This window comes from Xenopus tropicalis, chromosome 9, assembly GCF_000004195.4.
Source record: "Xenopus tropicalis strain Nigerian chromosome 9, UCB_Xtro_10.0, whole genome shotgun sequence".
In the NCBI taxonomy this organism is placed as follows: Eukaryota; Metazoa; Chordata; class Amphibia; order Anura; family Pipidae; genus Xenopus; species Xenopus tropicalis.
In genome coordinates, this window is record NC_030685.2 from 1,090,320 (window position 1) to 1,151,267 (window position 60,948).

The 60,948-nt window shown below is 45.5% G+C and overlaps 1 gene segment (V, D, J or C); it reads right to left on the reverse strand.

Annotated features, from left to right (window-relative positions):
* Nucleotides 1–23,671: 23,671 nt before the first annotated feature.
* Nucleotides 23,672–59,853, reverse strand: LOC100488918. The segment is given in 5 exon segments: nt 23,672–23,792; nt 24,785–25,069; nt 37,040–37,339; nt 37,471–37,800; nt 59,611–59,853. Coding segments are annotated over 5 exon segments (1,107 nt in total).
* Nucleotides 59,854–60,948: the final 1,095 nt, after the last annotated feature.

The window sequence follows — 60,948 nt, forward strand, 5'->3', positions numbered from 1 at the left end:
TCTATAGGACCTACTATATCCATTGCTACCCTGCCAAATGCTTTGCCCCCAGCCGGGATTGGGATCAGGGGAGCTTTGTCACTTTGCTTAACAGGTGCAGTTTTCTGATATACAGGACAAGAACTGCAGTATTCAGTGACTTGCTGATAAATACCTGGCCAAAAAAATCTGTATAAAATTCTATTCAGGGTTTTCTCTCTGCCCATATGGCCAGACCATGGTGTTTCATCTGCTAAATGAATTATTTCCTCTCTAAACATTTTTGGAACCATCACTTGCTCTTGTGTTACTCCCAAGGAAATCTTAACTGACCAGGGAACAATGTTTACTTCAAGTCTTTTGAAAGAGCTGTATGTACTACTTGGAGCAAAAGCACTAAGAACTGCACCATAATGTCACTGGGCGGATGCAGGTTCAGTAGCCAGACAGATCTTCAGTGGAAATATTGTGCTTTATTTCTATCAAATGCAGAAAAAACAGTATTTGCAAAGGTGCAATACACACTTTTACCAGCAGGGGGTAACAGTAACCCTACACTCACTCCTGGGGCTCTAGAACTGCCTCTTACAAAGGCTTAACACAGACTCCCAATAGAAACCAGTCTGCAGCTTTTATAGCCCCAAACTGCTCTATGCTGCCCCCGGTGGTCAGTATCTACTCTATAAATATTCATTCAGAGCGGCTGCCCCGCCCCTTTAGGGAGTGGCTTCTCTGAGAGCTCCAGGTAAGGGCTTTATGGAACTTTATACAAACAATTGCAGTGTTCTGTATATAAATATATATGTTAATATAATTTTTTACACTGTTTAAAGGGCAAGTTAATGCCATTTTTTTACATTATTTAAAGGGCAAGTTAATACCATTTTTACACTGTTTAAAGGGCAAGTCAATTCCATTTTTTACACTGTTTAAAGGGCAAGTTAATGCAATTTTTTACACTGTTTAAAGGGCAAGTTAATGCAATTTTTTACACTGTTTAAAGGGCAAGTTAATGCCATTTTTTTACATTATTTAAAGGGCAAGTTAATGCCATTTTTACACTGTTTAAAGGGCAAGTTAATACCATTTTTTTACATTATTTAAAGGGCAAGTTAATACCATTTTTACACTGTTTAAAGGGCAAGTCAATTCCATTTTTTACACTGTTTAAAGGCCAAGTTAATACCATTTGCTGTACACTGTTTAAAGGGCAAGTTAATGCCATTTTTGTACACTGTTTAAAGGGCAAGTTAAAGCCATTTTTGTACACTGTTTAAAGGGCAAGTTAATGCCATTTTTACACTGTTTAAAGGGCAAGTTAATGCAATTTTTTACACTGTTTAAAGGGCAAGTTAATGCCATTTTCTACACTGTTTAAAGGGCAAGTTAATGCCATTTTTACACTGTTTAAAGGGCAAGTTAATGCCATTTTCTACACTGTTTAAAGGGCAAGTTAATGCCATTTTCTACACTGTTTAAAGGGCAAGTTAATGCCATTTTTAAACTGTTTAAAGGGCAAGTCAATTCCATTTTTACACTGTTTAAAGGGCAAGTCAATTCCATTTTTTACACTGTTTAAAGGGCAAGTTAATGCAATTTTTTACACTGTTTAAAGGGCAAGTTGATGCAATTTTTTACACTGTTTAAAGGGCAAGTTAATGCCATTTTCTACACTGTTTAAAGGGCAAGTTAATACCATTTTTTACACTGTTTAAAGGGCAAGTTGATGCAATTTTTTACACTGTTTAAAGGGCAAGTTAATGCCATTTTTTACACTGTTTAAAGGGCAAGTTAATACCATTTTTTACACTGTTTAAAGGGCAAGTTGATGCAATTTTTTACACTGTTTAAAGGGCAAGTTAATGCCATTTTTTACACTGTTTAAAGGGCAAGTTAATGCCATTTTTGTACACTGTTCAAAGGGCAAGTTAATGCCATTTTTGTACACTGTTCAAAGGGCAAGTTAATGCCATTTTTGTACACTGTTTAAAGGGCAAGTTAATACCATTTTCTACACTGTTTAAAGGGCAAGTTAATGCCATTTTCTACACTGTTTAAAGGGCAAGTTAATACCATTTTTTACACTGTTTAAAGGGCAAGTTGATGCAATTTTTTACACTGTTTAAAGGGCAAGTTAATGCCATTTTTTACACTGTTTAAAGGGCAAGTTAATACCATTTTTGTACACTGTTTAAAGGGCAAGTTAATACCATTTTTTACACTGTTTAAAGGGCAAGTTAATGCCATTTTTGTACACTGTTTAAAGGGCAAGTTAATGCAATTATTTACACTGTATAAAGGGCAAGTTAATACCATTTTCTACACTGTTTAAAGGGCAAGTTAATGCCATTTTTGTACACTGTTCAAAGGGCAAGTTAATGCCATTTTCTACACTGTTTAAAGGGCAAGTTAATGCCATTTTTGTACACTGTTCAAAGGGCAAGTTAATGCCATTTTTGTACACTGTTTAAAGGGCAAGTTAATACCATTTTCTACACTGTTTAAAGGGCAAGTTAATACCATTTTCTACACTGTTTAAAGGGCAAGTAAATACCATTTTTTACACTGTTTAAAGGGCAAGTTAATGCCATTTTTACACTGTTTAAAGGGCAAGTTAATACCATTTTTGTACACTGTTCAAAGGGCAAGTTAATGCCATTTTTGTACACTGTTCAAAGGGCAAGTTAATGCCATTTTTTACACTGTTTAAAGGGCAAGTTAATGCCATTTTTACACTGTTTAAAGGGCAAGTTAATACCATTTTTGTACACTGTTCAAAGGGCAAGTTAATGCCATTTTTGTACACTGTTTAAAGGGCAAGTTAATACCATTTTCTACACTGTTTAAAGGGCAAGTTAATGCCATTTTTGTACACTGTTTAAAGGGCAAGTTAATGCCATTTTTGTACACTGTTTAAAGGGCAAGTTAATGCAATTATTTACACTGTATAAAGGGCAAGTTAATACCATTTTCTACACTGTTTAAAGGGCAAGTTAATGCCATTTTTGTACACTGTTCAAAGGGCAAGTTAATGCCATTTTCTACACTGTTTAAAGGGCAAGTTAATGCCATTTTTGTACACTGTTCAAAGGGCAAGTTAATGCCATTTTTGTACACTGTTTAAAGGGCAAGTTAATACCATTTTCTACACTGTTTAAAGGGCAAGTTAATGCCATTTTTGTACACTGTTCAAAGGGCAAGTTAATGCCATTTTTGTACACTGTTCAAAGGGCAAGTTAATGCCATTTTTGTACACTGTTTAAAGGGCAAGTTAATACCATTTTCTACACTGTTTAAAGGGCAAGTTAATGCCATTTTTGTACACTGTTTAAAGGGCAAGTTAATACCATTTTTGTACACTGTTTAAAGGGCAAGTTAATACCATTTTTTACACTGTTTAAAGGGCAAGTTAATGCCATTTTTTACACTGTTTAAAGGGCAAGTTAATGCCATTTTTACACTGTTTAAAGGGCAAGTTAATACCATTTTTTACACTGTTTAAAGGGCAAGTTAATGCCATTTTTACACTGTTTAAAGGGCAAGTTAATACCATTTTTGTACACTGTTTAAAGGGCAAGTTAATACCATTTTCTACACTGTTTAAAGGGCAAGTTAATGCCATTTTTGTACACTGTTCAAAGGGCAAGTTAATGCCATTTTTGTACACTGTTTAAAGGGCAAGTTAATACCATTTTCTACACTGTTTAAAGGGCAAGTTAATGCCATTTTTGTACACTGTTCAAAGGGCAAGTTAATGCCATTTTTGTACACTGTTCAAAGGGCAAGTTAATGCCATTTTTGTACACTGTTTAAAGGGCAAGTTAATACCATTTTCTACACTGTTTAAAGGGCAAGTTAATGCCATTTTTGTACACTGTTTAAAGGGCAAGTTAATACCATTTTTTACACTGTTTAAAGGGCAAGTTAATACCATTTTTTACACTGTTTAAAGGGCAAGTTAATGCCATTTTTGTACACTGTTTAAAGGGCAAGTTAATACCATTTTTGTACACTGTTTAAAGGGCAAGTTAATGCAATTTTTGTACACTGTTTAAAGGGCAAGTTAATGCCATTTTCTACACTGTTTAAAGGGCAAGTTAATGCCATTTTTGTACACTGTTCAAAGGGCAAGTTAATGCCATTTTTATACACTGTTTAAAGGGCAAGTTAATGCCATTTTTGTACACTGTTTAAAGGGCAAGTTAATACCATTTTTGTACACTGTTTAAAGGGCAAGTTAATACCATTTTTTACACTGTTTAAAGGGCAAGTTAATGCCATTTTAAGGTACATTTGCAATAAGATAAGAATCAAAGACACAAGTGGATGGATGTCCCTGCCTTGTAGAGGTTTCAAAATACATTTTTTACAGTATTTTCTTGATAATGTCTCGTGAGGAATCACAGATTCCGACTGCTTCAACTTCTCATGCTGAAAAGGTATTTTATTTGTTTAAACACCAGTACATACATTCTTCCAGCCTGTAAGCTCAGGCATTATGTTAACATTAAAACTTGCGTATTTTGTGCACCTCTAATCTCCCACATTTTACTTAGCTGTAATATCTTATTTTACTTACATTTGTTTTAATTCTCTATTATTCAATTTTATAGTATGAAGACTTTGCTACAGAGAATGTGTATGTGCCCAGAGTTAAGAAAGACGCGATTGCTTTACTACTGATCCTACACATTCACGTAAAGTCCCTGAGTGAGAATCAAGAGGAATTGGAGGAGGACATTGAACAAGAAAGTGTAGACATCAGAGAGGAGGAAGATAGAAATGAGGACAGACTCGGCAACAACAAATGGTGTCTGTGTTCTAATTGTTCTCCGATGCCGACATTTATGGAATGTGTATGTTGCCATGAGGAGCCGCCATTAAAGCCCTGATCCCGGAACGTGCATCATGCATCGAGTGGGATTGATTCAAGACTGATATCCTTGACTTCAAAATAACTAATTGCAAAAAGACAAAGAAACCCAATCAGGCTGCATATATGAGGTCATTATTTATTAAGTTTTTTTTTAAATAAATGGAAACTCATTATCCAGAAAGTTCTGAATTACAGAAAGCCCGTCTCCCATAGACTCCATTTTGAACAAATAATTCAGAATTTTAAAACTGATTCCCTTTTCTCTGTAATAATAAAACAGTACCTGTACTTGATCCCAACTAAGATATAATTACCCCTTATTGGGGCAGAACAGCCCTATTGGGTTTATTTAATGGTTAAATGATTCCCTTTTCTCTGTAATAATAAAACAGTACCTGTACTTGATCCCAACTAAGATATAATTACCCCTTATTGGGGGCAGAACAGCCCTATTGGGTTTATTTCATGGTTAAATGATTCCCTTTTCTCTGTAATAATAAAACAGTACCTGTACTTGATCCCAACTAAGATATAATTACCCCTTATTGGGGGCAGAACAGCCCTATTGGGTTTATTTCATGGTTAAATGATTCCCTTTTCTCTGTAATAATAAAACAGTACCTGTACTTGATCCCAACTAAGATATAATTACCCCTTATTGGGGCAGAACAGCCCTATTGGGTTTATTTAATGGTTAAATGATTCCCTTTTCTCTGTAATAATAAAACAGTACCTGTACTTGATCCCAACTAAGATATAATTACCCCTTATTGGGGCAGAACAGCCCTATTGGGTTTATTTAATGGTTAAATGATTCCCTTTTCTCTGTAATAATAAAACAGTACCTGTACTTGATCCCAACTAAGATATAATTACCCCTTATTGGGGCAAAAGAATCCTGTTGGGTTTAATTAATGTCTTGTTGATTTTTTAGTAGATTTAAGGTATGGAGATCCAAGTTATGGAAAGACCCTTTATCTGGAATACCCTTGGTCTCAAGCATTCTGGATAACGGGTCCTATACCTGTACCGGCTTGTGCGGTCACGGCAATCAGAGCAGCTTTCCCAGACCCAAAAGGGAAATATGTGGGATTTCTACAAGCCTGGGATTTTCCAGCGGAGGACATGATCCTTTACTACATAGTAACATAGTAAGTTGGGTTGAAAAAAGACATACGTCCATCAAGTTCAACCATAATGCCTATATATAACCTGCCTAACTACTAGTTGATCCAGAGGAAGGCAAAAAACCCCATCTGAAGCCTCTCTAATTTGCTGCAGAGGGGAAAAAATTCCTTCCTGACTCCAAGATGGCAATCGGACCAGTCCCTGGATCAACTTGTACTAAGAGCTATCCCCCCCTACCCCTGTATTCCCTCACTTGTACTGAGAGCTATCTCCCCTACCCCTGTATTCCCTCACTTGTACTGAGAGCTATCCCCCCTACCCCTGTATTCCCTCACTTGTACTGAGAGCTATCTCCCCTACCCCTGTATTCCCTCACTTGTACTGAGAGCTATCTCCCATACCCCTGTATTCCCTCACTTGTACTGAGAGCTATCTCCCCTACCCCTGTATTCCCTCACTTGTACTGAGAGCTATCCCCCTACCCCTGTATTCCCTCACTTGTACTGAGAGCTATCCCCCCTACCCCTGTATTCCCTCACTTGTACTGAGAGCTATCCCCCCTACCCCTGTATTCCCTCACTTGTACTGAGAGCTATCTCCCCTACCCCTGTATTCCCTCACTTGTACTGAGAGCTATCCCCCCTACCCCTGTATTCCCTCACTTGTACTGAGAGCTATCCCCCCTACCCCTGTATTCCCTCACTTGTACTGAGAGCTATCTCCCCTACCCCTGTATTCCCTCACTTGTACTGAGAGCTATCTCCCCTACCCCTGTATTCCCTCACTTGTACTGAGAGCTATCTCCCCTACCCCTGTATTCCCTCACTTGTACTGAGAGCTATCCCCCCTACCCCTGTATTCCCTCACTTGTACTGAGAGCTATCCCCCCTACCCCTGTATTCCCTCACTTGTACTGAGAGCTATCCCCCCTACCCCTGTATTCCCTCACTTGTACTGAGAGCTATCTCCCCTACCCCTGTATTCCCTCACTTGTACTGAGAGCTATCCCCCCTACCCCTGTATTCCCTCACTTGTACTGAGAGCTATCTCCCCTACCCCTGTATTCCCTCACTTGTACTGAGAGCTATCCCCCCTACCCCTGTATTCCCTCACTTGTACTGAGAGCTATCCCCCCTACCCCTGTATTCCCTCACTTGTACTGAGAGCTATCCCCCCTACCCCTGTATTCCCTCACTTGTACTGAGAGCTATCTCCCCTACCCCTGTATTCCCTCACTTGTACTGAGAGCTATCTCCCCTACCCCTGTATTCCCTCACTTGTACTGAGAGCTATCCCCCATACCCCTGTATTCCCTCACTTGTACTGAGAGCTATCCCCCCTACCCCTGTATTCCCTCACTTGTACTGAGAGCTATCCCCCTACCCCTGTATTCCCTCACTTGTACTGAGAGCTATCTCCCCTACCCCTGTATTCCCTCACTTGTACTGAGAGCTATCCCCCCTACCCCTGTATTCCCTCACTTGTACTGAGAGCTATCTCCCCTACCCCTGTATTCCCTCACTTGTACTGAGAGCTATCCCCCCTACCCCTGTATTCCCTCACTTGTACTGAGAGCTATCTCCCCTACCCCTGTATTCCCTCACTTGTACTGAGAGCTATCCCCCTACCCCTGTATTCCCTCACTTGTACTGAGAGCTATCCCCCCTACCCCTGTATTCCCTCACTTGTACTGAGAGCTATCCCCCCTACCCCTGTATTCCCTCACTTGTACTGAGAACTATCTCCCCTACCCCTGTATTCCCTCACTTGTACTGAGAGCTATCTCCCCTACCCCTGTATTCCCTCACTTGTACTGAGAGCTATCTCCCCTACCCCTGTATTCCCTCACTTGTACTGAGAGCTATCCCCCCTACCCCTGTATTCCCTCACTTGTACTGAGAGCTATCTCCCCTACCCCTGTATTCCCTCACTTGTACTGAGAGCTATCCCCCCTACCCCTGTATTCCCTCACTTGTACTGAGAGCTATCCCCCTACCCCTGTATTCCCTCACTTGTACTGAGAGCTATCCCCCTACCCCTGTATTCCCTCACTTGTACTGAGAGCTATCCCCCCTACCCCTGTATTCCCTCACTTGTACTGAGAGCTATCCCCCCTACCCCTGTATTCCCTCACTTGTACTGAGAACTATCTCCCCTACCCCTGTATTCCCTCACTTGTACTGAGAGCTATCTCCCCTACCCCTGTATTCCCTCACTTGTACTGAGAGCTATCTCCCCTACCCCTGTATTCCCTCACTTGTACTGAGAGCTATCCCCCCTACCCCTGTATTCCCTCACTTGTACTGAGAGCTATCTCCCCTACCCCTGTATTCCCTCACTTGTACTGAGAGCTATCCCCCTACCCCTGTATTCCCTCACTTGTACTGAGAGCTATCCCCCCTACCCCTGTATTCCCTCACTTGTACTGAGAGCTATCTCCCCTACCCCTGTATTCCCTCACTTGTACTGAGAGCTATCTCCCCTACCCCTGTATTCCCTCACTTGTACTGAGAGCTATCTCCCCTACCCCTGTATTCCCTCACTTGTACTGAGAGCGATCCCCCCTACCCCTGTATTCCCTCACTTGTACTGAGAGCTATCCCCCCTACCCCTGTATTCTGTCACTTGTACTGAGAGCTATCCCCCCTACCCCTGTATTCCCTCACTTGTACTGAGAGCTATCCCCCTACCCCTGTATTCCCTCACTTGTACTGAGAGCTATCTCCCCTACCCCTGTATTCCCTCACTTGTACTGAGAGCTATCCCCCTACCCCTGTATTCCCTCACTTGTACTGAGAGCTATCCCCCCTACCCCTGTATTCCCTCACTTGTACTGAGAGCTATCCCCCTACCCCTGTATTCCCTCACTTGTACTGAGAGCTATCCCCCCTACCCCTGTATTCCCTCACTTGTACTGAGAGCTATCTCCCATAACCCTGTATTCCCTCACTTGCTAAGAATCCATCCAGCCCCTATATAAAGTTATATAATGTATCAGCCAGCACGACTGATTCGGGGAGGGAATTCCAGAACCTCACAGCTCTCACTGTAAAAAATCCTTTCCGAATGTTTAAATGGAACCTCCCTTCTTCTAATCGGAGTGGGTGCCCTCGTGTCCGTTGGAAGGACCTACTGGTAAATAAAACATTAGAGAGGTTATTATATGATCCCTTTATATATTTATACATAGTTATCATGTCACCTCTTAAGCGCCTCTTCTCCAGTGTAAACAGACCCAACTGGGCCAGTCTTTCCCCATAACTGAGACTTCCCATACCCTTTACCAGCTTAGTTGCCCTTCTCTGGACCCTCTCTAACTCAGTAATATCCCGTTTGAGCACTGGAGACCAAAACTGAACAGCATATTCTAGATGGGGCCTTACCCGCGCTCTGTAAAGGGGAAGAATAACCCCCTCCTCCCGTGAATCTATACCCCTTTTAATACAGCTCAATACCCTGTTTGCCCTTGCAGCTGCTGCCTGGCATTGCTTGCTACAGCCAAGTTTATTATCTACAAGGACTCCAAGCTCCTTCTCCATTATGGATTTGCCTAGTGCAGTCCCATTAAGGGTATACGGGGCTTGCATATTTTTACATCCCAGGTGCATGACCTTACATTTATCCACATTAAATCTCATCTGCCACTTAGCTGCCCAGATTGCCAGTTGGCCAAGATCCTGCTGCAGGGATGTCACATCCTGGATAGAATTGACTGGTCTGCAGAGTTTTGTGTCATCTGCAAACACTGATACATTACCCATAATACCCTCCCCTAAGTCATTTATGAACAAATTAAACAAAAGTGGACCCAGTACAGAACCCTGAGGGACCCCACTGAGGACCTTACTCCAAGTAGAGAATGTGCCATTAACAACCACCCTCTGTACCCGATCCTGTAGCCAGTTTTCTATCCATGTGCAAACGGCTTCACTAAGACCAATAGACCTTAGCTTAGAAAGCAGTCGTTTGTGGGGAACGGTATCAAATGCTTTGGCAAAATCCAAATAGATTATATCTACTGCCCCCCCCACTGTCCCACTACTGCCCCCCCACTGTCCCACTACTGCCCCCCCACTGTCCCACTACTGCCCCCCCACTGTCCAGCTTCTTACTTATCACATCATAAAAAGCAATTAAATTGGTCTGACATGACCTGTCCTTCATAAAGCCATGCTGATTCCTACCCATAATGCCATTCTCCACTACATAATTTTGTATGTGATCCCTTAACAAGCCTTCAAATAACTTGCCCACCACGGATGTCAGACTTACAGGCCTATAATTGCCAGGCTGAGATCTTACTCCCTGTATAAATATGGGAATGACATTCACCTTCTTCCAATCCCTAGGTACCATACCTGATGAGAGCGAGTCTGAGAATATCAGAAACAAGGGCCACTGCAATTCTGCCCCTAGCTCTCTCAGTACCCGAGGGTGTATTCCATCTGGCCCCGGGGCCTTGTTTATCGTGTGTAACCCTTTAAGCACCATATCCTGTGCCAACCACTGTGTAGTTGGAGCTGAGGCAACAGTGCAGCTATTGGGTGGGACTTGGCCCACTGGCTCCCCCTACTGTATACACAGAAGAAAAGAACTGGTTAAGCACATCTGCCTTTTCTGTACCCGCTGTAACCATATTGTTATTATAACTCAATGGGGCCACACCCTCAACCTGCATCTTTTTACTATTGATATACTTAAAAAACTTTTTGGGGTTAGTCTTGGCCTCGGCCGCGATGCGCTCCTCATTTTCTATCTTTGCCTTCCGGATTGCTGTTTTACACACTTGTTATAGTGTTTATATTCATTAAACGCAGCTACTGTCCCCTCTGACTTATATTTCTTAAAAGCTTTCCTTTTTCTCCCTATTAACTTCTTTACCTCAGAGTTAAGCCACATGGGGGGATTCTTACACTTCTAATTTTTCTTATTAATGGAATGAATTGAGAACAGTAATGATTTAATATCATTTTAAATAACAACCATTTCTGCTCTGTGTTTTTATCAGAAAACATAATGCCCCAATGTATGCCCTGAAGCGCTGCCCTTAAGGAGCTAAAATTTGCCTTCCTAAAATTCATTGTCTTTGTTGCCCCCGTGTAAATTTGTTTCCTGCACCAAACATCAAATGAAATAACATTATGGTCACTATTACCCAGGGGTTCAACCACTTGCACATTTGCTATACGTTCTGGGCCATTAGAGATCACTAGATCTAGTATAGCATGGTTCCTGGTTGGCTCCTCAACAACCTGTGACATAAAGTTGTCGTGCAGCAAGTTTATAAACTTGTTCCCATTTACTGTCCTGGCAGTACTATTGCCCCAGTCAATATCAGGGTAATTAAAATCCCCCATTATTATCACTTGCCCTAAATTAGCAGCCTTTTCTATTTGCAACAGGAGCTGGGCCTCCTCCTCTTCGCTTACATTAGGGGGTCTATAGCATACCCCTACAATTAGCTTGGTAGATTCCTTACTATCTGTGAGAAGCCCAACCCATAAGGATTCAGCTCCCTCTGTTAACCCCATCACTTCCTCCTTAATATTTGCTTTTAATTCCTGCTTAATGAACAGACACACTCCTCCTCCTTTTCTATTGCCCCTGTCCCTCCGAAACAATGTATACCCCCCAATATTAACTGCCCAGTCATGAGACTCATTCAACCAAGTTTCAGCAACTCCAATCCCATCATATTTCTGCTCCAACGCCAGTACCTCCAGCTCTCCCATTTTACCAGTCAGACTCCTTGCATTGGTAAACATACATTTAATACTGGTTCCGGCGTGAGAATGACGTGTAAACAACTTATGGGCCTCCCTGCCATTATCAGTATCCCGAAGCAAGTCTCCTCCCCCATTTTCCCTTACTATGCCCACTACCCCATCTATCCTGTCTCCCACAGAATTTCCCTCTGCCCCCTCCCCCCCCCCACTCCTAGTTTAAAATCTCCTCCAACCCTCTAGCCATCTTTTCCCCCAAAGCAGCTGCCCCATCATCATTGAGGTGCAGCCCATCCCTGGCAAAGTAAGTACTAGTAAAATAATTTTTCTGTAAATGTTTAAAGTTATTTATTATTTTACAATTTTTTTTACTGGTTTACATTTAATATGTTATATTTATTTAAGTAAATTAAAACAAAGATTTTATTGTTATTGAAAATATTTTATTTCAACAATAAAAAAATTGTGTTAAAAAAAATTGTTTATTTTTTATATTGTGATTCTTGTATAATAAACTTTTCTATACATGACAAAACAATTTTTGAAAGAAATATGGTCACTAACAAAAATAATAAAGTTACAAAGTATTTTTAAGTTTGATTTTTTAAGTAACATTCATTAGATAACAAAATGAACATACTATACAATAACAATACAATAACATTATACATAGTAACATTTGATGGGCTTTATACCATCTCGCTGTGTATTACACAAACATTTTGGCACATTAGTGAGTGTATATAATCATCTTCCAAACCTGGGGAAGGGCTGAGCTACAACAACAGGTTTCTCAGGGCTGTTTTTGGATATTTCCCGCTAATCCCTCGCTATGAGATTCCCAACGGGGAACAATCTCCCCTTTCAATATTTTTCCTGCATCAGAAATAATGTTAAACAGATGAAAATCACTCACTTCTTCAAAAATAGGTTTTTCTTTCCATTCTTTGTTCTGTTTAGGAAAGATGATTTGAAATCTTTTCTCTCCAACAGGAACTTCGGATTTTTTGCTACAACGAGCGCTAGCCTGCGGCCGAGTCACATTTTTGTTAGGTGATAGCGCTGCCGGCATTGCCTAGCGTACATGGAATCTAATTCTCTTTGGCCGGTATGGCAGAATTTCTCACTTTTGCTAATGTCTTTAATCAGTAGTTTGTTAGTTGTGTAGCCCACTTTAATGACAGTGCTGCTACTGCTGATGCTGTTGGCGCTATAGGAGCCCTGAGCCCCCACTTACTATGGGGAACAGGTACTATATTTCTTAATGGCGTGCCTCCACCCAGGGTAGGTATAGGTAGAACTATAACTCCCCTCCCTGGGAAACTTGATACTGTACTGTAATCTTTGATCAGGGACTCCCTGCAGAACCTACAGAACATTGTACCTACAGAACATTGGAGCCATCCCCTTTTATATCCTAACATACCACCCAGTGGTTGCTGCTGAATAACAGGGAAACTCCCTTTTCATACATAAACAACTAGGACCACCTTTAGGTGTCCATAACCCATAAGGCCACCCTCTGGTACCTGTCTAAAGAGGAACCCAACCTAAGGGGCCCGAATCTTGGGATCCCTACAGTTAGAATAGCCACTAAAGTGCTATAAGTTGGATGAGATGGAGTTATCCATTTTTTTCTTTTATTTCAGCAGCTGTAATTTTTTTGTGTTGGCATTTTATATGTTTTTACATTTTGAAATGTGTGTTTGATGGTGATATGATAGAGCAGTGATTGCCATTTATCTAAAAGATTTTCTACATTCTGGTCACATGTTTGGGCACCACAAGTGGTTGGTGATTGGCCCTATCCAGTGGGCTATATCCTTGCATTTCTTTCTTTACTTGCAGCTGTAAGCTTCTTTACCTGACTTTTACAAATGTGAATTGGTGGTTGATGGTGTCAGATTGCGTTTCGAATACTACTATGTCTATCAGTTGCCAACACTTTAGTGTCTACTCCTTTTTCTTCCAAATTAGAGATATTTCAAAAGCAATTTTTTCCCATTTGCCCTGCAGTTTTTCCAGGACTTGCTCTATAGTGAAATCCACGATATTTTTCATCATGATGTCCATCATGGTATACGTACAATATTTTTCACTATGGCCTGGACTATCAAATTGGCCGTCACCAGCCAAAACAACAGCTTTATCTGCAAGATCCTGTTCCACTATTTTTAGTTCCTTGATCCATGCCAAATCAATTGCGGGGAATAAATATCGTTTCCGATAGGTGTAATGTGTGGTATGAGAAAAGAATGGGATAGACAATAGCTGAAACATTTCTTTAACTTTTGTATTGGCTGAGAGTTCCATATCAAAGAGCAATGTCCAGAAAGACATGTTAACTTGACTTCTACCATAGTTCCATTAAATTTTTCTTCAATTTCAATTATTGGTGCATGGCATGGGGAGTTAGAACTATGTTGTCATTTTATTGGATACAAAAGTTGATCCAGTAGTTCTTCAAATACTATAAAACTTAGCTGAAGGATTTCCTCTTTTTTCCAGTAAATGTTGTATCATCTTCTCTAAAGCAAACACTTTCCTCTGGTTCATAAAGTGATGTGTCCCTTTCTTCTTCTATACTGGGCTCCATTGCCTGGATACTGCTTAGCTGACTGTCACTAAGTTCAAACAATTCATCTTCTCCCTCCAAATTAGATTTTTGTACTGTTTGTATGGTCTTACCTGGTAAATTGGGATTAGGTTTATCTATAACCGACATACATTTTCTCGGCGCGGAGACATGATCTTTTTGGATTCTCCAAGGTTCGGCTGCCACTGAATCATCTCCTGTCTGTAATCCTATATCGAGCTGTGAATTTGGATCATCAGAACCACTGGCTTGATGAATACCAAGCTGCATATCTGTGGATGTGGTACTTGCATCAACATAGATCTTTTTTTGGGTTCCAACAGTAACAAAATGTTTGAAAATGCGCACAATCGTGTTAGAGGTGGAAGGAATATCATCCTCTACTCTTCTTCTCTTGTGACTTTCAAAGGATGTAGATTCCATAGCTGTTACTGAAACTGGAGTGGGTTGAATATCAAAAATTGTGGGAACAGCATTCACTTTTACTATTCTTTTTGAACCTGATGAACGAATCTTCTGTGAAGTTTTTGCTGATTGATGAATTTCATTAGCTACTGACTCCAAATTCTCACCATACTGCGCAGTTTGTCTCAGCCAATTTGTTATTGTATTGAGGCCTAAAAAAAATAAAAAAAGAAATGTTTAGCTGTGTGTTTTGGGCCCCTGTACCAGCCCAACATCCCCAAAGCTCTATAGAAATAAAGCCCCATGCCCCTGAAGATGCCCACAGTAGCTCTCCATCTTTTGCCCAACTACTGCACATGCTCAGTCTGCTCTTGGCTGATGTCACTGAGCTTAGGGATCCACTCACAATATTCTTCTTTCCCCTGCCTGCTTGCTCTAGTCTCTGCCTGTTCCCTACATGCATACAGGCCAACCAATCACAGTCCTGTCTGGCTGCTCCCTAAATAACTGAAGTCCTGCTCTGGCACTTTGAGCTTGGGGCGAGACTTTAGCTGAATCCTTATTGTGGGACTTTTCTTTCCCCCTTGTAATGATCCCAAATACTGAGCTGTGTAACAAATATAAGTTACAAAGGTTGGAAACAGAGGCAGAAGCTGTGACAAAAGTTCCAGTCACTTTGCTGTTACAAACAGCCCCTCTGGGAATAAACTGCCCCATTGGGAAGGTTTCTCTGTATGTAACACAGTGACTGTATCTGCCCCTTACACTCCCCCCCAGGGCTAAGGTACAGAATATTACTAGCTTTAGCACTGGGGCTTTTATATACACCCACACACACAGCCCAATAACTTCTGTCAAAGTGTTTATGAAGCAGTTGCATGGGGGTGTGTGTGCATTACACACGGGGAGAGGCCAAACTGTGCCAGTAGGTGTATAGGCAGAACAACATGTACAGGGGAACCTCTGCACAAACACTATGTTCCTTCCCAGGATGCAAAGTGACTGACACTGAGCTCAGAGTTTGTGTCTCACTATTATAAACAGGCTGTGTATGGAACCCCCAGTCTGTATGGCACCCCCAGTCTGCTCAGCAAATTCTTTCTTTAAAAGTTTCTTTGGTTGAGTTCTCAGCCTGACATGAATGTCAATGGAAGTTATTTATGGAATGATAGTGTCCAGAAGCTTATTTTTGTTTAAAAAGTACACTAGTTTTCTTCTAGATTGAGGAAAGTATGTACATGATGTGCTATAATCTAATGTGTATAATAGGGCAGCACTAGTCTATATGTACCTGTACCCATGATGCACCTGTGTTCTCTGCTAATGGGATCGTTTGGCCAGTATCATTTATGGGAGTCCCCCCTAGTACTCTATAGAGGTTGAAGAAAAAAAAAAATTATAGATGCAAGAGCAGTGACCAATGAGAATGCTGATTCCCTGTGTCAGGCCCCTTGCTGGTACCTTACATATAGAGATAATGAGGCCATTTTCCCGTCATTATATGGCACAGGAATCAGACATGGGGATAAAGGGACAGACTTGTTCAGTGCTGGGAAACTGTGCTTATTGCTCCCAACTCCAATTGCAGGAACAGAGAACAGGGAGCCGGATTTACTCACATCAGCTGGGATTCTCATTGGGGGATTCTTTTGCATAGTGTGACATGCTGAATGCCTGTACATGCAATTTTGGGGGAATTAGCAATGGTAGGCAGGCAGGTAGGTAGGCAGGTAGGCAGGTAGGCAGGCAGGCAGGCAGAGGATCTGGAGCATAGAGACAGGGACACCAAGTCTTCAGGCAAAACTCAGGTTTATTTAGGGCCAGTTCGTCCCAACAGAAACATAAAGACATAAGTTCATAAACAGTTCAGTGTTATGATATGTCCCTTCTTCAGGGCTCTCACCTTCCAGGGTTGGTTCCACACTTTGGCACTCAGGCTTCACACTAAGCCTTACTGAGCCCTCTCAGCACTCATCCATTTGGTCAGAACTCCCTCTGCTCCCTGCAGTGGCAGGTGGCACCCCCAGCTCCTCTGGGAGTTCCTCACACAGGCAGCCCTCCTGCTCTGTGCCCTGCTCTGAGAGTGACCTTCACTCAGTCACGGTTCAATTCCAACTCCAACCCTCTGTGTAAATCATACAGCCCTTTTATTGGCTGCTCCCCTGCAGGCCAATCAGGCAGCTCCCTACAGCCGGCCAAATCAAAACTTAAAAGGGAGATTTACTCTAAAACAGCATTACCTGCTTTAAAACCAGGCATTTTACCTTGGGCCATTTGTACCCCACTATTAACACTGGTGGCAATACACCAAACAATGACCTTTTCCATTGCATCTCTCACATATCCCCCCCCCCTTTGTTTTGACCCAGGGGCGAAACACCTTGCAACCCCAATAGAAACTCTCTTTCTCTGAAAGGGATTTCTATCTCAAGTTTTCCCCCTAAAGTTCTATCATTGGGATTGAACACATGTGTTTCTATGGAAGAAGCCACACACACTTTCTTCTCCTGCCACTCCTCAAATGGGGAAAAAACAATGGCCAGACTTGTACCCATACTGTCAGACACACGTGCCTCCCCATTTTTGTCACAACCATGCACACTCTGCATTTTATACCCAATCTTGGTTTCAAAACCTACAGTGGGCTTTCCTTCAGCCTGCAACACTGGGTTTTCTTGCAAATGTTTGTCTTTGCCTTCAGGCTCTTGCTCCCCGGATGCCCCCCTGCCCTCTGGCAGCATTTGTCACTTGCACACTGTTTTGTGTCACACAGCTTGGCACACACTCAGTGTTCACATCAGGCACACATTTTGTATCACTTGGATTAACCCTCTCTGCCAGACTCACATTTTCTGTGTGAACATCTTCTTCCACAGCATTTGGCACAGACCCCATTACTTTGCCTTTAAGACATTCTGCAGTCACTTGATTCATCACAAGGAACTCACTGCAGACAGAATGTGGGGGCCCAGAACCTCACAGCACTGATTGGGGGAAGTTTCAAAGTAACTGCACTTTCCTCCCCAGTCACTCCATCTGGCTTACTCCCATGGGCAATGTGGCTGCCAGTTACCTCAGAACACTCAGTTCCATTTTCACTCAAAACCCGACACTCAGTCGGCTCAACCCACTCACTTGTATCAACTTGCTCCCCCAACTGCAGGTCATTTGTCTCTCTCAGCTGGGCCAACGCAGCCGCTGCCTTCACAAATGCACAATTGTCTGCAGTATGACCTAGGGCATAGCAATAGGTGCAATTTACCGGTTCCACTTTGCACACACTCTCAAACAAGTCATACATGGTGCAGGGCTTGCCTTTCACATCACCTTTAAGGCACTCCCTGTTTAAATCACAACCACACAACAGGGAGACAGTCTCACTTTGCATTAACCATTCAGGTAGCAAAGCACACTTTCCAGTTATGACATTTTTCTCTCCAACACATTGTGTTCCCTCTCACACAATTCAGCTTGCTGGAGACCAGTTCTGTGGCCGACACATCCTCACACACAGAATCAGGAGGTAGTTTTACCTTTTCCTCATTTACCTCCTCAGACACTCCGTCTGGCTTACCACCATTCACTGCCATGTTACCAATTTTTACTTCAATATCACCATCAGCTCTGTTCACACACACAGCTTGACCTTTAATAACCTCAGGAAGTTCCCCTGACTTCTCACTGAACTCACTTCCAAGTGCCTTATTGCCCCAGCCCTCCCTATAGGCTCCTAGTGACCCTTGCATTGCCCCATATACAGGGCAGGTAGCAGTAACATGCCCAGTAACATAACAGTGGGTGCATCTTTCCCTTTCAACTAGCTCAGCCAATCTAGCTATAGCAGTTGACAGAGATTGCTCATTAGTACACTCAGCCCTTTTAAGACCTTCAGGCAATGAGCTGCAGCCGGGCAACAAAGAGTTACTCTCAACACATGGCTTTAACCCCTTGTTCACTGAAGAACTCGAGCTCACTCTGCTCAGCAGTTCTACATGGAGACTCTCGCTTGCATCAGTTGCAACAAAGCTGCACAATCATTACCATTCACACTGGTAACATTTTGTTCTGTTTTAACAGACTCAGAGCAGTTTACACTCACTGCGTCAGTCACACCTGCTGGGGACACATTTACATTGGGGGGCACCCCTACTCCCTGTACCTCAGGCACAACATTGGTACATTTCTTACTTAAGAAATCCTCTTGCAGGTACTCCTTCTCTGCATTCAGCTGTTTCCTACTGTGAATTCCCTCATTCACACTCTCTAGGGGAACATTAATACCAGGGGTCACCCGTAAACTTTGTACCATGGGTGTTACCCCACACCCCCCAGTCACACTTTTCACATTTGGACATTTCGTAGCAAAATTACAATTAACATTTTGCATAGAACAAACAGTATTAACCCATTGGTTTGATTGCTCCTCAACCAAAACTTTGTCTTTTCCCCATAACTCCCAGAATAGGGGAAAGTCTGTTCCCAGAACCAACTCCTCATTCCGGTTACTGGAAACCACAAGGGAGTGACCAACTGTCCCGTGTGGGGTTTCAAAAGTCAGACAAACAGTTCTCTTCTCACAGGCCTCTTGCATCTCGGGGACCCCCTGCGGTGACAGATCATAAAGCAGCAGTTCCTGCCACACCACAGACACAGTGAAGTTGGCATCCAGTGTAACCCACAATGGAATCCCATTCACTTTAACTTCCACCAATTTTTCAACCGTCCCTTTAAGAGACACAGTGCACTCTGCCCATGCACTTAACTCTTGCTGTACCTCAGCTCCCAGGACCTTGCCTTTAATTAAAGAGTCCCAGTCTTTTACCCCACCAGCATACTGTTCCCTTTCCACCACCCCTTTAAGAACAGTCTTACCGTCCCTGTAGGGCACACACTCTGGAACTGCTGTGGGTAAACTCCGGCCAACCTTTCCAGACCAGACTGTGAAACCAGCACTGCCTCTCTCCTTGGCACACTGCACTTGTGCCAACTCCCTGGGCTCCAACCTTTGGGTTCCATCTACTTGGCCTTTTCCAAAACCTCTTTGGAACACTGTTCCTGGCTGCACCCAGATGAAGCGACCACCTTTGCCAATCGCGAAGTCTCCGTCACTTCCTTTGCCGTCTGTTGCAAGTCCACAAACCACTGTTGCAGAAACTTGGCATTAAACCGCTGCTGCCAGTCTCACAGCTCCTGTAGCACCCTGCTACACTCACTTTTTTGCTGTGGGTGTCTCAACACACTTCCCCACATACTTTTGCCTTCAGCAAACCAGTCACTCACTGGCACCATTTTGTCTCAGTCTCTTAGGGAAACGCTCAGTATCCCTTTACTTGTGTATGTCTCTTTAACAGATCCTTAGTGCCCGCATTCTCCACCATATGTGACATGCTGAATGCCTGTACATGCAATTTTGGGGGAATTAGCAATGGTAGGCAGGCAGGCAGGTAGGTAGGCAGGCAGGTAGGCAGGTAGGCAGGTAGGCAGGCAGGCAGAGGATCTGGAGCATAGAGACAGGGACACCAAGTCTTCAGGCAAAACTCAGGTTTATTTAGGGCCAGTTCTTCCCAACAGAAACATAAAGACATAAGTTCATAAACAGTTCAGGGTTATGATATGTCCCTCCTTCAGGGCTCTCACCTTCCAGGGTTGGTTCCACACTTTGGCACTCAGGCTTCACACTAAGCCTTACTGAGCCCTCTCAGCACTCATCCGTTTGGTCAGAACTCCCTCTGCTTCCTGCAGTGGCAGGTGGCACCCCCAGCTCCTCTGGGAGTTCCTCACACAGGCAGCCCTCCTGCTCTGTGCCCTGCTCTGAGAGTGACCTTCACTCAGTCACGGTTCAATTCCAACCCCACTCTGTGTGGATCACACAACCCTTTTATTGGCTGCTCACCTGCAGCCTAATCAGGCAGCTCCCTACAGCTGGCCAAATCAAACCTTAAAGGAGATTTACTCCAACACAGTATTACCTGCTGTAAAACCAGGTATTTTACCTTGGGCCATTTGTATCCCACTATTAACACTGGTGGAAATACACCAAACAATGACCTTTTCCATTGCATCTCTCACAATAGTAATGAGCTGAGGCTGGGGAAAGTGTTTATATACAATATTGCTTTATGGATACAACCCTGGCAGAGATGAGCAGCTGATACCTCTTTCCCACTCTTTGACCATGCATAATGGTGCTTTGCCCCCTTCTCACTACCACTTGATCTACTGATTTACTGGAATAGTTTGGAGGGAAAAAAATCAGAAGATTAAAGGGAAACAAACTGTCACATATTAAACCTAAAGTCCCATATTATAGAGACATGGGGATTGTCAGGAAATGGCGGAGCCCTACAGATCCAACAGATGTATGGAAGGTTTATTCTACTGCCCTTGAATTCAATAAACAATAAAGTAAAGTGACATATCCTATTTACCCAATATAACTTCTCCCCTTTATTGTCTGATCCCATGGTTCTATTGCCCCTTCATTCCCAACCATTGTATAACCAGCACCCCACTATCTGCCCCCCATAACTACTGGTCTGCTTGCCCCACATTATTGTCACCACCCCAGATGATACTATTGCCCCCCAGAATTGTTGGATATAAGGAATCTGTCATTATCATGTTGGTTACTAAATAAAGGGATCACCCTTACCCCACTTCTGTTGTTTCATGTCAAAATATTTACCCTGTAATCCCCCCCCATTTCCCTAAGGTAAAAAAGTGGAATAAATACAATGTGACTGATTGTATCCCGTGTTTCACTGGTTGCTGTCAGGGGCACCCAAGTACCCAGGCACCCAGGCACCCACGCACCCATGCACCCACGCACCCACGCACCCATGTATCACGGTCAGAAAGAAAGTGAAAGCACATTCCCCTTATGGGTGTGTATGTTGTGTCTCAGTTCCCCGGGGCAGTAGACATGGGGTAAGTACAGGGCAGTTCTGCTCATATTAGTTCTGTTCATGTCAGGAATGCTACTGGCTCTTGTATAACAATGGGTCCAAAGGGCAAAGTCACTGGGAAGGTTTTTATAATTTCTATTTAAAGAACAATTATATGTTTTAAAAAACACAACTAAAAGGTTATGTATTATCTTTCAGGGACACTAAAACCTAAAAAAGACTATGGCTAGAAATGTTTATCTGTGTGTTTGAGCCCCTGTACCAGCCCAACATCCCCAAAGCTCTATAGAAATAAAGCCCCATGCCCCTGAAGATGCCCACAGTAGCTCTCCATCTTTTGCCCAACTACTGCACATGCTCAGTCTGCTCTTGGCTGATGTCACTGAGCTTAGGGAGCGACTCCCAATATTCTTCTTTCCCCTGCCTGCTTGCTCTAGTCTCTGCCTGTTCCCTACATGCATACAGGCCAACCAATCACAGTCCTGTCTGGCTGCTCCCTAAATAACTGAAGTCCTGCTCTGGCACTTTGAGCTTGGGGCGACACTTTAGCTGAATCCTTATTGTGGGACTTTTCTTTCCCCCTTGTAATGATCCCAAATACTGAGCTGTGTAACAAATATAAGTTACAAAGGTTGGAAACAGAGGCAGAAGCTGTGACAAAAGTTCCAGTCACTTTGCTGTTACAAACAGCCCCTCTGGGAATAAACTGCCCCATTGGAAAGGTTTCTCTGTATGTAACACAGTGACTGTATCTGCCCCTTACACTCCCCCCCAGGGCTAAGGTACAGAATATTACTAGCTTTAGCCCTGGGGCTTTTATATACACCCACACACACAGCCCAATAACTTCTGTCAAAGTGTTTATGAAGCAGTTGCATGGGGGTGTGTGTGCATTACACACGGGGAGAGGCCAAACTGTGCCAGTAGGTGTATAGGCAGAACAACATGTACAGGGGAACCTCTGCACAAACACTATGTTCCTTCCCAGGATGCAAAGTGACTGACACTGAGCTCAGAGTTTGTGTCTCACTATTATAAACAGGCTGTGTATGGCACCCCCAGGCTGTATGGCACCCCCAGTCTGTGTATGGCACCCCCAGTCTGTGTATGGCACCCCCAGGCTGCTCAGCAACCCTTTGCTTTGGTCAGTGTAATGTGAGTGTTAGAGAGAGTCATTTGTAGAAGGAGAGAATTCAGAATGTGTTTTGCTTAGAAAAAGCCCCAATTATCTCCTGAGCTGATATTTTGGGGGATGGGGATATGGGAATATTTGGGAGTCTGTTGTAAACAAGTTATGTCTAAATACTGAGCTAAAGCTTGTTTGTATTGATATCCTGTAATAAACTGTGTATAATAGGGCAGCGCTAGTTTATATGTACCTGTACCCATGATGCACCTGTGTCTCTGTGCCAATGGGATCATTTGTAGGTTGAAGAAAAACTTATATACACAAGAGAATTGACCAATGAGATTGCTGATTAGATTCCCAGCACTGTGTCAGCCATTTTGATATTATCTTACATATAGAGATAAATTTACCATTATTTCCCATCATTATATGGCACAGGAATCAGACATGGGGATAAAGGGACAGACTTGTTCAGTGCTGGGAAACTGTGCTTATTGCTCCCAACTCCAATTGCAGGAACAGAGAACAGGGAGCCGGATTTACTCACATCAGCTGGGATTCTCATTGGAGGATTCTTTTGCATATTAATGCAGCCACTGGCTCTGGAGAGCTGGGAAAGTTTCATTAAACAATGAAACTGTAGTTGGGAATCTGATCAGCTATTATCCCGGCTTCTGCTTTAAAAAACCAGTGGGTGAGCTTTACCGTATAGGATGAACCCATGTAAATAGGATTTTTTTTGAGTTTGTTTGGATTCCTTTTGTATGTGTATGAGGCCGTCTCTTCAACCCTAGTGATTTGTTTATTAAATATTAGGGTCAGTCGCCTCAGAGCTTAGATGGGGCAAAGCCAAAGCCTGGGAAGGGTTAATGTACATAGAAGAGCCATTGGCCCCAACTCAGACCCCATAGAGACATTTACCTACCTCTTCTATTCCCTGTGGCTTAACAACGTCTTTTCCAAATCACAAAACCCAAGCAAAGAGTGGCCACAAGTGAAATAATAATAATAATTCCGACTACTATTCGTTTTGTGAGACTCCATTCAGCATCTGCAACGAAAAGAGCCACAATCAAACAGCTGCATTTCCATTAGTTCCATTATTTCCATTGAATAATATAATATTGGGAGTGGCAGAGGGATATGGGAAAAGGTTTATGTTTCCTTTAATTTTTCCCTAGTGGGAACAAGAAGGTTGTTGCTAACATGGGGCAAATATGATCCAACAAAGGGCTAATATGGGCCTAATATGAAGCTAACATGGGGTTAATATGGGCCTAATATAGGGCTAATATTGGGATAATATGGGCCCAACATGGGCCTAATATGGGGCAAATGTGGGGTAAATATGGCCCTAATCTGGAGCTACTATGGGTCCAACATGGGGCTAACATGGGGCTAACATGAGGCTACTATGGGGCTACTATGGGCCTAATCGGGGGCTAACATGGGCCTAATATGGGGCTAACATGGGCCTTATATGGGGCAAATATGGGGCTAAAAGGGGCCTAATATGGGCCTAATAATGTCTTAATAAGGGCCTAATCTGGGGCTAATATGATGCTAATATGGGCCTAATATGGGGCTAACATGGGACTAACATGGAACTAAGATGGGGCTAACACGGGACTAACATAGGGCTAATATGGGCCTTATCTGGGGCTAACATGGGGCTAATATAGGACTAATCTGGGGCTAATATGGGGATAATATGGGCCCAACATGGGCCTAATATTGGGCAAATATGAGCCTAATCTGGAGCTACTATGGGCCCAACATGGGTCTACTATGGGCCTACTATGGGGCTAACATGGTGCTAATATGGGCCAAATATGGGGCTAATATGGGGCTAATATGGGGCTAACATGGGGCCAACATGGGACTAAAATGGGGCTAATATGAGCATCTGGTGGAAAATTTTTGAAACGTTGTCTATTGAACAGACACAAAGGATTCTGGTATCTCTCAGAGCTCAGGTGCTCCCAGGTAATTAGCTCCATGTAACAGCGCCATTAGTGGAACCAGATAATCACATGTTCTCACCTGTCAGTTCTACCTTCAGTGACTGCACAAGAGGTTCCGTCAGGGCCCGATGTTCCACCACACAAGAGATCTCCATCCCCTGACTCTCAGCTGTTGGGAGGAACCGGTAGGGCAACTCCAGAGCAGAACTGTTAATTCTCTTTATCTCTGAGGGTTCCACCCGAGATCCATTCAGGAACCAACTCACAGCAATGGCTTCTGGGTAATACCCCCACACTCGGCACATCAGGGTCTGCTCCTCATTCACATAAAATAGCCCGTGGCTGATATTCATCATGGGGGCGGCTGGAAGGGAAAACCAACAAGTTCCATGTGGTTTAATTAATTACCTAAAACACCCCAAAAAGTTGATTAAATCACCTCATGGGGGATGGTGGGGGGGGGGGGGTGATAATCCATTACTTCTGATTTGTCTCACTATATACAGTAGATTTACACTTCCAGAAATTCATGTTTAGCTCAGGATCTTATACTCAGGTTTCACAACGCAGATCTTGCAGACCTTATACCTTAGACCTTAATCCAGTGATCCCCAACCAGTGACTCAGGGGCAACATGTTCCCCCCCCAACCCCTTGGGTGTTGCTCTCAGTGCCCCCAAACCAGGGAGTTATTTTTGAATTCCTGACTTGGGGGCAAGTTTTGGTTGAATAAAAATAAGATTTCCTACCAAATAAAGCCCCTGTAAGCTGATAGGGTGCATAGAGGCCCCTAATAGCCAATTACAGCCCTTATTTGGCTCCTCCATGTACTGTTATGGCGCTTGTGTTGCTCCCCAAGTCTTTTTGCATTTATTTAAGTCCGTATAGAGAAATTTTTTTTTACAAACTGTTCACTGTGTATGGGACACTTTTTAAATTTGCTGCCATTACAACAAATCCAAATTACCTTTTGGGAATGTGTCCCACTTTTACCATTTGGTGACCGACACTTTAAGAACTGAGTACTTACTGACACTTTTGTGAATTCCCCCTTAGGGGCCAAACTGTAAGGTGCTTCACTGGACAAGGGACCTTCACACCCAATAAAAGGCTCATCCCTAAAGTCTGAAATCTCTGTGGTTTTCTGGCACTCAACTAATAAATAGAGTAGGGCTTTGTTTGCCCCACAATAGAACCCACATGCCCCTGTCTTCTTTGCAGTAGTAGGAAAGCTTTTGGAAGGGGTAATAACTATTAGTTTGTGCCACATGGGTTTATGGGTAACAGATCTTGCCAGACTAATTTAGTTGCCTTTTATGAGGAGGTGAGCAGGAACCTCAATGCTGGAATGGCAGTGGATGGGATCTACTTGGACTTTGATACAGTGTCACATGAAGAACACCAAGCGCTCCGGACTCCAAGGTTTTGCTTTAAAAATGACCCTTTATTGATTTATTAAAACGTTAAATGCCTAACGTGTTTCGTGCGCGTGCGCACTTAATCATCTTAAACAATCTAATAGACAGAGGGTTTAAATAGCAAATGAGGATAGTGGCTGTAACCAAAGGATTGGTTAATTAATTAATTAACTCAGGGGCAGGGGAAACATACCCGCCTTTGTTTTAACCCTTGCCCTCCCCCAAAAAGCAACTCTAAGAAAGAAATGTAAAATGAAACAAACGTCAATGAAAACAACAAAGAGACTGAGGCAATAACATGACCAAAACCCCAAAAAGTAATGATGTGAAATAAATAATTGTAAATAACAAAGTCAAATACATCAATAGGTAAATAAATTATTAATATAAAAATATAAATCAAATAATTGCTCATTATTAATAAATTGAAATTACATCTCAAGCAGTAAAGTCATAATTTGTAAAGAGTAATGGTAAAGACATCATCATAGGATAAAAGTATCTCCATAAGGTAGGTGACAACAAATTGCCCAAAGTGGGTGCTCTCTGAGCTACTATATTACAACCACTTTGCAAGATTAACGCTAAATCAGAATCATTGTACAATATTGGGATAAGCTCATTTATTATCTTCTTGATCTTATAAAACTGGCTACTGAAGGCAGTTACGAAGGTAGGCAAAACATTGCCATCCCTAAACCTAGTTCTCCTAGGGATTTTTGGGTCTGTCAATAAGCTAAATCTATCAGTTCGGAGGGCCTTAATAAAGGCTTGGGTCAATGATTTCATGCTATATCCCCGATCAAGAAACCTGTCACGTAAAATCATCGACTGTTCCAAAAAGATACGGTTCGTACTGCAATTCCTCCGCAAACGATAGAATTGTCCCAAAGGGATCCCTTTAAACATATGGCCGGGATGACACAAATCCACCCTCAATAGTGAGTTCCCAGAACACGCTTTCCTAAAGACAGTAGTTACAACAAAGGAACCAGAGGCCATAAGCTTCAAATCCAAAAAAGAAATAATAGTCCTATTAAATTCGCTAGTGAATCTCAGATTCAAATCATTGTTATTTAAATCACCCACAAAGTGCAAAAACTGAGGTTCCAACCCCCGCCACACAAACAGGAGGTTGTCGACATAGCGTTTGTAAAACACAATGGGCCCGATTCACTAAAGTGCGATTTAACGTGCGCTATTTATAGCGTGCGTTAAAAATTTTATTGCGTCTTAATTTTCGCGACTTTTCGCACGATTCACTATAAGCATACTTGCACTATTTTACGCGCGGTATTTCATACGATATTCTTGTAGCGATAAATAGCATGCGCGGTATTTTCCGCATGTGCTAATTGTGGCGACATTACGCACGCGACAATCGGCAGCATCAAACTGGCGCCATTTTGCCCTGGGAGAGCACAGAGTGCTAGATAGGTGCTGTATAAATGTTTATTTGCAAAAAAAAAACCCAAAAACCAATAAAAATCTAAGTAAGAAAAAAAAAGAAGTGCTAGAGATAATAAAATAGGGGGGGGGGGGCATTTAAGAATATTTAGCCAAATACTTAGGGGTCCGTTTGTTAAAGTGGCTTAAATTAAGTGGGAGATTTTAGACACAGAATAAATGGCAAATATGTTATGGGCACTTTATTAAACGGGGACAAATATAATATTGCGATTATTCTGGCAACAAAACATTGGATTGGCAGTTATCCCACTCGCCAGAAAATACGCTACGTACTAATTAGCGCAAGTTTTACTATTCAGCAAAATGGGCTAAAGGCAAAATTGTTGGCAGAATATTTGCAAACATGTAACCCATATAGCATATTGATGTGTTACTGATAAATGTAAGGGTGTAGGGGAAACTACATGAGAGTATAGAATACCGTATCAAGGAAGGATAAATAATGACACATTACTCAGTTCAAAAGTAGAAAAATATCAAATTTTAATATAATAATAAAATAAAGAAAAAAGGGGGGAAAAAACTTAGGGCTTGCTGCCCTTGAGTTCTCTCATGCCCCTCTTTAGTTGTTCCACCTCCCCTCGGAGCTGGGCCAGCTCAGCCTTCATGTTGGCCAGGTCCTCCTGCACTGATGGTCCATCGTGCGCAGGAGAACCCGGCTCCCAGCGCTTGGCCTGGGGGGAGAACTCAAGGGCCTGGGGGGAAACTGGGGGAGGAATCAAGGGGGGGTGTCTGGGGCCTCGGGGGCATATTCGGCCTTGGGGGCCTCTTCAGCCTCTTGGGCCGATGGTCCTGGGGCCTCGGGGGCCAATTGTCCGGCCTCGGGGGCCAATTTTCAGGCTGCGGGGGCCCCTGGTCTGGCCTCAGGGGCTGCTGGTCTGGCCTCGGGGGCCGCTGGTCTGGCCGCGGGGGCCGCTGGTCGGGCCTCAGGGGCCACTGGTCTGGCCTCGGGGGCCGCTGGTCTGGCCTCGGGGGCCGCTGGTCTGGCCACGGGGGCCGCTGGTCTGGCCTCGGGGGCCGCTGGTCTGGGTTTATTGTGACCAATGTTTCAGTTCCTCACTGGCATTATGGTTGAATGTGATGGGCGTATGTCTTTTTTTAACCCAACTTACTATGTTACTATGTTACTCTCATCATCCCTGACATTTCTGACATTTGTACCTTTAGTTCAAATTACTTGCTAAATCTTTTACTGAACATATACTGTACCAGCATTATAAAGTACAATAATTACCTTCCGCAATTTCAGCCACCAGTTCTGGGCTCCTGCGCTTCAGGTCAGACCACAGACGCCCGAGCTGGCGGGGGCCCACATCAAGGGCAAACCCGGCGAGCAAACCTTCTCTTAGCTCGCCCAGGATTGCCCTCTTCCTCTCGTGGACCCCTAAGTCCCCCAGCGGCGGGTGGTCATATCCTGAGCGCAGGAGCACGCTGATAATATAGCGCCTCTCCCCTGGTAGCAGATCAGAAACCCCAGGCATCCTCTCAGTTTGGTGGCTGCAGGCTCAGTGACACAAAATGGCCCCAAGTCGCACATGTCATGAGATTACAAAATCGCCACAAAATGTCCGCAAGTCGCGAGATTACAAAATCGCCACAAAATGTCCGCAAGTCGCGAGATTACAAAATCGCCACAAAATGTCCGCAAGTCGCGAGATTACAAAATCGCCACAAAATGTCCGCAAGTCGCGAGATTACAAAATCGCCACAAAAAAACATCGCCAAAACATACATAGTAATGTATTTTGCACGACAAAATATTCACCGCTACAGTACTGTATATTATCCGACTAAATATTCACCGCTACAGTACTGTATATTATCCGACTAAATATTCACCGCTATAGTACTGTATATTATCCGACTAAATACTCACCGCTATAGTACTGTATATTATCCGACTAAATATTCATATTTAGTCAGATAATATACAGTACTATAGCGGTGAATATTTTGTCGTGCAAAATACATTACTATGTATATGTTGGCGATGTTTTTTCGTGGCGATTTTGTAATCTCGCGAATTGCGGACATTTTGTGGCGATTTTGTAATCTCGTGACATGTGCGACTTGGGGCCATTTTGTGTCATTGAGGCTGCAGCCACCAAACTGAGAGGACCATGCCTGGGGTTTCCGACTTGCTACCAGGGGGAGGCGCTATATTATCAGCGTGCTCCTGCGTGCAGGATATGACCAGCCACCGCCGGGGGACTTAGGGGTCCACGAGAGGAAGAGGGCAATCCTGGCTGAGCTAAGACAAAGTTTACTCGCCGGGTTTGCCCTTGATGTGGGCCCCCGCCAGCTCCGGCGGCTGTGGTCTGACCTGAAGTGCAGGAGCCCAGAACTGGTGGCTGAAATTGCGGAAGGTAATTATTGTACTTTATAATGCTGTTACAGTATACGTTCAGTAAAAGATTTAGCAAGTAATTTGAACTAAAGGTACAAATGTAATACCGCATGGGAAAATGGCGACTTATCGCACGCGATAATACTATGGTGAATCGCGCGCTAATTATCGTGACTTATTTAACGCAAAAAAGCGTGCGATAAATTTTACCGCACTTTAGTGAATCGGGCCCTATGTTGGATAAGTGCATAGGATTACCCCCATAAATATGGGACTCCTCCCACGAACCCTTGTAAAGATTGGCGTCCCACACTTCTGGAGGTAAAAAACCCCATCGAAAAGAAAAAAATTGTGCGAAATCAAATATCCAATAGAATCTAAAATGAAATTTTTAGTGACAGCATCATAAACACTATACTTGTCCAAGTGATGGGAAACTGCCTGCAATGCTTTATCATGAGGAATGCATGAGTACAATGAGGTTACATCAATAGTACCCCAGGAGAAATTCTCCTGCCAACTCAAACCATCCATAAGCTGTAACACCTGCTTAGTGTCTAAAACGAAAGAAACTAACCGCTTAACTAAGGGCTGTAAGTAAACATCAATATATTCAGATAACCTTTCATTGAGAGAACCTATACAGGACACAATAGGCCTCCCAAGTGGCGGACGCTCAACTTTATGGACTTTAGGCAAATGGTGGAATAGGGGTATTTGAGGAGAAGAAGGTATTAAATAATCCCTCATCTTCTCAGTGAACAAACCACACTTAAAAGCCTCATAAACAAGGGAAACTAAAATCTTCTTAAACTCAATTGTGGGATCACTCACCAAAACAGAATAGGTAGAGGAATTGGTAAGCTGACGCATGGCCTCATTTCTATAGGTCTCACTATCTAATACCACGACCATGCCCCCCTTGTCAGCATTCTTAACTACCAAAGAGCCATCCTGTTGTAACTGCTTTAAAGGAACAGTAACACCAAAAAATGAAAGTGTGTATATAAGTAACTAAAATATAATGTGCTGCTGCCCTGCACTGGTAAAAGTTGTGTGTTTACTTCAGAAAGTCTACTATAATTTATATAAATAAGCTGCTATGTAGCAATGGGGGCAGCCATTCAAAGGAGAAAAGGCACAGGCACATAGCAGATAACAGATAAAACACTATTGTATTCCACAGAGCTTATCTGTTATCTGCTATGTAACCTGTGCCTTTTCTTCTTTGAATGGCTGCCCCCATGGCTACATAGCAGCTTATTATATAAATTATAGTAGTGTTACTGTAGCAAACAGACCAGTTTTACCAGTGCAGGGCAACAGTGCATTATATATTTATTACTTTAAAGCTCTTTCATTTTTTAGTGTTACTGTTCCTTTAAGGCTGCCCTCTCTTCAACGTTAAATTGGACATAGTATATTGGTTCCTAGTTTCAGCCTTAAGCTTCAACAGCTTGCTCTCAATTAACTGAGATACTTGTGCTGATTCACCATCAGAGGGGACATTCAAGAAATACTTTTTCAAAGTCAACTTACGGACAAACCGATTCACGTCAATCAGAGTCTCAAGTACATTGAAATCTCTTGAAGGAGAAAAAGCCAATAGTGACAGCTGCGTGCTCTTTACTGAGAGAGATTTAAAACATAGGTCTCCGGTTGCCCCTCCGCTCTTGTAGGCGATAATTGGACCGAAACGCCTGATCGGCAAAAAGCTGACCATCCTCTCTGTCTCGATCGATGTGATCACCGGTATCAATGGAGCCCGTGCGCTGTGACAAATTTTGACTTTACCGCTTGAGATGTAATTTCAATTTATTAATAATGAGCAATTATTTGATTTATGTTTTTATACTAATAATTTATTTACCTATTGATGTATTTGACTTTGTTATTTACAATTATTTATTTCGCATCATTACTTTTTGGGGTTTTGGTCATGTTATTGCCTCAGTCTCTTTGTTGTTTTCATTGACGTTTGTTTCATTTTACATTTCTTTCTTAGAGTTGCTTTTTGGGGGAGGGCAAGGGTTAAAACAAAGGCGGGTATGTTTCCCCTGCCCCTGAGTTAATTAATTAATTAACCAATCCTTTGGTTACAGCCACTATCCTCATTTGCTATTTAAACCCTCTGTCTATTAGATTGTTTAAGCCTATGATTAAGTGCGCACGCGCACGAAACACGTTAGGCATTTAACGTTTTAATAAATCAATAAAGGATCGTTTTTAAAGCAAAACCTTGGAGTCCGGAGCGCTTGGTGTTCTTCATGTGACATTTTGGATTTTCCCTTCAGCTGCGGGTTCAGGGCCCCGAGCACCCGGACCAATCTGGGACACCGGTGAGCTTTTCTTGACTTTGTTCAAATTTGTGTGACCTCTGGCGACTGGTCTGGGGTTTGTACACGCGGACCACTACTGTTTAACTGGTACAGGAGTTTCTCCCTTTGAGGTGCACACTAGAAATTATTTATCTCAGTTTCACTATAGTTATAGCTATTTAGGTTCGTTTAATTCTTAGTGATTGACTTTGATACAGTACCTCACAGAAGGTTAATGATCAAATTGAGGAATATTGGCCTAGAACAGTGCTGTCCAACTGGCGGCCCGCGACCCCCCTCTGTGTGTCCCCCACCTGTCTGGCTGACACACACAGGCAGGGTAGGGCAGGCAGAGTATGGCACACACAGGCAGGGTAGGGCAGGCAGAGTATGGCACACACAGGCAGGGTAGGGCAGGCAGAGTATGGCACACACAGGCAGGGTAGGGCAGGCAGAGTATGGCACACACAGGCAGGGTAGGGCAGGCAGAGTATGGCACACACAGGCAGGGTAGGGCAGGCAGAGTATGGCACACACAGGCAGGGTAGTGCAGGCAGAGTATGGCACACACAGGCAGGGTAGCGCAGGCAGAATATGGCACACACAGGCAGGGTAGCGCAGGCAGAGTATGGCACACACAGGCAGGGTAGGGCAGGCAGAATATGGCACACACCAGGCAGGGTAGGGCAGGCAGAGTATGGCACACACAGGCAGGGTAGGGCAGGCAGAGTATGGCACACACAGGCAGGGTAGGGCAGGCAGAGTATGGCACACACAGGCAGGGTAGGGCAGGCAGAGTATGGCACACACAGGCAGGGTAGGGCAGGCAGAGTATGGCACACACAGGCAGGGTAGTGCAGGCAGAGTATGGCACACACAGGCAGGGTAGCGCAGGCAGAGTATGGCACACACAGGCAGGGTAGGGCCGGCAGAATATGGCACACACAGGCAGGGTAGGGCAGGCAGAGTATGGCACACACAGGCAGGGTAGGGCAGGCAGAGTATGGCACACACAGGCAGGGTAGCGCAGGCAGAGTATGGCACACACAGGAAGGGTAGCGCAGGCAGAGTATGGCACACACAGGCAGGGTAGCACAGGCAGAGTATGGCACACACAGGCAGGGTAGCGCAGGCAGAGTATGGCACACACAGGCAGGGTAGGGCAGGCAGAATATGGCACACACAGGCAGGGTAGGGAAGGCAGAGTATGGCACACACAGGCAGGGTAGGGCAGGCAGAGTATGGCACACACAGGCAGGGTAGGGCAGGCAGAGTATGGCACACACAGGCAGGGTAGGGCAGGCAGAGTATGGCACACACAGGCAGGGTAGGGAAGGCAGAGTATGGCGCACACAGGCAGGGTAGGTCAGGCAGAGTATGGCAGGTTTTTGCTGTACTACCACCATTAATATGGGTATGGTCATGCGATAACATGGGTGTGGTTTCAAGTGGGTGTGGTTTTAAAAAGGGGAGTGGTCAAAACTAGCTTCCATTACCGGCCCTCCACCACGGAGGCCGGAAAAATTCCGGCCCTCGGTACCACAGAAGTTGGACAGCACAGGGGGGCATAGAGGGGTTCCCCTACCCCTCAGTACTGTTTCTATTTTTGCTGATGACACTAAATTGGGCAAAACTATAAGTTCCATGCAGGATGTGCCGCTTTGCAGAGCGATTTGACTGGGAAACTGGGCAGCAAACTGGGAAATGAGGTTCAATGTTGATAAGTGCAAAGTTCTGCCCTTTGGTAGAAATAATATAAATGTGAGTTGGGGGTATCCTTAATGGAGAAGGATCTAGGGGTTTTGTAGATAACAAGTTGTCTAATTCCAGGCAGTGTCATTCTGTGGCTACTAAAGCAAATAAAGTGCTGTCTTGTATAAACAGGGCATTGACTCAAGGGATGAAACATAATTTTGCCCCTTTATAGGTCCCTGGTAAGGCCTCACCTTGAGTATGGAGGGCAGTAACAGTGAGTATGGGGGGGCAGTGACTGTGAGTATGGGGGGCAGTAACAGTGAGTATGGGGGCAGTAACAGTGAGTATGGGGAGGGCAGTAACAGTGAGTATGGGGGGGGCAGTAAGATTGAGTATGGGGGCAGTAACAGTGAGTATGGGGGGCAATAAGAGTGAGTATGGGGGCAGTGACTGTGAGTATGGGGGCAGTAACAGTGAGTATGGGGGGCAGTAACAGTGAGTATGGGGGGCAGTAACAGTGAGTATGGGGGGGGCCGTAAGAGTGAGTATGGGGGGCAGTAAGAGTGAGTATGGGGGGAAGTAACAGTGAGTATGGGGGGGCAGTAACAGTGAGTATGGGGGGCAGTAACAGTGAGTATGGGGGGCAGTAACAGTGAGTATGGGGGGCAGTAACAGTGAGTATGGGGGGGCAGTAACAGTGAGTATGGGGCCAGTAACAGTGAGTATGGGGGGGCAGTGACAGTGAGTATGGGGGGCAGTAACAGTGAGTATGGGGGGCAGTAGCAGTGAGTATGGGGGGCAGTAGCAGTGAGTATGGGGGCAGTAACAGTGAGTATGGGGGCAGTAACAGTGAGTATGGGGGGCAGTAACAGTGAGTATGGGGGGCAGTAACAGTGAGTATGGGGGGCGGTAACAGTGAGTATGGGGGGCAGTAACAGTGAGTATGGGGGGCAGTAACAGTGAGTATGGGGGGGCAGTAACAGTGAGTATGGGGGGGCAGTAACAGTGAGTATGGGGCCAGTAACAGTGAGTATGGGGGGCAGTGACAGTGAGTATGGGGGGCAGTAACAGTGAGTATGGGGGCAGTAGCAGTGAGTATGGGGGGCAGTAGCAGTGAGTATGGGGGCAGTAACAGTGAGTATGGGGGCAGTAACAGTGAGTATGGGGGGCAGTAACAGTGAGTATGGGGGGCAGTAACAGTGAGTATGGGGGGCAGTAACAGTGAGTATGGGGGGGCAGTAACAGTGAGTATGGGGGGGCAGTAACAGTGAGTATGGGGGGCAGTAACAGTGAGTATGGGGGGGCAGTAACAGTGAGTATGGGGGGGGCAGTGACAGTGAGTATGGGGGGCAGTAACAGTGAGTATGGGGGGCAGTAGCAGTGAGTATGGGGCAGTAAACAGTGAGTATGGGGGGGCAGTAACAGTGAGTATGGGGGGGCAGTGACAGTGAGTATGGGGGGGCAGTGACAGTGAGTATGGGGGGCAGTAACAGTGAGTATGGGGGCAGTAACAGTGAGTATGGGGGGGCAGTGACAGTGAGTATGGGGGGGCAGTGACAGTGAGTATGGGGGGCGGTAACAGTGAGTATGGGGGGCGGTAACAGTGAGTATGGGGGGCGGTAACAGTGAGTATGGGGGGGCAGTAACAGTGAGTATGGGGGGCAGTAACAGCGAGTATGGGGGGGCAGTAACAGCGAGTATGGAGGGGCAGTAACAGTGAGTATGGGGAGGGCTGTGACAGTGAGTATGGGGGGCAGTAACAGTGAGTATGGGGGGCATTAACAGTGAGTATGGGGGCAGTAACAGTGAGTATGGGGGCAGTAACAGTGAGTATGGGGGGCAGTAACAGTGAGTATGGGGGGGGAGTGATAGTGAGTATGGGGGCAGTGACAGTGAGTATGGGGGGCAGTGACAGTGAGTATGGGGGCAGTATTAGTGAGTATGGGCAGGGCCTGATTTCTCCGTGGGGTGCCCCGAGGCCGCCCCTGTGGCTGTCCTCCTCTGCGCATGCGCAAACCCTCCTTTAAACTCCCATACGGAGCAGTGGGGAGAGGTCCCGACTGCTCCGTATAGGAGCCAAATTACAAAATTTTCTTGCGGCGGGGCGGCATGCCGCCCCTAAACTTCTGCCGGGGGTTGGGGAATGCCCTGCCGGGGGATGTTTGGTAGGGGGTTCCTCACGGTGAGGGCAGTGAGGGGGGTTGGGGAATGCCCTGCCGGGGGATTTTGGGTAGGGGGTTCCTCACGGTGAGGGCAGTGAGGGGGTTGGGGAATGCCCTGCTGGGGATGTTGGGTAGGGGGTTCCTCACGGTGAGGGCAGTGAGGGGGTTGGGGAATGCCCTGCCGGGGGATGTTGGGTAGGGGGTTCCTCACGGTGAGGGCAGTGAGGGGGTTGGGGAATGCCCTGCCGGGGGATGTTGGGTAGGGGGTTCCTCACGGTGAGGGCAGTGAGGGGGTTGGGGAATGCCCTGCCGGGGGATGTTGGGTAGGGGGTTCCTCACGGTGAGGGCAGTGAGGGGGTTGGGGAATGCCCTGCCGGGGGATGTTGGGTAGGGGGTTCCTCACGGTGAGGGCAGTGAGGGGGTTGGGGAATGCCCTGCTGGGGGATGTTGGGTAGGGGGTTCCTCATAGTGAGGGCAGTGAGGGGTTTGAAGAATGCCCTGCCGGGGGATGTTGGGTAGGGGGTTCCTCACGGTGAGGGCAGTGAGGGGGTTGGGGAATGCCCTGCTGGGGGGTGTTGGGTAGGGGGTTCCTCACAGTGAGGGCAGTGAGGGGGTTGTTGCCAGTGATAAGCCTTTTTGGAGCAACAGTAGAGACGTATCGGGGCGAGTAACTCGGGTTCTTACCTTTAATGTCCTTTATATATTGATATTGAGTGCAGGGACCTATCGTTTTAGGGTCACACCCTCACACACAGAATTTAAAGTTGTTTATTGCTGGGCACAACTATCCATCTGGTTAGACCGGTTATAGCTAATTATACTTTTATATTACTATTATATTACTATTTCTTGTTGGGCAGAAAACCACTGAAGAGCCGAAGCGCTAATAATTATAATGGAATAAAAACTGATTGTATCTCATTACCTGCATAGAGAAGCTGGAAATTCTCCTGTAATGGGACAGAGAGAGACTCATGTTGGACCCGGATAGAGAAGCTCTGGTTCCTGTTCCCCTCGGTGGGTACAATGGTCACTGTGCTGGTTGTACTGTGGGTGCCATCTGGGTCTCTCTGGGGCTTATTCACAGTAACCCCAGACAATATCGCCCCATCTCTCAGCCATGTAACATCAAGATCCTGGGGGTAGAAGCCAATGATGGAGGCACTCAGGGCGCTCTCCTTATTCTCAGTAATGACTCTATTAGTGATTGTGATCTGTGGGGGGGCTGAAACAGATAATATCAAAATGTCATGGTCTATGGATAGCAACCACCAGTCATACATCACATTGCCCCACCCAGGATGAAATGAAAGAGAAACTCACAAAATAATAAATTAAAAAACATTTGATTTGCACCTTGAATTTCCACTATGATTTCCTTCTGTTGCCACTCGGTGCCGTAAGTGATGGAGCAGGAGTAGGCCCCCCCATCAGATATCTGAGCATTAGAGACAGACAGAGAGGCCTCTCCCCGTGGCGCTGAATTGGGGTCCAAGGAGAATCGGGGAACCGTTGTGCTCACTACATTGTCATACATCAGGATTCTCCTTCCATTGAAATCCCAGTATATGGCCAAGAGTTTGGGATCCGCAGGGAATGGATCAATACGGAATGTGCAGGGAATCAGGGTGTCGGATCCTTTCTGGGCAACGTGGGGGGACGGAGCAGTCACCTCCAGAACTGAACCTGCAGGTACAGGGGGACAAATAATATACATGAGGTACCCCAGTATGCTAATGCCTTAATGTCTCCATATAGTTATATCTCCTGCTCCATCTCTCTGTTCCACACTGAAACCCAACTCCTCCTCCTCTCTTGTACCCACCCTACTCCTGTCTCTCCCCTGGGTAAGGAGCATAATGTATAGTATATAAGAATAATCTATGGGTATAAGGTACAAGTGGGCCCTGGATAGGGTCTCAGGAACAAGGAATCAGATAGGGTCTCGGGAAGAAGGAATCAGATAGGGTCTCGGGAACAAAGAATCAGATAGGGCCTCAGGAACAAGGAATCAGATAGGGTCTCAGGAACAAGGAATCAGATAGGGTCTCAGGAACAAGGAATCAGATAGGGTCTCAGGAACAAGGAATCAGATAGGGTCTCAGGAACAAGGAATCAGATAGGGTCTCAGGAACAAGGAATCAGATAAGGTCTCAGGAAGAAGGAATCAGATAGGGTCTATGGAACAAGGAATCAGATAGGGTGTATGGAACAAGGAATCAGATAGGGTCTGTGGAACAAGGAATCAGATAGGCTCTCAGGAAAAAGGAATCAGATAGGGTCTCAGGAACAAGGAACCAGATAGGGTCTCAGGAACAAGGAATCAGATAGGGTCTCAGGAACAAGGAATCAGATAGGGTCTCAGGAACAAGGAATCAGATAGGGTCTCAGGAACAAGGAATCAGATAGGGTCTCAGGAACAAGGAATCAGATAGGGTCTCAGGAACAAGGAATCCGATAGGGTCTCAGGAACAAGGAATCGGATAGGGTCTCAGGAACAAGGAATCGGATCAGGGTCTCAGGAACAAGGAATCGGATAGGGGTCTCAGGAACAAGGAATCAGATAGGGTCTCAGGAACAAGGAATCACAATAGGGTCTCAGGAACAAGGAATCAGATAGGGTCTCAGGAACAAGGAATCAGATAGGGTCTCAGGAACAAGGAATCAGATAGGGTCTCAGGAACAAGGAATCAGATAGGGTCTCAGGAACAAAGAATCAGATAAGGGTTCCCAGGAATCAGATAGGGTCTCAGGAAGAAGGAATCAGATAGGGTCTCAGGAAGAAGGAATCAGATAGGGTCTCAGGAAGAAGGAATCAGATAGGGTCTCAGGAAGAAGGAATCAGATAGGGTCTCAGGAACAAAGAATCAGATAGGGTCTCAAGAACAAGGAATCAGATAGGGCCTCAGGAACAAGGAATCAGATAGGGTCTCAAGAACAAGGAATCAGATAGGGCCTCAGGAACAAGGAATCAGATAGGGCCTCAGGAACAAGGAATCAGATAGGGTCTCAGGAACAAGGAATCAGATAGGGTCTCAGGAACAAGGAATCAGATAGGGTCTCAGGAAGAAGGAATCAGATAGGGTCTCAGGAACAAGGAATCAGATAGGGTCTCAGGAACAAGGAATCAGATAGGGTCTCAGGAACAAGGAATCAGATAGGGTCTCAGGAACAAGGAATCAGATAGGGTCTCAGGAACAAGGAATCAGATAGGGTCTCAGGAACAAAGAATCAGATAGGTCTCAGGAACAAGGAATCAGATAGGGTCTCAGGAACAAGGAATCAGATAGGGTCTCAGGAACAAGGAATCAGATAGGGTCTCAGGAACAAGGAATCAGATAGGGTCTCAGGAACAAGGAATCAGATAGGGTCTCAGGAACAAGGAATCAGATAGGGTCTCAGGAACAAGGAATCAGATAGGGTCTCAGGAACAAGGAATCAGATAGGGGCTCAGGAACAATGATTTAGATCTTAGGAACATGGAAATCACTAGATTAAAAGGTTGGTAAGATCTCAGTTAATCAGCTTAATGACCAAGCCCTGAGCAAAGGTAAGGGACAGGCATCTTGTTAAAGCGGACCTGTCACCCTAAGAAACAAGTCCAAATTATTTTCTATATTGTTAGTTGAGCAAAATAAACTTTACTTACTCTATATAAATAATATAAACCTTGGTTCCTTCCGTCTTGGAATTACTCAATTAAAGCAAGCAGGCAGGCACCATTTTGTATACACTGTTATGAAGGAAAGCTTTGTATCATGCCAAAATCTTGTTTATGTGCCAGAATGGGGAGCAGATGCCCATGCCCTGGTTACACAATTAGATAATGAGGAGGGAGGGGGAAAGTGAGAGGTGCAGTGACATCTAGGCAGTGCTGAATGGAAAGCTAAACCAGCTAGTTGTAGCCCCAGGTGCAAGCTGAACCCTCAGCCAGGGTAAAACAATATCCAGGATAAAATGAAAAAACAGCAGCACTCTGGAAATGTTGTAGAAAAAAGTGACTTTACTCAAGTGCACACAGCAACGTTTCGGGCTTAAACCAGCCCTTTATCAAGCCTAGTCATACAAATACAATCAAGTGTTATATACCCACAGGAAAGGGAGGGACCATCACTCCAGCCCTCCATTTAACCCATAGTGTTCAATATACAAATTTTCAATATATAAATTGCACATATCAAGTTTTCATATTGTAAAAAAACATATAAAACAGCACATGTGTATACCATAGTAATATATCCATAATATACTTTAATGTATTTCATTAAAAATAATTGCTTTTTCCTTATTTCTTTTTCTTTTTGGCTCCGATGCCAAACTCAGGGGACAAATCACCCCTGAATTGTTAGGAATCTGGAGCTTCCCCATCTCTGAATCTTACTGTCCTATAACAAAAACAGTAATAAACAAATTTTTAGATAAAAACCAAAAACAATATTTGTTAAAACACAGTATTTGTTAAAAACAAGCACTTGTAATCACTTACTTATATAAATAACATAGGGGTATATTCCCTGTTAAGACCACCTGGTGACAAAGTACCCAATATATTTATCCAGCGCATTTCTAATTTCTTCAGCATCCACTGTCTATTACCTCCCCTCCTGAGAGGACCAACAGCATCAATAACCTGATATCTAAGTTGTGAAATAGAGTGCTTCATCTCATGAAAGTGTGCTGGTATAGGAAGATGCTGTAAATTGCAACGTATATTAAACTTATGCTGTTTAATCCTATCCTTGACCTTCTGAGTTGTCTCCCCCACATATGCAAGGCCACAGGGACACTTAATCAAATAGACCACATAAGTGGAGTTACATGTAAAATAATTCTAGCTGGTTTGTCCATTGTGTAGCACACCTTAATCAATTTGTTGATAATTATAGCTTGTGGTGCTCCTATGGATTTTCAAATGTCTCAATCTGCATCTTTGGAACAACATGCACTTACTTTCGCATATAGCGAGGTTGAGCAAACTAACTCCAATCAACACTGAACAACGTGGAATCTCAAGAAAACAACTTTGCTTATTCATGGTAGTTTATTATTTCCTACCCCAAAATGTTTATCCTGCCCTCCTCCTCTTTGCACTTTCATGCTTCCTAAAACATCTCCAGCCGCTCCCTCCATCCTGTCAGAAAGGTATAACCATCACTGCCTCTCTCCTCTCCTTCCCTCTCAGCACATGAGGTTTTTAAATTGCTCTGCTCCGTAAACCCAGTTAACTCTTTCTCCTCACATAAAACAAAAAAATACAAATCCCGCTCTCATCTTGCATTCCTCTCCTTCCTGTTACTCGCTGCCGGTGACATTTCCCCCAACCCTGGCCCTTACCCCATCCCTGTTCTGTTAGGGACACGTTTCCCAACCACCCTGTACCCCTCTGAGTACAGACCCTTACCCCTATACCCAACCCACCCTGTACCCCTCTGAAGTACAGACCTTACCCCTATCCCAAACCCACCCTGTACCCCTCTGAAGAACAAGACCCTCTACCCCTATACCCAAACCCACCCTGTACCCTCTGAAGTACGACCCTACCCCCTATACCCAAAACCCCCACCCTGCTACCCTACTTGAACGTTACAGACCCTACCCCTATACCCAAAACCCACCTGTACCCCTCTGAAGTACGGACCCCCTTACCCTATAACCCTAACCACCTTACCCTCTGAAGTACGGACCCTATACCCCTATACCCAAAAACACCTTACCCCCCTCTTTTGAATACAGGACCCTTAACCCCTTACCAACCCACCTTGTCACCCCTCTGACAGTAACAGGACCCATTACCCCCCCCCCTATACCCAAACCCACCTGTACCCTCTTGAAAGGAGAGACCTTACCCAATATACCCAAAACCCATCCCTGTACCCATCTGAAGTTACAGGGACCCTATACCTATACCCAAACCCACCCTGTTACCCCTCTTGAAGTACAAGGACACTCTTACCCCTATACCCAAACCACCTGTACCCCTATACCCAAACCCACCCTTACCCTCTGCAAGTACAGACCCACCCCATACCCAACCCACCCTTTACCCCTCTGAAGTACGACCTTACCCTATACCCAAACCCACCCTGTACCCTCTGAAGTACAGGACCCTATACTACCCCTCATACCAAACCCACCTCGTACCCCTCTGAAGGACAGACCCTTCCCATACCCAAACCCACCCTGTACCTCTGAGTACAGACCCTCACCCCTATACCCAAAACCCACCCTGTACCCTCTGAAAGTACAGACCCTTACCCCTAAAACCCAAACCCCCCTGACCCTTCGAAAGACAGGTTGAACTGCCGTACACCCTATCACCCAAAACCCACCCTTACCCCTTCTAGAAGTTAACAGCGACCCTTACCCCTATTAACCCAAACCACCCTGTTACACCTCTGAAAGTGTACGGACCCTTACCCCTATACCAAACCACCCTGGTTACCCGCTGCTGAAGTACAGACCCCTATACCCCATACCCAAAACCCACCCTGTACCCTCCTAGGAAGTACAAGACCTTAAACCCCATAACCCAAACCCACCCCTGTACCCATAACACCCAAAAAACCCCCTTACCCTTCTATACCCCTCTAACCCAAAACCCACCCTGTACCACCTCCTGAAGTACAGGGACCCTACCCCTAATTCCCCAAACCCCACCCTGCACTAACCCCCTTGAAAGTACAGGAACCCTTACCCCTATACCACCCACCTGTACCCCTCTGAATACAAGACCCTTAACCCCGTATACCCAACCCACCCCTGCATACCCCTGAATACAGGGACTCTACCCTATACCCAAACCCACCCGTACCCTCTGAATTACAGACCTTACCCCTAGACCAAACCCCCCTGTACCACCTCTGAATAAGGACCCTACCCTATAACCCAAACCCACTGTATACCCTCTGAAGTACGCCCTTACCCCTATACCAACCCACCCTGTACCCTCTTGAAGTACAGACCTACCCTATACCCAAACCCACCCTGTACCCTCTGAAGTACAGACCCTTACCCCTTATTACCCAAACCCACCCTGAACCCCTCTGAAGTACAGGACCCTTACCCATATACCCAAAACCCACCCTTTACCCCTCTGAAGTACAGACCCTTACCCCTATATCCCAAACCCACCATGTCCCCTCTGAATTACAGACCCCTTACCCTATACCCCAAACCCACCTTACCCCTCTGAAGTAAACAGGACCCTTACCCCTAACACAAACCCCCCTGGTAACCCCTCTGAAGTAGGACCTTACCCTATACCCCAACCCACCCCTGTCCCTCTGAATGTACAGGACCCTACCCTATACCCAAACCACCTGTACCCTAGAAGTACAGCCTTACCCTATACCAAAACCACCCTGATAACCATATACCAAACCACCCTGTACCCCTCCTGAAGTATTACAGGACCCTCACACCCTATACCCACCCACCCTGTACCCCTCTGAGTACAGACCCTTACCCCTAACCCAACCCACCCTGTACCCTCGTTGAAGTACAGGACCTTACCCCATATACCAAACCCCCTGTACCCCTTAGAAGTACAGGCCCTTACCCTATACCAACCCACCTGTACCCTCTGAATACAGGACCCTTTACCCCTATACCCAAAACCCACCCATGCTACCCCTTATACCCAAACCACCCTACCCTCTGAATACAGGACCTCACAATCTGGAAGTACAGGAACCCTTACCCTTAAACCCAAACCCACCCTGTACCCTCTGAATTACAGACCTTACCCTAATACCCAAACCCACCTGTACCCTCTGAAGTACAGGACCCTACCCCTATACCAAAACCCACCCTGCCCTGTCCTTGTATAACCCCCTCTGAAGTACAGGACCCTTACCCCTATACCCAAACCCACCTGTACCCCTCTGAAGTACAGGACCCTTACCCCTATAACCCAAACCCACCCTGTACCCCTCTGAAGTACAGGACCCTTACCCCTATAACCCAAACCCACCCTGTACCCTCTGAGTACAGGACCCTTACCCTATAACCCCAAAACCCACCCTGTACCCCTCTGAAGTACAGGACCCTTACCCCTATACCAACCCACCCTGTACCCTCTGAATACAGGACCCTTACCCCTATACCCAAACCCACCCTGTACCCCTCTGAAGTACAGGACCCTCACCCTATACCCAAACCCACCCTGTACCCCTCTGAAGTACAGGACCTTACCCCCTATACCAAACCCACCCTGTACCCCTCTGAAGTACAGGACCCTTAACCCCTATACCCAACCCACCCTGTACCCCTCTGAAGTACAGGACCCTTACCCCTATACCCAAACCCACCCCTGTACCCCTCTGAAGTACAGACCCTTACCCCTATACCCAAACCCACCCTGTACCCCTCTGAAGTACAGGACCCTTACCCCTATACCAAACCACCCTGTACCCTCTGAAGTACAGACCCTTACCCCTATACCCAAACCCACCTGTACCCTCTGAAGTACAGGACCTCACCCTATACCAAACCCACCCTGTACCCCTCTGAAGTACAGGACCCTTACCCCTATACCCAAACCCACCCTGTACCCCTCTGAAGTACAGGACCCTTAACCCTATACCACAAAACCCACCCTGTACCCCTCTGAAGTACAGGACCCTTACCCTTACCCAAACCCACCCTGTACCCCTCTGAAGTAAGGACCCTACCCCTATACCCAAACCCACCCTGTACCCCTCTGAAGTACAGGACCCTTACCCCTATACCCAAACCACCCTGTACCCTCTGAAGTACAGGACCCTACCCCTATACCCCAAACCCACCCTGTACCCCTCTGAAGTACAGGACCCTTACCCCTATACCCCTCTGAAGTACAGGACCTTACCCCCTATACCCAAACCCACCCTGTACCCCTCTGAAGTACAGGGACCCTTACCCCTATACCCAAACCCACCCTGTACCCCTCTGAAGTACAGGACCCTCACCCTATACCCCAAACCCACCCTGTACCCTCTGAAGTACAGGACCCTTACCCCTATACCAAACCCACCCTGTACCCCTCTGAAGTACAGGACCCTCACCCCCTTACCCAAACCCACCCTGTACCCCTCTGAAGTACAGGACCCTTACCCTATACCCAACCCACCCTGTACCCCTCTGAAGTACAGGACCTTACCCCTATACCCAAACCCACCCTGTACCCTCTGAAGTACAGGACCCTCACCCCTATACCCAAACCCACCCTGTACCCCTCTGAAGTACAGGACCCTTACCCCTATACCCAAACCCACCCTGTACCCCTCTGAGTACAGGACCCTCACCCTATACCCAAACCCACCCTGTACCCCTCTGAAGTACAGGACCCTCACCCCTATACCCAAACCCACCCTGTACCCTCTGAAGTACAGGACCCTTACCCCTATACCCAAACCCACCCTGTACCCCTCTGAAGTACAGGACCCTTACCCCTATACCCAAACCCACCCTGTACCCCTCTGAAGTACAGGACCCTTACCCCTATACCCAAACCCACCCTGTACCCCTCTGAAGTACAGGACCCTTACCCCTATACCCAAACCCACCCTGTACCCCTCTGAAGTACAGGACCCTTACCCCTATACCCAAACCCACCCTGTACCCCTCTGAAGTACAGGACCCTTACCACTATACCCAACCCACCCTGTACCCCTCTGAAGTACAGGACCCTTACCACTATACCCAAACCCACCCCCTTGGTACTACCCCTCTGAAGTACAGGACCCTTACCACTATAACCCAAACCCACCCTGTACCCCTCTGAAGTACAGGACCCTTACCCCTATACCCAAACCCACCCTGTACCCCTATAAAGTACAGGACCCTTACCCCTATACCCAAAGCCTCTATTCACATTCCCTGTGCCTCTGGAATTCCCGCTCCGTCTGCAACAAACTCACCTCCATCCATGACCTTTTCATCGCTAAATCGCTTAACTTATTTGCAATAACTGAGACCTGGCTTTCCCCTACTGACACTGCCTCACCTGCTGCCCTGCCCTATGGGGGGCTACACCTTACTCACACTCCCAGGCCTGGAAACAGGGCAGGGGGTGGGGTAGGGCTCCTTCTCTCCCCCCTATTCATTTAAAGTCCTTCCACCTCCTCCTTCTCTTTCATTTTCTTCATTTGAGGGTCACTCTATTAAGCTCTTCTCCCCTGTTTCACTTCACATTGCGCCCATATACCGACCTCCTGGACCGACCTCACAATTCTTTGACAACTTTTCTGCCTGGCTTCCTTACTTACTTTCCTCTGACTCCCCATCCATTGTACTAGGTGACTGTAACATACCTGTTAACAACCCTAATGCCCCGGCTGTCTCTAAACTCCTCTCACTAACACCCCCCTTTGGGGTATCTCTGTGTTCTGACTCCCCCTCTCACTCTAATGGAAACTCCCTGGATCTTATATTTACAAAATGTTGTTCTACCTCCAACTTCACTAACTCCCCTTTCCCCCTCTCTGATCACAATCTGCTCACATTTCACCTCTCGCTAACTCCCCCTACACCCCCTGCTGCCCCCCAAACATACACATACCGAGACCTGCAATCCCTAAACACGTCACACCTCTCTTCTACCTATGACTCTCTTCATTCTAACATCCTAATTGTCCTAATCAGGCTACCTCTGTCTACTACAGCACACTCGCCCCTGCCCTCAATGAGCTTGCTCCTGCCAAGACTAAACGTGTGAGGCCCAAACCACTCCAACCCTGGCACACTGCTCATACCCACCCTGGCACCCTGCTCATACCCACCCTGGCACCCTGCTCATACCCACCCTGGCACACTGCTCATACCCACCCTGGCACACTGCTCATACCGACCCTGGCACCCTGCTCATACCCACCCTGGCACCCTGCTCATACCCACCCTGGCACACTGCTCATACCCACCCTGGCACCCTGCTCATACCCACCCTGGCACCCTGCTCATACCCACCCTGGCACACTGCTCATACCCACCCTGGCACCCTGCTCATACCCACCCTGGCACCCTGCTCATACCAAATCCCTCCAAAAACAGTCACGTGCACTTGAGCGCCGCTGGCGCAAATCAAGGTCAGAGTCAGATTTCTGCAGCTACAAATCTGCTCTGCTCTCCTACAACACCACCCTCTGCCAAGCTAAACAAACCTACTTCACTGCACTTATTAACTCCCTCTCTAAAAAACCTGCACAACTCTTCTCTCCCTTTAACTCTCTGCTGTCCCCTCCTCCCCCCCCGTGTGCTTCAGTCACTGCTCAAGCTATTGCTGAGCACTTTAAAAATAAAATTGACACCATCCGAAGTGACATTGCACAACTAAATCCCCATAACCATTCCCCTCCCTCCCTACATGCTCCCCAGTCTCTTCTTGGCTCCTTCTCCCCAGTGACTGAAGTGGAAGTCTCAAAACTGCTGTCTTCCTCCCACCTTACTACCTGCCTGCTTGATCCCATTCCTACAATGCCAACCCCTGTCTTATCAAATCCTTAACTCATCTATTCAATCTCTCGCTCTCTACTGGAATCTTTCCCTCCCAACTGAAACATGCACTGGTAACCCCTATTCTGAAAAAACCCTCCCTAGATCCTTCCAATCCTACTAACCTCCGACCTATCTCTCTGCTCCCATTCATCTCCAAACTGCTTGAGCGCCTAGTATACAACCGACTGGCGCTATTCCTCTCTGACAATAACCTCCTGGATCCCCTACAATCTGGTTTTAGACAACAACACTCCACAGAAACTGCTCTAACCCGACTAACAAATGACCTCCTTTCGGCTAAAGCCAAAAAACACTACTCACTACTAATACTTCTCGATCTCTCTGCTGCTTCTGACACTGTGGATCCCCCTCTTCTCCCCCAGTCTCTCCGCTCTCTTGGCCTTCGTGACACTGCCTTATCCTGGTTTTCATCTTATCTCTCAGATCGATCCTTCAGTGTCTCTTACAATAGTGAATCGTCTTCTCCCCTGCCTCTTTCTGTCAGGGTTCCTCAAGGCTCTGTCCTGGGCCCCTTACTATTTTCTCTCTATACCTCCTCACTTGGCAAATTAATCAGTTCTTTTGGCTTTCAGTACCACCTCTATGCTGGGGATACTCAGATCTATCTTTCCTCTCCTGATCTCAACCCAGAGCTTCTAACTCGCGTCTCTTCCTGCCTGTCCGCTATCTCCACTTGGATGTCCCAACGTTCCCTTAAATTAAACCTCTCTAAAACTGAACTGGTTCTCTTTCCCCCATCCAACGCCCACATTGTTCCCGAGGTATCTATAACGGTTAACAATTCTACCATCACCCCATCTTCCCAGGCCCGGTGCCTTGGGGTTATCCTTGATTCTGCCCTGTCCTTCACCCCTCATATCCAATCACTTATCAAATCATGTCACTTTCACCTAAGAAATATCTCCAAAAACCGATCATTTATCACCCAAGATGCTGCCAAAATTCTTATTCACTCTCTTATAATATCCCGCCTGGACTACTGTAACTCCCTATTAATTGGCCTTCCCCTCCAAAGACTGTCCCCTCTCCAGTCCATAATGAATACTGCTGCCAGGCTCATACACCTCTCCAACCGCTCCTCCTCTGCCGTGCCACTCTGCCAATCCCTGCACTGGCTTCCCCTACCATCCAGGATAAAATTCAAACTATTGACCCTCACATTTAAAGCAGTCCATAACTCTGCCCCACCCTACATCTCTGAACTCATCTCTAGGTACCATCCAACCCACTTGTTACGCTCCTCTACTGACCTGCTCCTCAACTCCTCTCTCATTCCCCCCTCACACGCTCGCATTCAAGACTTTGCAAGGGCTGCCCCCCTTCTCTGGAATTCGCTCCCACAAACTGTCAGACTTTCTCCCAATCTCTCTGCCTTCAAGAAATCTCTAAAAACACATTTATTTAGAGAGGCTTACCCTAATCTAGCTTAGCAATACCCTGTGCCACACCTCTCACAACTCTGGTCATGCCCATTCCCACACCTTGTGTCTCAACCCTTTCTCCTTGTAGAGTGTAAGCTCTTTTGGGCAGGGCTCTCTTCACCTCTTGTATCGGTTATTGATTGCTTTATATGTTACTCCTTGTAGAGTGTAAGCTCTTTTGGGCAGGGCTCCCTTCCCCTCCTGTATCGGTTACTGATTGCTTTATATGTTACTCCTTGTAGAGTGTAAGCTCTTTGGGGCAGGGCTCTCTTCACCTCTTGTATCGGTTATTGATTGCTTTATATGTTACTCTGTATGTCCAATGTATGTAACCCACTTATTGTACATTGCTGCGGAATATGTTGGCGCTTTATAAATAAATGTTAATGTAATGTAATAATGTAATGTTGAGGCTGCCAGGATCATTGAATCAAGTAAAGGTAATAGTACATTTTTAACTTCCATATCTAATCAAGATGTGATTAAGGATTATGAGAAAGAGAGGCGCAAGTTAATTGGACTTGAGTTACATGCAATTACTCTGACTGAATATTATCGGGCAAAACGTATTCCAAGAGGTCTGCGTGTCAGTCTGCGCCCCACTATATTTAATGACAATTTAGAGTTTGCAAAGAAATATGAACAAATAGTGAATAAATGTTCGTTTGACATAATTCTATTGAATATTGAGTACTTACAGAGAGAAGTCATGGAGACAAAACAACGCCTTCAAACGATTGAGTGTGAGTTGAAACAGCAAACTAATACAGAGGTTTATCAGGAACAGCTGAGACATATGGAGGAGAGCCTGTCTAAACATCGTCAGTCCATAGAGGAATGGAAGCGTTTGAAATTCCATAGAGATGAGGCTGATTACAACACTGGACGCATCTACAGGTGGCAGCGCGAGTCAGGCACAACCCGGACACCTAGGGGTCCTAGGCGAGAGGGCCCACAGCAGGACTTGCGCTCCATGCGTTCCACACGTCCCACGTGGTCTCCAGCAGGTACAGAGAGACGCGGAGAGTGGCGGTCCCGCAGCCTGAACCGCAGAGAGAGGGAAAGAGACGCGCATTCAGCAAGGCAACTGTCCCCTGCGAGTAGCAGCTTTGGGGGCTCGACATCAGAGGCTTCCTCATCTTCTTTTTTAGGGGCAGGTCCATCTCGATCCCCACAAGGACAAGGAGGGGTGGTAGGAGACACCGGAGGGCGGAAGGATCGCAGACAGCAGCCACAACGCAGAGCACGGACTTTCAAAAAACGTTGGTAATCAATATTTCATCTCATACCTTTACATCAGAAGAAATGTGTTTATTAAGCAAAGGGCTTTCATTTAGTCCTGTAAGGGGCTGTGATACTTTTCAATTGGACATAGATTTGGAACGGTTTTTTCGTAATTTGAGATTGAAATCCTTTTTTTCACAACCTACTTTTAAGGAATTGGAAAAAGGGGCATGTAATGAAAGTAATTTACAATTAACCCTTAAGAAGGTGGGTTTATGAAATAAAAGTAATTTAATCCCCCCTACATCAGATCCAATTGTAGAGACATATGTTAAATTAGTTAAGTCTGATATAAGGGAACTTAAGTCACGGTTGAAGTTAAAACCCCTTTTGAATACTAGACACAACTTAACCAAAAATGAAAAGAGACATTTGTTGGATATATTATCATACAAACAGGTTATTGTTAAACCTGCAGATAAAGGGGGAGCCCTTGTTATATTGGATAAGGGTTATTATATCAATTAAATTAAAACACAGTTGGCTGATGAAAATGTGTACTGTATGTTATCCAATGACCCTTTAGTAACTATTCAGAACAAAATAAGGGTGACTGTGGGGTCAGCATACAGGGATGGGATCATTGATGGGGAAATGCAGAAATTCTTGATTAAAATTGACCCAATTACACCAGTTTTTTATACTATCCCTAAGATCCATAAGAATTTAAATTACCCACCGGGACGACCAATAGTGGCTAATACTGATTCTGTATTCTCTCCCTTGTCGATTTATTTGGATAAGGTTTTACAACCAATTTTTCACAGTACAAAGTCTTTTTTAAAGGATACTAATCAATTGCTAGAGATTCTAAGCATCTGTAAAGTTACGGATCAAACGCTGCTAGCCAGTTTGGATGTTACTAGTTTGTATACCTCCATAGCACATGTGGCGGGGTTAACAGCAGTTAACAATTGGTTACAGGAGGTTACTGATTATACTGATGGAGAAAAATCTTTTCTTTTGGATTTGCTACAGATTGTGCTTTATGACAGTTATTTTATGTTTGGTGATAACTTTTACAAACAATTGCAGGGAACGGCGATGGCCAATTGTATATGGCAGATTTTGAGAAATCTTCTGTTTATACTAATGCATTATTTCAACAGTTTTGCCCCCTGTACTATCGCTATATTGACGATGTCATTCTGTTCTGGGAGGGACCTCCAGGGACATTGGTTGAGTTTCATCAGTATCTTAATTCTGTAATTCCCACCCTTAAATTTACCTTAATTTATGATACACACACTGTAAATTTCCTTGATGTCATTATTCGGAAAACAGGTTCACACATAGAAACAGATTTGTATCAAAAACATACAGATAGAAACAATCTGTTACATAATACAAGTTTTCACTCAAGGTCCCTGCTTGAGTCTTTGCCTGTTACACAATTTAAAAGAGTTAAGAGGATTGTTTCTAACAGGACACAGTGTGAAAAAAGATTCAGAGATGGGGAAGCTCCAGATTCCTAACAATTCAGGGGTGATTTGTCCCCTGAGTTTGGCATCGGAGCCAAAAAGAAAAAGAAATAAGGAAAAAGCAATTATTTTTAATGAAATACATTAAAGTATATTATGGATATATTACTATGGTATACACATGTGCTGTTTTATATGTTTTTTTACAATATGAAAACTTGATATGTGCAATTTATATATTGAAAATTTGTATATTGAACACTATGGGTTAAATGGAGGGCTGGAGTGATGGTCCCTCCCTTTCCTGTGGGTATATAACACTTGATTGTATTTGTATGACTAGGCTTGATAAAGGGCTGGTTTAAGCCCGAAACGTTGCTGTGTGCACTTGAGTAAAGTCACTTTTTTCTACAACATTTCCAGAGTGCTGATGTTTTTTCATTTTATCCTGAATGGAAAGCTAAAGTTATTGTCTGCCTAAGGCATAGAGGCGGGGCAAGCAATATATGATTGACAACTGTGATTTTTAAATGCCTTTATAATGGGTTTGGATGTGTTAATATAAAAATGAATTTGGGTTTTATGTTTAATTTGAACAGGACTTTTATTATACAGATTTTCATGTCTGGGTGACAGGTCCACTTTAAATATTGGGTATTGGAAAATAAGGTATACCCCAGGCCTGAATGGGTTAACATGTTACAAGTGGGCAACTGACTTGCCATTCACATAGTTACATAGTTACATAGTTACATAGGGTTGAAAAAAGACCAGTGTCCATCAAGTTCAACCCATCCAAGTAAACCCAGCACACCTAACCCACACCTACCAATCTATACACTCACATACATAAACTATAAATACACCCACTAGTACTAACTGTAGGTATTAGTATCACAATAGCCTTGGGTATTCTGATTGATCAAGAACTCATCCAGGCCCCTCTTATAGGCATTAACAGAATCTGCCATTACCCCATCTCTAGGGGCATTCCCCAACCCCCTCACTGCCCTCACCGTGAGGAACCCCCTACCCAACATCCCCCGGCAGGGCATTCCCCAACCCCCTCACTGCCCTCACCGTGAGGAACCCCTTACCCAACATCCCCCGGCAGGGCATTCCCCAACCCCCTCACTGCCCTCACCGTAAGGAACCCCCTACCCAACATCCCCCGGCAGGGCATTCCCCAACCCCCTCACTGCCCTCACCGTGAGGAACCCCCTACCCAACATCCCCCGGCAGGGCATTCCCCAACCCCCTCACTGCCCTCACCGTGAGGAACCCCCTACCCAACATACCCCGGCAGGGCATTCCCCAACCCCCTCACTGCCCTCACCGTGAGGAACCCCCTACCCAACATCCCCCGGCAGGGCATTCCCCAACCCCCTCACTGCCCTCACCGTAAGGAACCCCCTACCCAACATCCCCCGGCAGGGCATTCCCCAACCCCCTCACCGTGAGGAACCCCCTACCCAACATCCCCCGGCAGGGCATTCCCCAACCCCCTCACCGTAAGGAACCCCCTACCCAACATCCCCCGGCAGGGCATTCCCCAACCCCCTCACTGCCCTCACCGTGAGGAACCCCTTACCCAACATCCCCCGGCAGGGCATTCCCCAACCCCCTCACTGCCCTCACCGTAAGGAACCCCCTACCCAACATCCCCCGGCAGGGCATTCCCCAACCCCCTCACTGCTCTCACCGTGAGGAACCCCCTACGCTGCTTCAAATGGAAGCTCCGTTCCTGTAATCTAAAGGGGTGACCTCTGGTGCGCTGATTGTTTTTATGGGAAAAAAGAACCCCCCCATCTGCCTATAATCCCCTCTAATGTACTTGTACAGAGTAATCATGTCCCCTCGCAAGCGCCTCTTTTCCAGAGAAAACACCCCCAACCCTGACAGTCTCACCTCATAGTTTAACCCTTCCATCCCCTTTACCAGTTTAGTTGCAGTCTCTGCACTCTCTCCAGCTCATTAATATCCCTCTTAAGGACTGGAGCCCAAAACTGCCCCCCATACTCACTGCCACTGCCCCCCATACTCACTGTTACTGCCCCCCCCCATACTCACTGTAACTGCCCCCCATACTCACTGTTACTGCCCCCCTTACTCAAGGTGAGGCCTTACCAGGGACCTATAAAGGGGCAAAATTATGTTCTCATCCCTTGAGTCAATGCCCTTTTTTATACAAGACAGCACTTTATTTGCTTTAGTAGCCACAGAATGACACTGCCTGGAATTAGACAACTTGTTATCAACAAAAACCCCTAGATCCTTCTCCATTAAGGAAACCCCCAACACACTCCCATTCAGTAGATAGTTTGCGTTTATATTATTTCTACCAAAGGGCAGAACTTTGCACTTATCAACATTGAACCCCATTTCCCAGTTTGCTGCCCAGTTTTCCGATTTTGTCAAATCGCTCTGCAAAGCGGCACATCCTGCATGGAACTTATAGTTTTGCACAATTTTGTGTCATCAGCAAAAATAGAAACAGTACTGTCTATGCCCCCCCCCAGGTCATTAATAAAGTTAAAAAGCAAAGGCCCAAGGACTGACCCCTGCGGTACCCACTAACCACACCGGTCCAATTAGAAAATGTTCCATTTCCCCCCACTCTGTGTACTCTATCCTTCAGCCAGTTCTCTATCCAATTACAAATATTATGTTCTAGGCCAATATTCCTTAATTTGATCATTAACCCTCTGTGAGGTACTGTATCAAACGCTTTAGCAAAGTCCAAGTAGATCCCATCCACTGCCATTCCAGCATCGAGGTTCCTACTCACCTCCTCATAAAAGGCGACTAAATTAGTCTGGCAAGATCTGTTACCCATAAACCCCTGTGGCACAAACTAATAGTATTGTGAACTGCAATGTATTCAAGTACCCTATCCCTTATTACCCCTTCCAGAAGCTTTCCTACTACTGATGTCAGACTAACAGGCCTATAGTTTTCAGGCTGAGAACGGGATCCCTTTTTAAATAACGGCACCACATTAGCAATCCGCCAGTCTCTCGGCACCATGCCAAACCTCAATGAATCCTCTCATCAACCAACGTACCCCCCCCCGTGATAATAAGGTTCCCACCCCTTCTTGCTTCATTTTTTTTACTATTCACATAATTAAAAAATAATTTTGGATTCTTTTTACCCCTAGCTGCAATATCCCTTTCCATTTCTATTTTAGCTGCCTGATAGCTGTTTTGCTGCTTTATTTGCCCCCCTGTACCTGATGAAAGCCCCAGCTGCCCCAGCTAACTTGAATGCCCTAAAAGCACATTTTTTATTACCAACCTCGACCCTAACTCTTTTATTCAGCCATAAAGGTTTTGCTTTGCGATGCCTCTCCTTGCTTACAAGGGGAATATACTGTTGTGTATACCTACAAAGCAATGTTATAAAGATGTTCCATTTTCCTTCTGTGCCTAACCCCATGAAAAGCCTTTCCCAGCTGCCACATTGCAGAGATGCCCTTATACTGGCACAGTCTGCCCGTCTGAGCGTTTAGTTACTCCCTTATAGAGCTGTCTCTGTAGCATTATCCCAAAGGAGACCATGTTGTGATCACTGTTCCCCAAATGCCCCCCCCCACACAAATGTTAGAGATAAGTTCATTATTATTAGAAATCACCAGGTCCAAAATAGAGTCATTCCTAGTGGGTTCTTGAACCGCCTGAAATAAAAAGTTGCCATTTAGCATAGTTACAAACCTACTAGCTGTTTCTGACTTAGCCCCCCCATTACTCCAGTCAGTGCCGGATAATTAAAGTCCCCCATAATAACAACTTGACCCAGTTTTGAAGCCTCCCCCATGTGCAACAATAGCTGGGCCTCATCCCCCTCATCTATACGGGGTGGTTTATAGCATACACCAATGATCATTTTCTTTGTGACCTTCAGCCCTACTGACATTTCTACCCAAAGAGATTCAACGTTTTCATTGGTAATGTCTTTATTACATGGCTTTAAGTCTGTTTATGTTTATGTATGTGAGTGTATAGATTGGTAGGTGTGGGTTAGGTGTGCTGGGTTTACTTGGATGGGTTGAACTTGATGGACACTGGTCTTTTTTCAACCCTATGTAACTATGTAACTATGTAACTATATGACTTTACGTAAAGACAAACCCCTCCACCCTTTTTAATCTCTCTGTCCCTCCTAAAAAGTGTGTAACCATGTAAAGGTAAACAAAGGTCCAGGGCCGGATGGGATTCATCCCAGGGTATTAAATGAGCTGAGCGCTGTGATTGCCAAACCTCTTCACTTAATTTCCCAGGATTCATTGAGGTCTGGCATGGTGCCGAGAGACTGGCGGATTGCTAATGTGGTGCCGTTATTTAAAAAGGGATCCCGTTCTCAGCCTGAAAACTATAGGCCCGTTAGTCTGACATCAGTAGTAGGAAAACTTTTGGAAGGGGTAATAAGGGATAGGGTACTTGAATACATTGCAGTTCACAATACTATTAGTTTGTGCCACATGGGTTTATGCGTAACAGATCTTGCCAGACTAATTTAGTCGCCTTTTATGAGGAGGTGAGTAGGAACCTTGATGCTGGAATGGCAGTGGATGGGATCTACTTGGACTTTGCTAAAGCGTTTGATACAGTACCTCACAGAAGGTTAATGATCTAATTGAGGAATATTGGCCTAGAACATAATATTTGTAATTGGATAGAGAACTGGCTGAAGGATAGAGTACAAAGAGTGGTTGTAAATGGAACATTTTCTAATTGGACCAGTGTGGTTAGTGGAGTACCGCAGGGGTCAGTCCTTGGGCCTTTGCTTTTTAACTTGTTTATTAATGACCTGGAGGTGGGCATAGACAGTACTGTTTCTATTTTTGCTGATGACACTAAATTGTGCAAAACTATAAGTTCCATGCAGGATGTGCCGCTTTGCTGGGAGATTTGACTGGGAAACTGGGCAGCAAACTGGGAAATGAGGTTCAATGTTGATAAGTGCAAAGTTATGCACTTTGGTAGAAATAATATAAACGCAAACTATCTACTGAATGGGAGTGTGTTGGGGGTTTCCTTAATGGAGAAGGATCTAGGGGTTTTTGTAGATCACAAGTTGTCTAATTCCAGGCAGTGTCATTCTGTGACTACTAAAGCAAATAAAGTGCTGTCTTGTATAAACAGGGCATTGACTCAAGGGATGAAACATAATTTTGCCCCTTTATAGGTCCCTGGTAAGGCCTCACCTTGAGTATGGGGGGCAGTTTTGGGCTCCAGTCCTTAAGAAGGATATTAATGAGCTGGAGAGAGTGCAGAGACGTGCAACTAAACTGGTAAAGGGGATGGAAGATTTAAACTATGAGGTGAGACTGTCGGGGTTGGGGTTGTTTTCTCTGGAAAAGAGGCGCTTGTGAGGGGACATGATTACTCTGTACAAGTACATTAGGGGGGATTATAGGCAGTTGGGGGATGTTCTTTTTTCCCATAAAAACAACGCACCAGAGGTCACCCCTTTAGATTAGAGGAATGGAGTTTCCATTTGAAGCAGCGTAGGTGGTTTTTCACGGTGAGGGCAGTGAGGTTATGGAATGCCCTTCCTAGTGATGTGGTAATGGCAGATTCTGTTAATGCCTATAAGAGGGGCCTGGATGAGTTCTTGATCAATCAGAATATCCAAGGCTATTGTGATACTAATACCTACAGTTAGTACTAGTGGGTGTATATATAGTTTATGTATGTGAGTGTATAGATTGGTAGGTGTGGGTTAGGTGTGCTGGGTTTACTTGGATGGGTTGAACTTGATGGACACTGGTCTTTTTTCAACCCTATGTAACTATGTAACTATGTAACTATATAACTTTACGTAAAGACAAACCCCTCCACCCTTTTTAATCTCTCTGTCCCTCCTAAAAAGTGTGTAACCAATTAAATTCACAGCCCAGTCGCATTTATCATCCCACCAGGTCTCAGTGATACCAATTAAATCATAATATTCAATACATGCAATAGCCTGCAGCTCCCCTAATTTACCCGACAAGCTACGCGCATTACCCAGCATGCAGCGGAGATTATTACTTCTCCCTCTGATGGTTACATTAGCTAAGGGAGAGTTAGAGCTAAGGCAAATATTAGTCTGTTTCCCTTGTAACAATGGAAGCTCCTTATCTGATAAACTATATGCCCCCCTCACTCCTCCCCCACAACCCTTTGCTAGCCCCCCTGCCCCATCTACACTAGCTTTCCCATAAAACTCTAGCTCACCCCCCCATTGTCTAGTTTAAACACTCCTCCAGCCCCATAACCATTCTCTCCCCTAGCACAGTGGACCCCCTTCCATTGAGGTGCAATCCGTCAGGGCTGTATAGATTGTACCCCAAGGAAAAGTCAGCCCAGTGCTCTAGGAACCCAAACCCTTCCTTCCTACACCAAGACTTTAGCCAGGCATTTAGCTCCCTAAGCTCCCGCTGTCTCCCTAAACTTGCACGTGGCACTGGCAAAATTTCCAAAAATGACATTGGAGGGACCTTTCCTTAATCTTAGAGCCTAGATCCCTGAACTCACTCTTTAATGTCCCCACACACTCTCCCTCACATACCCCATTGTACATTAAGTCTGAATGTGATTTATAGGAAACATATGGTCTCAGGGGTAATACAGTGGGTAGGGATTCTCCAACAGGGATATATATCAGCAACAAAAGGCTGGTCTCACACTTATACACTTACACACACCCTTACACACTCTCTAACTTACACACACACACACACAGCCCTGACACACACACACACACACACAGCCCTGACACACACACACACACACACACACACACACACACAGCCTGACACACACACACACACACACAGCCCTGACACACACACACACACAGCCCTGACACCACACACACACACACACACACACAGCCCTGACACACACACACACAGGCCTGACAGACACACACATACACACACAGCCCTGACACACACACACACACAGGCCTGACAGACACACACACACACACACACAGCCCTGACACACACACACACACAGGCCTGACACACACACACACACACACACACACACACAGCCCTGACACACACACACACACAGGCCTGACACACACACACACACAGCCGACCACACACACAGCCCTGACACACACACACACACAGGCCTGACACACACACACACACACAGCCCTGACACACACACACACACACAGGCCTGACACACACACACACACACACACACACACACACACACAGCCCTGACACACACACACACACACACACACAGGCCTGACACACACACACACACACACACAGCCCTGACACACACACACACACACACACAGGCCTGACAGACACACACACACACACACACACACACACAGCCCTGACACACACACACACACACACACACACAGCCCTGACACACACACACACAGCCCTGACACACACACACACACAGCCCTGACACACACACACAGCCCTGACACACACACACACACACACAGGCCTGACACACACACACACACACACACAGGCCTGACACACACACACACACACACAGCCCTGACACACACACACACACACACACAGCCCTGACACACACACACACACACACAGGCCTGACAGACACACACACACATTTTTAATACTTTAAATGAATACATACATATACCAGGATTAGGGTTCTGAGGGGTCCCCCAAATGCCCATAGAGGCCCAGATAGTCGTTGGGTTAAAACTGGGCAAAGTGCCTGACTAAATCCATGTGCAGGTTAATGCCGTTGGGGCAGTGAGTGGTGGGAATATAAGTCTGTGTCAGTGCTGTATAAATACAGAGGATTAATAGTAACGTTACTGCACCAATCTCTGCCCCCCCCCCCCAGTGCTGGGGTAAATACTGTATCACTTACCTGTCTGGGGCAGGAGGAAAAGGCAGAGAAATCCCTGGATCCTGAGGAACCGGAGCAGAACAGCGGCGCCTCCTGGGTCTCCCATGTCTCCTTCTGTCCCACTTACCCCTCAGTCTCCTACCCCTTCATATCTGCTGCCCCTCAGCTTATTCCTGTCTCTCCTTAGCCCCCCGCTGGGGTAAATTCAGCCCCTTCCTGGGGCACAGACGGGGGAAGATATCACTCCTAGAAATCCGATCTCCAAATGGATCACAATGACTGAAACTTTCACTTTCCCTTTCTATAAAATAACACAGAGAGCACCCACGGCTGCTGCAGCTGCACCCATTATCCTCAGTGCCCAGGGGGGGGGGGGGAGGGAGAGCATACCTCCCAACATTTGAAAAATGAAAAGAGGGACAAAAAGATTTGGTGCGCACAGCGCGGCAATTTTGACCACGCCCACTTTTGTGGCCACGCCCCAATTACCACACCCCATCCATTTTTTTTTTCAAAAAATTCTCCTTTTATATAGTAGAAATGGCAGGATCAGATGCAAATGTGCTATACCCTCATACTGTACTACCTAAGGAAAACAATACAGCAACTCCTACATATAAAATACAAATAGAGAGAGGCAGTCAGTTATTAGTGAGTTATAACTATCTACCAGTTTGCCCCCCCATACACAGTGCCCCCAATAGCCTAAAAGACAGTACTACCCATACACAGTGCCCCCCATAGAAAGTGCCCCCCATACACAGTGCCCCCAATTGAGACAGTGCCCCCCATACACAGTGCCCCCAATTGAGACAGTCCCACCCCATACACAGTGCCCCCAATTGAGACAGTCCCCCCCAAAACAGTGCCCCCAATTGAGACAGTCCCCCCCAAAACAGTGCCCCCAACTAAGACAGTCCCCCCAAAAACAGTGCCCCCAATTGAGACAGTCCCCCCATACACAGTGCCCCCAATAGAGACAGCCCCCCCATACACAGCGCCCCCAATAGAGACAGCCCCCCCATACACAGTGCCTTATAACCTTATAAAAGGACCTGGGACCGCCAGAGAAGGAGCCGCATTCACAGAGGAGCCACTGGGGAGGAAGGAGCGCCAACGCATCGCGCTGTCCCGGGTAAGTCAATGAATGTTCCGCATTTCTGTAATTTATTACGGAAATGCGGGACATTCATGGAACTTTCTGGGACAGCGGGATGCGCTCTAAAATCCGGGACTGTCCCGCAGAATGCGGGTATGGGAGAGTGGGGTAAGTGGGGCAAATAACTGCCTTTATGTTTCCCCTAAACAGCCTGATGGCCCTGGGCTCAGAGATACCCCGGGGGGGGGGTACTATAATGC